Source organism: Equus quagga, chromosome 11 (assembly GCF_021613505.1).
Source record: "Equus quagga isolate Etosha38 chromosome 11, UCLA_HA_Equagga_1.0, whole genome shotgun sequence".
Lineage (NCBI taxonomy): Eukaryota > Metazoa > Chordata > Mammalia > Perissodactyla > Equidae > Equus > Equus quagga.
This window is the reverse complement of record NC_060277.1, coordinates 20,814,368-20,880,975: the sequence shown is the minus strand read 5'-3', so window position 1 is coordinate 20,880,975 and position 66,608 is coordinate 20,814,368. Positions and strand designations below refer to the sequence as shown.

At 38.4% G+C, this 66,608-nt stretch overlaps 1 protein-coding gene across 1 annotated transcript; it reads right to left on the bottom strand.

Moving 5' to 3' along the window:
• Nucleotides 1–31,434: 31,434 nt before the first annotated feature.
• HDAC2 (histone deacetylase 2) lies at nucleotides 31,435–66,342 on the bottom strand. Its single transcript, XM_046677134.1, has 14 exons — nucleotides 66,062–66,342; nucleotides 51,614–51,726; nucleotides 50,176–50,293; nucleotides 48,467–48,541; nucleotides 47,848–47,986; nucleotides 44,918–45,059; nucleotides 41,385–41,477; nucleotides 41,196–41,304; nucleotides 37,360–37,500; nucleotides 37,019–37,127; nucleotides 36,236–36,366; nucleotides 35,310–35,465; nucleotides 32,520–32,577; nucleotides 31,435–31,810 (listed from the first exon to the last, which is right to left on the bottom strand). Exons 1-14 carry the CDS (start codon nucleotides 66,111–66,113, stop codon nucleotides 31,780–31,782), a joined length of 1,467 nt encoding a protein of 488 aa, XP_046533090.1. The 5' UTR covers nucleotides 66,114–66,342; the 3' UTR covers nucleotides 31,435–31,779.
• Between the last annotated feature and the right edge of the window lie 266 nt (nucleotides 66,343–66,608).

Sequence of the window (66,608 nt, the reverse complement as noted above, 5' to 3'; positions counted from 1 at the left end):
AGTAGAACTGGATCTACATGGGGTTTCTGAAGTCAGTCTCAAAGAAGAAGAACACACAACGGACTACAATGGTAGTAGTAGCTACAATGGTAGCTCCATTCCTCTGAATTTTGAGGACAATCATTTACTTCTGTAGTTGATCAATGCTGATAAACATATCAGATGATGTCAGGGCAATGATAGGCATCTAACTCACTAAGAGAGTTTTAGTCCTGCCTTTTCTAAAGGTAGCAAAGAACACCGTGGCACATCAAATTCCACCCAACAAACGTTTGTGAACAGGTGTCTGTGTCCTATGCTCTCCTTAAAGCTCACAGGGCACAAAGAAATGAATGAGGTGGCTCTTACCCTAAAGAGAGTGTTGTTTTTCCATTTTCTCCCTTCCAAACATAAAAACAGTTATTTTTGGTAAGATGCATTCGTACAGTGAAACCACAGTCTCCTTCTCTCTTATTAAAAAGTAGCTCGAAAAATATAAAAGCATTTCTATAACAATTCTTTTGAATTTAAGGACCACATTAAAGATACTTCTTTCAATATTCTAGCTTGATGATTGCTCACATTAGTAATTATAGTTAATATGATGTAATTTATCCAATGTTCTAATTTACCTTTTCTAATTAAGCACATCTGATAACTCATTAATATGGAAATCAGTTTATAAGCATTTTTATATACACATTTCAATCACTTCAATACATTGTTCTCACTGTTTCAGGGAGAAAAACAAGAATCTATTTTTGTTGAATAGAAAGGTATTAAGAAATAATATTTTTTTTCTCTCTACATATATCAAAGAAAGAATAATAAAGTATGGACTTTTAAATTTTTATCCATTAAGATAGGTGTTTTATGGTGTAGTTGTAATTTGCAATTCTCAAGCTACCAGTAAGATTTTGGTACCTGTCGTGTATTTATCAGCCATTTAATTTCCTCTTTTGTAAAGTGCCTATTCAGGCCTTCTGGCCATTTTGCTTATTGATTTTTACTAGTAATTAATATTCTGGATATTAGTATTTTTGTTTTTTTGTTGTAGTGAGGAAGATTGGCTTTGAGCTTACATCTGTTGCCAATCCTCCTCTTTTTGTCCAAGAATGATTGTCCTTGAGCTAACATCTGTGCCAGTCTTCCTCTATTTTGCATGTGGGACATTACCACAGCATAGCTTGACAGGTGGTGTATGAGTCCACACCTGGGATCTGAATCCGCGAACCCTGGCCCACCAAAGTGGAGTGTGCGAACTTAACCACTGTGCCACCGGGCTGGCTCCACTAGTCTTTTTTGGTTTTGGTTATATGTGTTCTAAATACTTTCTCCATTATCTTTCTTTCTTTTTAGTTGTTAAGGAAACAGAAATTTTAAATATAAATTCTATATTCAGCTTTTGTTTTTTCAAAGATATTTTTCTTGGATATAGAATCTAGCTTGACAGTGTTTTCTTTCAGTATTTTAAAGGTGCTGCTTCACTTTCTCCTGGCTTGCATAGTTTCTAACGAGATATCTACTGTCATTCTTATCTTTGTTTCTCTGTACTTGATGACTCTTCTTTCTCTAGCTGCTTTTAAGATTTTTTTCTTTATCATTGGTTTTAATTAATTTATTATGTCCCTTGATGACATTTTCTTCATGCTTCTTGTGTTAGGGGTTCATTGAGCTTCTTGTATCTGTGGGTTCATAGTTTTCATCAAATTTTCATTTTTTAGTAGTTATTTCTTCAATTATTTTTTCTACCCTCACTCTTCTCCTTCAGGGACTAGAATTACAGATATATTAGTCTACATGATGCAGTTAAACTCTTCTCACTTTTTTCCAGTCTTTTTCTCTATGTTTTATTTTGAACAGTTTCTACTGTTAAGTCTTCAAGTTCACTAACCTTTTCTTCTGCAATGTTTAATATGCTGTTTCTCCCATCCAGCATTTTTTCATCTCAGCCATTGTATTTTTCATCTCTAGAAGTTCTATTTGGGTCTTTTTCATATCTTTGATGTCAGTCCATAACAAGCTTAGTCCATTTTCCACCTCTTTAAACATGGTAATATAGTTATAATAATGATTTTAATGCCTTGTCTACATATCTAATTTTATTATCTGCATAATTTATAAGTTTGTCTCTATTAATTGATTTTTCTCCTCATTTTGTGTCATAATTTCTTGCTTGCCAGACATTGTAAATTTTACCTTGTTGGGGTCTAGATTTTTGTATTCCTATAAATAATTTTAAGCTTGGTTTTGAGATGCAGTTAATTTATGGGAAAAGCTTGATCTTTTCAAGACCTTCTTTGAAATTTTGTTAGATGGGATTAAGCAGTCGTTAGTCTAGAGTTGATTTTGTCCTACTACTGAGGCAATCCCCTTCTGAGAAATCTATATGATCTTGCATGAATTACGCAGTTTTGTAGTCTGGCTAATAGAAACACAAATTATTTCTGCCCTGTTTGAGCTCCAAGTATTATTCTCTCTGCTTCTTTTGGATAGTTCTTTCTCTAATCTCAAGCATTTTCTTGCAAGCATATGCTGATTAGCACTTAGCTGAAAACTTAGCTGCAGATCTCTGAAGCTTTCTCTCTATGCAGCTGTCTCCTTCCCGGTACTCTATCCTGTGAACTCTAGCCATCTGACCTCACCAGACTGTCAGCTCCATCTCCTCAACTCAGGGAGACTGCTGGCCTCCACTTGGGTTCCGCTTTCCCTGTTCTGGGGCCTAGAGACTCTCTCTGGAAAGTAAGAGTGGGCAAGCATAGTTGTATTAGTTTGCTAGGGCTGCCAAATGAAAATACCACAGACTGGTGGCTTAAACAACAGAAATTTATTTTCTCACCATTCTGGAGACTAGAAGTCCATGATCAAGGCATTCATAGGCTTGGCTTCTTCTGAGGCCTCTCTCCTTGGCTTCCAGATGGCTGCCTACTCACTGTGTCCTTACATGGTCTTTTCTCTGTGTGTGTGTGCATGTCCATGGTGTGTCTCTGTGTGTGTAAATTTCCCTGTCTTACAGGGGCAAGTCAGATTGGATTAGGGCCTACCCTAATGACTTCATTTTAGCTTAATAGCCTCTTTAAAGGCCCTGTTTTAAAATACAGTCACCTTCAGAGGTACTGGAGGTTAGGGCTTCTAATACGAATTCTTAGGGAGTGGGAGAGAGGGGGACACAGTTCAGCCCAGAATAATAGAGCTCCCCTCATTAGTTTTCTGTCCCTCATGGATCACTGTTCTGCACTGTCCAATGTCTGAAAACTATATTTCATATGTTTTGCTCAGTTTTTTAGTTGTTTCAGGAGAGAGGTTAATTCTATTAACTGTTATATCATATTGGCTGGAAATTAAAGACTGAAACTGTTAATTTTTTTGCTTTTTCTTAAAGATTGGCACCTGAGCTAACAGCTGTTGCCAATCTATTTCTTTTTTCTGCTTTTTCTCCCCAAACTCCCCCAGTACATAGTTGTATATTTTTTAGTTGTGGGTGCTTCTAGTTGTGGCATGTGGGATGCTGCCTCAATGTGGCCTGATGAGTGGTGCCATGTCCTCACCCAGGATCCAAACCAGTGAAACCCTGGGCCGCCGCAGCAGAGTGCGCAAACTTAACCACTCGGCCACAGGGCCAGCCTGGAAACTGTTAGTTTTAAAGTAGTAAAATTTGTTAATCTTTTTCTTGTTTATCCCAAGTTGTGAAGATATTTTTTTATGTTTTTTTCTAAAAGATTTATTGTTTTGCCTCTCCTCTTTAAGTCTTTAATCCACCTGGAATTGATTTTTGTGTCTGGTGTAAAATTGGAGTCCAGTTGCATTTTCTTTCTCATAAGGATATCGTGTTGTTTCAGTACCATTTACTGAAAAGCTCGTTCTATTTTCCCCCTTGCTATGAAATATTTTCTCATCATAAATCAAATGTTTGTAAATGTAAGAATCTGTTTCTGAGCTCTATTTTCTGTTCTATTGGTATAATTTTTTATTCTTGTACCAATTCTATATGGTCCTAATTACAAGAAGTAAAAAGTTTGATAGTACAAATTGTTGGTGAGGACGTACAGGAAAGGAAATACTCATACAATGCTAGTGAGAATAGAATCAACACAATCACTGTACTAGTTTCCTAGGACTGCTGTAACAAATTACCATAACTGAGTGGCTTTATTTTCTCACAGTCCTGGAGACTAGAAGTCTGAGATCAAGGTGTCAGCAGGGCCAGACTCCCTCTGAAGGCTCTAGAGAAGAATCCTTCTATGCCTTTTCTAGCTTCTTGCAGTTGCTGGCAATGTAGCTGCATCATTCCAATCTCTGCCTCTGTCTTCACTTGGCCATCATCCCTCTGGGTGTGTCTCCTCTGTCTCCATGTCACTCTCTCCATATAAGGACAGTAGTCAATGGATTTAGGATCCACTCTAATCCAGTATGACCTTATCTTAGCTTGATTACATCTGCAAAGATCCGGTTTCCAAATAAGATCACATTGTCAGGTACCAGGGGTTAACACCTCAACATATCTCTTGGGGGACACAATTCTATGCACAAAAATTACTTTGAAAGACAGTGTGACATTTACTAATATAGTTGAATACATACAAAACCTATGGCTAGCAAGCAATTCCAGTCCTAAATATGTATCCTAAAGACGTGAACATTATGAGCACCAGACTACAAGAATGTGTTTAGCAATATGATTTATATGTTGTGTAACAGTCATATAGATAAACAAATCATGGCATGTTTGTGCAATGGAATACTAATGTGATGAAAATGAACAAATTACAAACATATTCACCAACTTGACTGAATCTTATAAACATACTGTTGGGCAGAATGTACTAGTCACAAAAGAATGCCTATAGTGCAATTCTACTAAAATTAGCAAATTGTGCCCATATTTCAGGTCAAAAGCTTCTACATATAATTTAAAGAAATTCATACAAGAATTTTGACAGGAGGATGTAAGTATAAGTTCTCTGTTCACTCAAGTCATTTTGACAAGAAAAGAGTTTTTCACTTTCCAAAGAGTCTGGCAGGTTGGTTCACCTAAATTAGAGGTCAGCAAACTTTTTCTGTAAAGGATCGGACAAGAAAAGCAGCCACAGACATTACATAAGACGGTGTGCATGGATGTATTCCAATAAAGCTTTATTTACAGCAACAGGCAGAGGGCCACATTTGGGCCACAGACCATAGTCAGTTGCATCCTGATCAAAAGCACAGATCAAATTATGTTGCCAACAACCTATGACACCCTTTGTGCTGCTGCTCAGAAACCTTTAATTAATTAATTAATTTAGTCAACTTAAATCTTGTCTCCTTACCTTCCATTCAAAGCGCTGTAGGATTTTTGGCGCCAACCTATGTCTCCAGCTTCATCTTTTTTCCTTCACTCCTCAATCACACAACTTGAATTTGAATCGATTTAGAGTCTCAGGCATTCCTTCAACATTTCCCACGCTTCTCTTCCATGCTCACACTGTTCCCATTATATGGAATACTCCCATAAAAACAGAACCATGTCTAAACTCTGCCCATCCTTCAAGAGTGGGACTGCTGGGTCATATGAAAATGCCAGCTGTTCTCCACCAGCCACACATGAGAGTTCCAGTTGCTCTACATCCTTGCTAACACTTGGTCTTCGGTCTTTAATTTTAGACATAGTAGTGGGTATGTAGTGTATCTCATTGCAGACTTAATTTGCATTTCACTATTAAGCTTCTTTTCATGGTGTTTATTAGTTATCTGTATATTTCTTTTGGTGAAATACCTGTTTAAGTGTTCTGCCCATTTTTTTATTGAGGTGTTCATCTTACTGAGTTATAACAGTCCTTTATAAATTCTGGATACAAGTCTTTTGTCAGATACGTGTTGCAACTCTTTTCTCCCACTCTGTGGCTTGCCTTTTTATTTTCTTAACTGTTTTTCGCTAAGCAAATAATATTTAAATTTTGACAAAGTGCACCTTCCCTGTTACATGACTTACACATCTTAAGCGTGCAGCACATGATAGGCGCCTGGAAATATTTAATACTATGACTGGAGACTAATTATATGGTGGACACTATGATTAGTGCTTTGCACACTTATTTGCATTTAATTCTCACCCACCTGTGAGTAGGCAGTCCTATCCTCATGTTGATGGTGAGTAAATGAAGGCACAGAGAGGTTAAGTAACTTCATCAGTTACATGACCAGTAAGTGATGGGACCAAAATTCAAACCTGGATCTGTTTGACTTTAAAGTCCGTGCTCTTAGACACATTTTGATGCCTCCCTTTCTTGGATGAGTAAGTGAATGAATGAATTAATTCTGCCTTATTTGACCTGAAAGATTACATGTGTGTTTGCATGTATGTGTATGAGTATTTACCATTCTATGCATTAAAAACTCTGCAACAAAACAAGGAACTAAAAATAATGGTTAGCCATGATGGTAAGGGAGAGTTGGGGAAGCAAAGTAGGAAAGAAAATTATATGTTTCTACATTTTTTTTGTTTTGAACCAGTTGAATATATTATGTACTCTAGCAAAGTATTAAGTAAAAAGAAAAATAAAGTCCCATATTTAGGACAATGGTATATATTAGAAATAAACAGAAAAATAATTTGTATATTTTATTGAGGAGTTAATTATTAATTATTCTGAGAGAGAGAGAGAGAGGAAACATTGCTTTTTTGTTTCTTCAGAGTAGAAGATTTCCCTTGGGACATTTTAAAATTCAAAGCCCTCACCTGTGACTCTAGATATGCAAACAGATCCAGGCCAGGGGTGAGTGGCTGTGGCTTTAGAATTCCCTCTTTCAGTGTAATGGTTCTGGTGTCCAGTACCCAAGCCCGTCTGCCTGTGTATCCTTGGCCCTAGCAGGTGAAGAGTCAGTCACTGTTGAAAGCTTTGGGTTATTACCATGGAATTTGTACTCGTAGGTGATTGCTGCCCACATTCGCAGAAGGACAAATTGCAATGAATTTTGCAAGACTCCTCTGCTGTCAATGAAAACACAAGGTATGACAGACCTCACTGGCCTTAATGAGGGGACCTGAGATGAATTTAATTACTGGACCCTGCAATGCCTACCCCAAATGCTCTGTTACATTCACAACTTGTAAGAGCTAAAGTGGACATAGATGAGTGTGGACATGGCATCAGTAAGACGTGTTGAGGCTATTCATCACTCTGAAGTTTCATTAATGCTGTAACAGAAACCACACACTCCCTCATGACTGGTTGGATATCTTGCTGTGCTCTGAAGAAGGAGCTTTTGCTCACCCGGAAGAGCAGGTAAGAGAGTGGCAGTGTGTCCTCTGTCCTCTACCTCAGCTCCCTGACTGGATCGTTGCATGTGTCATCTGTGGACTGGAGGTGACACTGTTCTCCAGGAGGCTGGATGCATAGGTGGATGACGTCACAGCCGGTACTAGGGACACCCCTAGAATGGCCAGGTGGAGATGAGCTAAGGAGCAAAGGAAACTCTAGGAGTGGGTCTCAGAAGAAGCGGGTGGTTATTTATGTAGAAGTAAGGATAATGAAGCTATTATTAATGATTCTGAGAGAGAGAAACCATTGCAAGCACCCACCCAAGACAACTCAAGGCTTACACTGTAGAGGGTGCATTCTGCATGTGCAATGTATTTTGTCAATAGGAAGCTCCGTGCAAAAGTCCTAAAGCAATTCCTTAAAAGTTCTATCTCATTAAGAGTTAGAAAGATCTAGACATGGAAACACGGCAACAGCTGTGATGGGTATAATAAACCCCATGGGCAGGCCTAGGTCATAGCTCCCTGCAGTGGTGGTCCTTTTCAAATAAGAAGCCTTGAGCAACTTTTTACCCCCTTAAGTGAGTGTTTATAGTTATTATCTTATTGTAAAAGTAGTAATTGCTTTCCCAGTACAGAAAAGAAACAAGAAAGATAAATGCCCACAAGTCCTATGGTGCAGTAAGTAAAAGCCCAGGATCTGGTCAAAATCCCAGCTGTATCACTTTCTACCATTGGGCAAATCACTTAATCACTTTGTGCCTCAATACTCTTGTCTGAAAAATGCACATGATAATGATAATACTGGTATTTGCCTCCATAATAGTCCTGTGGAGGAGAAACAAGGTAAGTATATAATGTGCTTAGCATGATGCCAGGCAATAGAAAGCTTTCAATAAACTTTAATTGTTGTTGTTGTGATTTTCATTGTTGTTGCTATTGTTACTGGTATTATTATGACTTTAACCTTTTCTTCCACTTCCTATATTTAGTCTGTTAACAAATCTTTCAATATAAAGTCTGATCTCCTCCTTGGCCCAGACCTTTGTCATCTTGATTGAAAATACATATACCTGTTGGTCCCCAGACTCATTATTCTGCATCTCAAACCTTGACCAAGTGTGTACCCGGAGGTAAGTAACTTCGTGGTAAATACCCTTGTCATTTACATTATTCAACAGCATATTTATTTCCTAGAAGCCTGATATTGAAAACATATAGCATTGCTCAAAGCATTAAGTGAAATACATACTCAATATAGCTGCACTAATCTGTTCTTTCTAAATTTACTGAGGGAAGTGAAGAAAGTAGGCTGGCATGGCTTTTATACAATTTCTGTATCACACTAACCTCAATTCGAACAGTGTGTTCAGATAAAAATATTGTTTCCTTTAATGAGGTTCCCAATTTTGCAGAGAAAAATACCTTTGTGTAGTACATTACTTGACACAATGAGTCACCTTGCATTCTGGAGGAGAAATTACACGAGAACTTCACCATCACATTCTCCAGAATTAAAGATTCTTCAGCACCAAGTCACAATCAAGATGGGGTCCCCAGACCATAGAATGAATGGCACCAGCAGTGCAGCCAGCCTTAGTGATGTTAGACGGTAGAGGGTGTCCTTGTGTGACCAGTGTTCACTTCCTGTAGTGGCCAGGCAGACTGAGATGGGGTGGCAGAAGGCAAGAAAGAAACCAGAACCACAATTAACAGGTAGCTAGTCAAGCTCAAGGAAGAAAGTACCTCAGAAAATTTGCAGAAAATACTTGCCTAGGAGGCCTTCCTTTAGAAAGATATTGAGGGTTGTTATATGTATCCTGATGTTAGGGAAATGAGAATTTCATTTTTCTCTTATTGAGAAAGAACAACCAAGAAGAAAAGTAGTGCTCTTAAGAAAATGTACAGTTTATCAATTATAAAATTAGAAAACTCATTTCTTTCCAACATTGGTGTTGAACTTCTTTCATCATCCCATATGCAACCTTGTGGAGGGAAGGTGGTGAGTTCTTCAGGTTACCTGTACACATCCCTGTCTGCTGCCCATGCTAGGCAGGAAGATATTTGAGGTGCATCTGTGTCTGCTTCACTTCTGTAGTGGGTAAGCCAGTGTCATATACTTTGTAAGTAACTCGGTATATATTGATGGAACTAATGTTTAAGAAAATGAAACCATCAGCTCTGCTGTTATAATCATCCTTATTTCAATCTGCTGACCTTTATACTAAGGCCAAGTATATTATCATCTTTACACTTTGTTAAAGCCATTTATATAAACTTGGCAGAAATTGAAATCTTACAGTAAACTACAGTTAGCAATAGTCTCCATGTGTATTTTATGTTTTCAACCCTAGATCTCAAAGCATTTTAGGAAGAAACACTATTGCATCATTTTTAGTGGAAAAAATTAAAATAATCATGAAAAATAAATGCAATCTAAATAATATTCAATAAAAAGTAAATAAATTATGGTAATTGATAAAATGGTATACTATGCAGTCATTAAAAGTACGATATAGCTCTGTATTTATTAACAGAATGTTATGTTTGGAAAATTTTTTATTAAAAAAACAAAAGCAAAGGCATTGATGTCAGCAACATGGTGGAGTGAGCTGTTCTCTTTGTCTCTCCCTCTTCAAACTACAACTAAATGGACATTCATTGATCAGCAGAGGATACCCACATAGCACATGAGGATACCTGAGAGACCCGTGCTGCCATACATCTGAAGGTGGATGGACTACTCCTGGGCAGGTGTGGAGATAGGTGAGCACTCTCCCACCCCCAGGCAGCCCAGTACCCACATGCAACTGCTCTCCTTGCTGAAGCACTCATAGCACTGCTGCAGCTGCAAGGGTGGGCGTTCACCTTGGTGCAAATGTGGAAACAGGTGATGGCAGCCCTGAGCTCCCACATGATTGCTTCCCCACCCAGTGGGAAAGTCCACAGGGCTGTGTGGTCCACAAGGAGCAGCTCAGGCTCAGACCCAGTTGGGAGGCCCCAGCCACCAAGTCCTAAGGCTGATGAGACCTAGGAGCAGACCCAGGAGTGGATGGAGGCATATCTGCGGCCTGGACAAATGAGCTCCAAGCTGCCACAAATGCCCACAGTACCACTGCAGCCTCAAAGTGAGGGTGTGACTTAGTGGGACTGTGGGGGCAGGTGGCAGCAGCCCTGAGTTCCCATGTGATCACTCTCTGGTCTAGTGAGAAAGCCCACAGTCCCACTGTGGTCCTAGTGAGTGGCTCTGGTTTGGACTCAGTGAGAAGGCCCCGCTCACCAAGCACAAAGGCTGGTGTGACCTGGGAGCAAATGACAGTGGAGCTGCAAGCTGGGGCAAACAAGCCCTTGGCTGCCTTGAATGCCCAGAGTACTGCTGTGGTCCTGAAGGGGGGAGTGCAGCTTTGTGGGAGTGTGGAAACAGGTGGCAGCAGCCCTGATCCCCCATGTGATCACTCTTTTGACCAGTGGGAAAGTCCACAGCCCCACAATGGTCCCAGGGAGTGGCTCTGGCTCAGGCCCAGTGGAAAGGCCCTGCCCACCAAGCAAAACAACCAAGGACCATATGGCAGTAGAATTGCAAGTCCAGGCAAACCAGCTCCCAGATGCCATGAATGCCCATAGTACCACTGTGGTCCTGAAAGAGGGAGCACATCTGGGCAGAGCTGTGGGAGCAGGCAGCAGCTGCCCAGAGCCCCCAGATGTTTGCTTTCCTATTTGGTGGGAGACCCCACAGGGCAACTGTGATCCCATGGAGTGGCCCAGGCTTGGACAGGCACAGCTGATGGGGATCCTGGTGGGCTCAGATTACACAGCTCCTGCCCCCTCCCCCAAGTGGTGGCAGGTGGAAGCTGCAACCAAATGGTATCTCTATGTGGAGGCATAAATCCATGCTGTCAAGCAGTATGAAAAACATATTAAATCTCCAGACCAGAAGGAAAATGAAAAATGCCCAGAAATAAATTCTGAAGGCACAGAAATTTATAATCTAAATGACAGAGAATTCAAAATAGCTATCGTAAAAAAACTCAATGAGTTAAAAGAAAATACGGATGGACAATTCAATGAAATCAGGAAAAAAATTTAATAAACAGATGGGGTTTTTCACAAAAGACATTGAAACTATAAAGAAGAACCAATCAGAAATGTTGGAGATCAAAAACACAATGGATGAGATAAAGAAAAATCTAGACTCCCTGAATAATAGAGCTGATATAATGGTGGAATGAATCAGCAGTCTTGAGGACAGAAATATAGACTTGCTTCAGATGGAGAAGGAGAGAGAACTAAGACTAAAAAGAAATGAAGAAATTCTCTGAGAAATATTCAACTCAATTAGGAAAAGCAACATAAAGATTATAGGTATTTCAGAGGGAGAAGAGAAGGACAATGAAGCAGAAAGCTTGTTCAAAGAAGTAATAGCTGAGAACTTCTCAAACCTGGAGAAGCAGCTGGAAATACATGTGACAGAAGCCAATAGATCTCCAAACTATATCAATGTAAAAAGACCTTCTCCAAGGCATATAGTAGTAGAGCTGGCAAAAGTCAAGGACAAAGAAAAATATTAAGGGCAGGAGGCAGAAGAGAATAACTTACAAAGGAATACCTATCAGCCTTTCAGTAGATTTCTCAGCAGAAACCTTACAGGATAGGAGAGAGTGGATTGATATATTTAAAATTCTGAAAGACAACAACTTTCAGCCAAGAATACTTTGTCTAGCAAAAATATCCTTTAGATATGATGGAGAAATAAAAATTTTCACAGATAAACAAAAGCTAAGGGCATTCATCACTGCAACCCCCCCCCCCCCCCCCCACACACACACACGAGAAATCCTCAAGAAGGCTCTCATACCTGAAAAAAAAAAAAAGAAAGGGATTACAAAACCCTGAACAAGGAGATAAATAGATAGACAAAATAAGAAAATTGCAGCTCTCTATCAGAAGAGGTTTGCAAACACTTAATTGTAACATTAAAGATAAAGGGAAGGAAAACACCAAAAATAAATATAACCTTGTCATTTCAACCACAAACCCACAACACAAGAAGGAATAAGATGTGACAGTAACAACTTAGAAGGGGAAGAAGAAAGGGATGGAAGCAGCTTAGTCTAAGGAAATAAGAGGCTATCAGAAAATAGACCATCTCATCTACAAGATTTTTTACACAAACTTTATGATAAACAAATAATTAGAACAGAGACACAAATGATAAATAAGGAGAGAACTAAGAAAACAAGCATAGCAAACTACCTCACCGAATGGGTAGTCCAAAATACACAGGACAAGAAACAAAGGAAATGCAGGAGAACTGGAAGACAAGTGATAAAGTGGCAGCATTAAGCCCTCATATATCAATAATCACTCTAAATGTAAATGGATTGAATTCTCCAATCAAAAGACACAGAGTGGCAGGATGGATTAAGGACGAGACCCAACAGTATGCTGCCTCCAGGAAACACATCTCAGCTCTAAAGACAAACACAGGCTCAGAGTGAAGGGATGGAAGATGATACTACAAGTGAACAAAAGAAAGCAGGTGTTGCCATACTCATATCAGACAAAGTAGACTTCAAGATAAAAAGGTAAAGAGAGACAAAAAGGGGCTGTATATAGTGATAAAAGGGACACTCCACCAAGAAGACATAAAGCTTATAAATATTTATGCACCCAACCCAGGAGCACCAAAATACATAAAGCAAGTATTTAAAAACCTAAAAGGAGATATTAACAACAACACAATAATAGTATGGGACCTCAACAACGCACTTACACCAATGGACAGATCATTCAGACAGAAAGCCAATGAGGAAATTGTGGAGTTAAATGAAAAACTAGACCAGATGGACTTAAGAGATATATATAGAACACTCCATCATAAAACAGCAGATTACACTTTCTTCTCAAGTGTGCATGGAAAATTCTCAAAGATAGACCGTATGTTGGAAAACAAGGAAAGCCTCAATAAATTTAAGAAGATTGAAGTAATATCAAGCATCTTTTCCAACCATAATGCTATGAAACTAGAAATCAACTACAAGAAAAAAGCTGGGAAAGGGACAAAGATGTGGAGACTAAACAACATGCTACTGAAGAACCAATGGATCATTGAATAAATTAAAGGAGAAATCAAAAAATATCTGGAGACAAATGAAAATGAAAACACACTATACCTACTCATAGGGGATGCAGCAAAAGCAGTCTTAAGAGGGAAATTCATTGCAATACAGGCTCACTTTAATAAATAAGAAAAATCTCAAATAAGCAAATCTCAAACCACACCTAAGAGAATTAGAAAAGAAAAACAAAGCCCAAAGTCAGTAGAAGGAGAGAAATAATAAGAATTAGAGCAGAAATAAATGAAAGTGAAACAAAAAAGACAGTAGAAAGGATTAATGAAACAAAGAGCTGGTTCTTTGAGAAGATAAACAAAATTGACAAACCCTTAGCCAGACTCATTAAGAAAAAAAGAGAGAAGGTTCAAATAAATAAAATTAGAAATGAAAGAGGAGAAATTACAAATGCGGATACCACACACACACACACAAAAACAGATACCACAAAAATACAAACAATTATAAAAGAATACTATGAAAAACTATATGCCAACAAATTGGACAATCTAGAAGAAATGGATAAATTCTTAGACTCTTACAACCTTCCAAAACTAAATCAAGAAGAAATAGCAAATCTGAGTACACCAATCACAAATAAAGAGTTGAAACAGTAATAAAACACCTCCCAAAAAATAAAAGTCCAGGAACAGACAGTTTCTCTGGAGAATTCTACCAAATACTCAAAGAAGATTTATTACCCATCCTTCTCAAACTATTCCAAAAAATTGAGGAAGACAGAACACTTCATAACACATTCTATGAGGCCAACATCACCCTGATCCCAAAGTCTGACAAGGATAACACAAAGAAGGAAAATTACAGGCCAATATGGCTGATGAACATAGATGCAAAAATCCTCAACAAAATACTGGCAAACTGAATATACAATACAGTAAAAAGATCATACACCGTGATCAAGTGGGATTTACACCAGGGACACAGGGATGGTTCAATGTCCACAAATTAATCAATGTGACAGACCACATTAACAAAATGAGGAAGAAAAACCACGTGATGATTTCAAAAGACACAGAGAAAGCATTTGACAAGATCCAACATCCATTTATGATAAAAACTCTCAATAAAATGGGCATAGAAGGAAAGTACCTCAACACGATAAAGGCCATATATGACAAACTCACAGCCAACATCATACTTACTGGGGAAAAGCTGAAAGCCATCCCTCTGAAAACAGGAACAAGTCAAGGGTGTCCACTCTCACCACTCTTATTCAACATAGTACTGGAGGTTTTGGGCAGTTCAATTAGGCAAGAAAAAAATAAAAGGAATCCAAATAGGCAATGAAGAAGTGAAACTCTCATTGTTTGCAGATGACATGATTTTATATATAGAAAACCCTAAAGAATTCATCAGAAAACTATTAGAAATAATCAACAATTACACCAAAGTTGCAGGGTACAAAATGAATTTATAAAAATCAATTGCATTTCTATATTTGAATAATGAACTAACAGAAAGAGAACTCAAGAACACAATCTCATTTTCAATTGCAACAAAAAGTGTAAAATATCTTGGAATAAATTTAACCAAGGAGGTCAAAGACCTATACAATGAAAACTGTAAGACATTACTGAAAGAAATTGATGATGACATAAAGAAATGGAAAGATATTCCATGCACATGGATTGGAAGAATGAACATAGTTAAAATTTCCATACTACCTAAAGCAATTTACAGATTCAATGCAATCCCAATCAGAATCCCAAATGACATTCTTCGCAGAAATGGAATAAAGAATCATACAATTCACATGGGGCAACAAAAGACCCTGAATAGCTAAAGCAATCCTGAGGAAAAAGAACAAAGCCGGAGGCATCACAATCCCTGACTTCAAAATATAGTACAAAGCAATAGTAATCAAAACAGCATGGAACTGGTACAAAAACAGTCACACAGATCAATGGAACAGAATTGAAAGCCCAGAAATAAAACCACACATCTATGGACAGCTGATCAACAAAGGAGCTAAGAACATTCAGTAGAGAAAGGAAAGGGTCTTCAATAAATGGTGTTTGGAAAACTGGACAGCCACTTGCAAAAGAATGAAAGTAGACTATTATCTTATGCCACACACAAAAATAAACTCGAAATGGATCAAGGACTTGAAGGTAAGACCTGAAACCATAAAACTTCTTGAAGAAAATATACACAGTATATTCTTTGACATCAGTCTTAAAAGGATCTTTTCAAATACCATGTCTACTCAAACAAGGGAAACAAAAGAAAAACTAAACAAGTAGGACTTCATCACACTAAAGAGCTTCTGCAAGGCAGGGGAAACCAGGATCAAAATGAAAAGACAACCCACCACCTGGGAGAAAATATTTGCAAATCATATATCCGACAAAGGGTTAAACTCCATAATATATAAAGAACTCACACAACTCAACAACAAAAAAACAAACAACCCAATCAAAAAATGTGCAGAGGATGTGAACAGACGTTTCTTCAAAGAAGATATACAGATAGACAATAGGCACATGAAAAGATGTTTAATTTCACTAGTCATCAGGGAAATGCGAATCAAAACTACACTAAGATATCACCTTACACCTGTTAGATTGGCTATAATCACCAAGACAAAAATATACAAATGTTGGAGAGGTTGTGAAGAAAAAGGAACCCTCATACTCTGCTGGTGGGAATGCAAACTTGTGCAGCCACTATGGAAAACAGTATAAAGATTTCTCAAAAAGTGAAAAATAGAAATACCGTATGACCCAGCTATCCCACTACTGGATATTTATCCAAAGAACTGGAAATTGAGAATTCAAAGAAACTTATGCACCCCTATGTTCATTGCAGCACTATTCATAATAGCCAAGATGTGGAAAAAATCCAAGTGGCCATCCACTGATGACTGGATAAAGAAGATATGGTATATTTATACAATGGAATACTATGCAGCCATAAAAAAAGACAAAATCATCCTATTCACAACAACATGGATTGACCTTGAGGGTATTATGTTAAGCGAAATTAGCCAGACAGAGGAAGACAAACACTGTATGATTTCACTCCTATGTGGAACTGTTTAGTGGTTACCAGGGGGAAGAGGGTTTGAGGGTGGGCACAAAGGGTAAAGGGGCACATTTATATGATGACTGACAGATAATAACATACAACTGACATTTCATAATGTTGTAAACTGTCATAGCCTCAATAAAAATAAATTAAAAAGTAAAAGCAGTTTAAAATATGTACAATATAATACCTTTTTTGGGTAAATATATAGATGAGTGTATGTGTCAAAATATGTATGAGTACGTGTGTATTTGTAAATAGGAAAATAATTGGAAAGTATGTAACACTAGTTCTCAACTGTGGATGGGGTGGGGGACACATTATGTTTGTTTTTGTACTTCATGTTTTAAAATACTACCATATTTTCTGTTTTTATATTAATTGAAAAGTATTACTTTATACTCGGAAAAATTACAGCCAGTTTAGGACATGGAGCAGCCCAATCTTAAAGAAAATATTTTTAAATTGCTTAAAATCTCATCAGCAATGATTAAATATTTTTTTCATACCATTTGTATTGGTTAGCTAAATCTTTGTTACAAAACACTCCAAAACTCAATGCCTTGAAATGCGAATGTATTGTTATAGCCCATGAGTCTGTTGGACCCCTGAGGATTGCCTGATCTAGGCTGAGTTTGGCTGATGTTATGGCTGAATTGTGTTCTCCAAAAATGTATATGTTGAAGTCCTAACCCCCAGTACCTCAGAATGTGACTCTATTTGGAGACAGGGCCTTTAAAGACGTAATTAAGTTAAAACAAGGTCATTAGGGTGGGCCCTAATCCAATTTGGTCGGTGTCCTTACCAGAAGAGGAAATTTGGACACAGACACACAGAAAGAGAGAACGCCACGTGAATACGAAGACGGCCATCTGCAAACCAAGGACAGAGGCCTCAGAAGAAACCTAACCTTGCCAATACCTTGGTCACAGACTTCTAGCCCCCAGAACTGTAAAAAAAATTAATTTCTGTTGTTTGAGTCACCTAATCTATGGTACTTTGTTATGGCAGCCCTGGAAACGAATACAGCTGATAGGAGCTGCGCTCTAGCTGTGTGTTGGCTGGCAGCTCCACTGTAGGCTGGGTTTGGAGAGAAAACTTTAGCTGGGACAACTCACCTGCACATGTCTAAATCCCTTCCTCTGGCACTTGGCATATCTTTCTCATGGATGGCAGCAACACAAGAGAGAAAGTGGAAATAAGCAAAATCTCTCGAGGCTTGATCTTGGAGCTAACACACTAGCATTTCTGCTTCATTCTATTGACCAAAGCAATTCGCATGACTAAGCCCCAAGGTAGAGAATGAATGCAATCTAAATAATAGCTTAGAAGAAGTATGCCTACTGTGAGAGCACACTGCAAAGTGGTGTGGCTAAGAGTATGGATATGGAGGAGGGAAAGTGGGGCAGGGGAATTTGGTACCAATAATATAATCTATCACAATTCCTTAAATGTTCACGTATATATATATATATATTGCAGCAGTCTTAGACCACATACTATATCTATGTGCTTCTAATTTTACTTAACATTTCATCTTATTCCACATGTTTTACTAGTATTGGTAATTTAAAATTTTATTGGATGCATAATACACCATATTAAATCCGTTCTTTTTATTGATCGGGACTACAAAGGTCTATAGTCAATTGCACAGGTTAGTGAGGAAGTAGAATAAAGAAAACCAAGCTGGAAATTTGTTTCTAAAACTCAGCCAATAAAATTAACACATAAATTAACCAATATAAAAGTTTAATTCAAACGGAAAGTTCATAATGCACAGTATAATGTTTTGTACACAGCAAGCACTCAATGTGTATTTGTTGAATACATTCCATAGAAATTTATTCTGAATGTGAGAACTGTTGCTGAAACAACACATTCCAATGCGAGAAATTTCATTTGATGAAACAAAGAAAAACAACAAAGAATTACATATAAAATCCCGATGACAGTATTAACTGTGAAATGTTACAGTTTGGTATCCATCACCATTTTTCTAGTTAGAAACATGTGGACGTATTTTATGGCCCAGCTAAAACTTTTTGATCCACTTGGATGGGAGATTGGCTAAAATTTAGCCATCCTAATAGCACTTTGTTTTTTAAACTATGATCCTATTTTTGCACTCCAAAAACACTTTTATGTTTATGCAAAAAGTATTTTGCAAGAAATTATCAGGGAATTTTGTTTTCTGGAGAGTGATAAGCCTCATTTTTCTAAGAGGATCAAAGGATGAGAAAATTTTATTGAAATTACTTTTCCAAGAGAAGGTAAATCTTGACTCCAGGTTCATTTTCCAAATCAGGAAGCAGCACTTTTTTTCAGGGAAGCATTGAACTTGAGATGTAGGGAAAAAATTTTTTTTCCACTGGTTAATTATTTTTATAATTTGGTTCTAAAAACATTACCACTATAAATATTTCTAAAAAAGATTTTAGTGTCTTGTGTAATCAGTAACGTAGTCACTTCAAAACACATGGCGACGGCAGAGCTAAATAGCAGACATCTATTTATTACATTTGGTGCAGGCTCATGGTCTAGGGACAGCTAAATGTGTGCATAATGCTCCTTTCTCTCCCCTTAGAAACCCCCCTAGAGCTCTGTTATGAATTATATTGTTTAAATATGTCCACACGCAGTTTCGGGAGAGTTATTCCCAAGTTGGTTTCAAACGGAACACGTGTTGCATCTGTTTTCTGTTTGTGAATTCTGGATATTTGGCACTTTAATTGGGATATTTTTCTTTGGAATGAAATAATTTCAAATATTCGCCTAATCAAAACATCAGTTTCCTTTTGCAGTTTCCATCGTGGACTCTGGGTGGGTTTCCCAGCCTGGTCTCCTGTGCAATGGGGAGCAGAGGGACAGCAGGCCAGCTCCGGACCACTGGCTCGCCCCTTCTCCACATCCTACGCCTCTCTAGGTTCCATCTGACTTGAGGACTCATATTCAAGGACTCTTGAAGGTTTTGACTGTCTCACGTTCTTCCAATAATGGATCGTTTTTCCTTGAAAATTTTAATGGGTACAGAAAATTTCTTCCCACTGGTGAAGTTCTGTGAAGCCACTGGAACCTCACAGCTCTTTCCCCCGCCAGATTCAATCACAGCTTTCGGGGCCGTCATCTGGGGATACATGTGTTAAGAGAAATTGAGCTGGCGGCAGGGCACAGGGCGGAGCAGGGTGGACTGAAGCAAGAAGCGATCGGACGGGAGGAAGACAAACCGCACGGCTCTTGCTGTCATCCACTGGGAAAAGGAGGAAGGTCGTGGCAGTAGAGTTGAAAGAAAGCAGCATGCGCTGCCAGGAAAAGCACGAACTTCAAGTCAGAAAGGACTGGGTTTGAATTGAAGCTCAATCACTCAGGAGCACTGTGACCCCGAGCAGGGTACCCAACCTCTCTGAACCTCCGTGCTCTACTTAGAAATCAGATGCTAAATTAACACACGCAGTTGTTGTGAAGACTAAATTATAAAGTTTTTTAAATGCCTAGTATATAATAGAAGCTCAGTGTTAATATATGATTTTAAATGGACACATTTGAAAGATATTATGAAAGAAGAAACAAATAAATGCCAATGGATTGAACACAGGAAATGAAGGAGAAAGATATTCCAAGATGAGAAGGTATCTAGACGATTGACACACATATCTCTAATTTTCTGACCGCAGGACACTTCTTTTCCATGAAAATTAATAATTAATACCTACCCCATGCTGGGGTGGGTAACTAAGGAAAAGCAAGGTTAAATAACTTGCCTTAAACAGGCAGTGATAGTGGCAGAGTCAAGACTCCAATTTTGGTCTTTTGCTCACCCGCTTCCCTTCCTTTTTCCTTCTCTTTTTAAAAATATTTGATCCAAAAACTACCAGACAAGGCAGGCCAAGGCAGGTGCCCACACCTGGAGGAGCCTCAAAGTGGATTATCAGAGAGCAGGATGAGGGGGCATTCAGCCGCTTGGGGCAGCGGGACGTTCAGAGTCAGCGTCTGAGCAGGGTAAGGGGGCAGCCACACGCAGTTGAGCTGGGCAAATCTTCTGCTCAAGGGCTGACTGACGTCGCTCCGTGGCACTCACTGGAGCATGGGCTTGGCCCGAGAGTCCGGGATGGCTTCACTCATGTGTCTGGTGTCCTGGGGGCAGGAGGGTGGCTGGAAGTCTGGGCACAGCTGGACTGTCATGGAGCATCTCCACGGGCCTCTCCAGCAGGGCAGTTACAGGGTAGTGGGACTTCTCACATGGCAGCTGGGTTCCCCCAAAACGCCTGTCCAAGAGCGCAAGGATGAAGTTGGACGGTCTTTTACGACAGCCTCCAAAGTCACATAGTGTCAGCTCTGTACTCTTCTGGCTGAAACAGTCAGAAGCCCACCCAGATCCGAGTGGAGAGGGCACAGACGCCACCCCTCCAGGGGAGGGGTGTCACGAATTTGCAGGCAGTTTTGTTTAAGGTGCCACATCACCCTAACAGATCTTACTGCTTTCACTCCTGCCTCTCAACAATTTATGCACCACACAGCAGCCAGAAATAATCATTTTAAAATGTGAATCATGTCATGCTGCTTTCCGGCTTCAGTCTCCTCGCTGGCTTTAATCTTACCTGTGATATTATTCGGGGGGCCTTGCGTCCAGCGCCGTCTCGTGTCTTGCTCCAGGGGCTCCAGCTTGCTTTTCTTTCCATTTCTCAAGTGCACTGAGCTCTTCTCTGCCTCAGGACGCCTGGCCTGTTGCTCCCTCCGTCTGGAGTATATGACACCCAACTCCTCACTAGGCTAATTCCTGCTCGTTCTTTAGATCCCAGCTGAAAAGTCACTTCCTCAAATGGACCTTCCTGACACCCTCTCTCCCCTTACCCCCTCCCCCACATCCCAATCTGACTTATTTCCTCCCTACTCTCTTCACACCACATCTTCCTTTCCATAGTGCTGACCACAATTGTAACCACATATTCTTCTGCACCTTTGCTTGTTTCATGTCTGTCTCCTGCATTAGATTAGAAGGTAGATGGATTTAGAGCCAACACTGTGAACACCACAATAAATACATCATTTAGGACAGAGTCTAGAACAAAATAAACATGTAAAGAATTTTTGTTGGGGCTGGCCCGGTGGCACAGTGGTTAAGTGCGCACATTTGGCTTGGGCAGCCTGGGGTTCACCGGTTTGGATCTTGGGTGTGGACATGGCACCACTTGGCAAGCCATGCTGTGGCAGGCATCCCACATAAAAAGTGGAGGAAGATGGGCACGGATGTTAGCTCAGGGTCAGTCTTCCTCAGCAAAAAGAGGAGGATTGGCAGCAGATATTAGCTCAGGGCTAATCTTCCTCAAAAAAAAAAAAAGAATTTTTGTTATTGAGGCGAAATTCACATAACATAAAATTGACCATTTTAAAGTGAACAGTTCAGTGGCATTCAATACATTCACAATGTTGTACAACTACCACCTTTATCTAGTTCCAAAACATTTTCGTCTCCCCAGAAGGAAATCTCGTACCCAAGAAGCACTTACTCCCTATTTCCCCCTCTGCTGTGACCCCTAGCAATCACTAATCTGCATTCTCTTCCTAAAAATTTACCTATTCTGGCTATTTCACATAAATGGAATCATATAATAAGTGACCCTTTGTGCCTGGCTTCTTTCACTTGGTATAATGTTTTCAAGGTTCGTTCATGTTGTAGCACATATCGGCACTTCATTTCATTTTATGGCTGAAGAACATTTCATTTTAATATATATGAGAAATTGGTCTGTAGCTTTTTTTGTGGTTTCTTCATCTGGCTTTGCTGTCAGGGAAAGACTGGCCTCATAGCATGAGATAGGAAGTGTTCCTTCCTATTCTATTTTTTGGAAGAGTTTGAGAGGATTGGTGTTAACTCTCCTTTTAACGTGTGGCAGAGTTTACTAGTAAAGCTATCTGGTCCTGGACTTTTCTTTGTTGGGAGGTTTTTTCATTGTTGATTTAATTCATTCTTTACTTATTATAAATCTATTGAGATTTTCTACTTCTTCTTGAGTCTGTTTTGATAATTTGTGTATTTCTAGGAATTTCTCCATTTCCTCTAGGTTATTGAATTGTTGCCACACAATTCTTTATAATATTTTCTTATAATCCTTTTATTTCTGTAATGTTGGTAGTAATGTTTCCACTTCAGTTGCCGATTTTAGTTATTTATGTATTCTCTCTTTTGCTTAGCCTAGCTGAAAGTTTGTCAGTTTTGTTGATCTTTTCAAATAACTCCCCAAATTTGATGAAATATATGAATCTACAAATCCAAGAAGCTCAACAAACTCCAGGAAGTATAAACACGAAGAGGTCTACACTGAGACACAGCAGGGTCTCACAGTTCAGCAGGAAGGCTTCCATTTTCTCAGCGTGTCACCTCACTTCCTGTGTCTCTGAGCCCAGAGCCAATCTGGTTCAACTTCCACAGAGGGCACACCTCTTCTATTGGGGTAGAGTAGGGGTGCAAGCCAGGCTTCTCAGGGTAAGGAATGGCATCTAGGATCTAACTGCTCCTCTTAAAGACATCATCAATCTTCCCATTTTCACCTCCAATCAGCATTGTAGCCTTCAGTGCTGCCTCCCATTCCAAGCCTTTCTGGAGCTCTGGCAAGGAACTGACTGCTTCCTGGCTTTACCCTCGCAAAAGCAGATTTCTGTCACCATTTGTCTGTAACTTTCCAAAACCATCATCTCTTTTTTTCTGTTGTGGTATCCTCTTCCATTTTCCTTCTGGATTTATTTTTCGCTCCTTTTTAATACATTAGTGGAGTTTGGAGAATAACCAGAGATAAACTCATATCTCATTTAATCTTTATATCAATCAGAAATTGATATTATCCCCATGTTACAGATGAGGAAACTGAGGCTCAGATTGCTCAGGAAACTTGTCCAATGTCACAAACATAGTAAATGGTGAAGCCCATGTCAGTGGCCTTTATACTACCTTCTACAGCTTCACCAAGCATAAGTAGACACAATTTGCTCCAATGTCATCTGGCTTCAGCAAGTGTTCTAAAACAAATTTTGTTTTAGAGCCCCCTCTGTTCCACATGGCAAAAATCAACAAGTTCATCCTCCTAGTGCTCATATCCCAAGACTAGACAGTTTCATTATTTTAACCTTCACTCATGTTCAGCGCTCCTAGAGACACAGGAATCTGTGTTGGCAATTGCTAGCAAAGGTTCAAAAGGCAGTAAGGAGATGCCAGCTGGTGGTGTTAGTGGCTGAGGGAGATGCCAAATAGTTGTACAGAAAGGAAGAGTGGATTTGCTTCTAGGGAATGGAGGGCAAGGCAAAAGTGACCCAAGTTTAGCCAACGTGAGCCCTCAGAGAGCATGGCTGATGGTTTACAACTCCACTGCACACAACAGCTAACATCAGAGAGTCCTTTGGAAAGAAGAACAGGCCAGTTATCACTTTATTGCCTCTCAGCTCCAAATACATCCTTCATTGCCTGCATGGCAATATTAGACCTGAGTACTTTAAATATTTCTGCTTTGCCAGCTGGCATGATATTAGGCTCTGTCAATAGAGATTGCTAGATCTCTGGTTCTGGTGTGCTTTTCTCAGCAGGTCCTTGCAGCATGCGTGGCTTCTCCAGCACCTGGTGCCTGCAGCCTGGGTAGCTTCTCCAGCATCTGGCTCCTGCATCACCAGTCACTTCTCCAGCACTTGGCCCCGGGAGTGTACGATGGTCAGCAGCACCCAGCAGCCAGTAGTTTCTCCTGTACTTGCTCAGGCAGCTCAAGCAGTTTCATGGCAGAGTTCCTTCCACAAGACATTGTTCCATGAGTAGTTTTCCCTAGTGCCCTAGAGAGAGGAGTTTCAGCAAGTTCCACCCGTGCAATACCGCAGTGACTTCTGTGCCATCCAGTGAGCCATAATGACCTCTCCAGAGTCTGGGTCTCAGTCTGGGGTGTGGCGGTGGGCTCTTCTTTGGGCACCCTCTCTCAGCCCTGAGGGTAGCAGCTCCTTCTATCTGTTATTCCTGTATTTTTTTTTTTTTTTTAGCATTCTCTTTACTTTTTACTAGGCAATCCCTCATTACTGAAATCTTGTTATAATTAATGATATTAAACTTTCCACGTTCAGACTACAGTGTGCTTTCTCTCTCCTAATTGGACTCTTGATACAGGGAAACTCTGGTCTCTGTGACCTTTGTGATATTTTCCAATAGCAATTCTTGGTACAATGAATTGATTTAAAAATTTAAAAATGAATCTCTGTGGGTAAATGTTTAAATATGAGGAAAAGATTGATGTCAAAAAAGAATTTCTAGTAAGTATATCATATTCAACAGCCAAGAAATACATTGCATACCTATTGTGGGTGGACATAAAGGCACTCGATTTTGGACTTTAAAGATCTTGTAGCACAGGGATGGCAAAGCATTTCACCTTGAATGCCAACTCTGATTAATCGTAGTGGCTGTCTTGGTTGAGAAGGATTTTAAGCCCAGAAAGCAATGATCAATTTGTGATATCTGGGGGCCGGCCCAGTGGCACAGTGGTTAAGTTTGCACGTTCCGCATGGGTGGCCCAGGGTTCACCGGTTTGGATCCCAGGTGCGGACCTATGCACCACTTGTCAAGCCATGCTGTGGCAGGCGTCCCACATAAAATACAGGAAGATGGGCACGGATGTTAGCTCAGGGTTAATCGTCCTCAAAAAAATAAAATAAAATAAGTAAAAAGTAAAAAAATTGTGATATCTGCCCAGGTAAAAGAGAAGTGGTGGGAAAGCATGGTTATTTGTCAGCTGTTAACCTAAACAGTTTTACAGATTAGAAAACTGAGGCATAGAGATTTAAATGACTTGGCCAAAGCAAAGCTGTGTATGTAAAGGCTGGGGCAGGCTCCGTGTTTATGATTTCCAGTGCTCTTTACCCATCGCTGCTCTAAGTGACGATGCTGTTTTGATGTCAGGGAAGACACACAACAAATATAAGATAAGGCTGCTTACCTTACATAACTATTAGGGTCCAGGGTGCATATCTGGGAAATCATATTTATTGTCCATCATAGTCATAAACGGATCCGAAACAAATTGAACTTACAGAGTTTTCTGCCTAATGCTACAAACAGGATGGCAGAAGAGTCATTAAATTAAGAAAGCCCAATACTTTACCATTAACTTAAAGATATATCATACATTAATCTGGTTTTCAAACAGATTTCACGAGGATATTCACGATCAAAAGGGAATAGCACAGAAATAGCACCTCAGCCTGTTACATGTAAACACTAAATTATACAAATACATGTGTCTGTAAGTAATAAGACTTTGTTTTTCTAATTCACCAAAAAGAAGTTTTATTTGCGTTTGATTGATGGGGAGGACGATAGCTGATAATAATTTTTGGATTGTAGAGAAAGTCTTTTCCGGGAAAATATCATATGTCCACTTTAGGTAGATCCTCTGGAAATAGAAATCCAGCCTACCTAAGAGTGTGACACATAGGTCCCCCATTCTTGCACCTGGAAGGCTGTATTCCAGCACAGGAGCACACGGGGGGCCCCAAGCCCCTCATTCTCACCTAGAATCTAGTCAAAGGGCACAGAAGTTCGAACTTGTGTGCTAGACTGCAAAATAAGATTTTTGAAGTGCTTTTCTCACCTTAGGACATAGTGCAAGTGCAATTAAAAAAAGAAAACAGAGAAATTCTTGTCTCTTTGAATCAGACGTTCGGTTTATTGGTTGCCAGAATGCGATGACCTTTTGTTGGTATTTGTTAAGCAGAAGCAACTTTGATAGCTTTCTCTTTTAACTTAGGAACTGCCTTTCTATACTTGCCTGTTTATTGAAAAGTTTTACTTGTACATCAGCCTATTAAGTATAGGCCACATGACTGGAGGTCACCCTTGAAATGCTGATTTCTGAAGGAAGAAAAAAGATAACTGTTAGATGATACAGGAGATAAGCTGGAAGCTTTTATTAATAGAACCAAAAATTCACAACCCAAAAGAGATTAACATCTTAGATTTCAATCCTATGTTCAACTCACTTGTAAACACACACCACTGGTCACAAGGTGGGCCTGGCCAAAAATCTTACCTCTGCAGCATTCTACCATTAATTTTAGAAATAATGAACTTACACATACTTCCTCAACATTTAGAGTAAAGATTCTTAAATTGTTAAATAAAAAGAGAAAATAACACAATCTAATCAAGGAATCTACTCACCCTTATAATTTATCCCACCAGAAGAGAATTTATTAATAATCCTCATCACCACTCTGTAAAGTGCCATAACTTCAAAGATCAAAGAGGTTAGGGGCTTAGTTCGGTAACAGAAGTTGCACAAGAATCCAGCGCCCCTTATTAACTGCACTATACTAAGCTACATTTTCTAGAAATAAATTTCAATATCTTCTTTATTATTATGTATGTTAAATGATTCCACCTCCAGCCAAAATAAAAAATTATTCAAACTCTAATATTAATTTCCATTCTACTTTTGACTAGAAAAGTCACAAGTAACCATTTACTACCAGATACACTCGACTGTGCTTTATGGATGTAAAGCTCAGGAATTAGTATTATAACTGTTCTACTTAAAAAAAACCCCATCTGTACACCAAATTGTAGATTAATTCAAAGAAGACTCTAAAGAACCTCTTTGTATGTGTTGCTCTGCTTGTTAAACAGACGACCAGTGACTACGGGAGAAAATGCACAATGGAGAAAATTTAAACAATGGAGTGTCTGCCATCTTGTGGTGAGATGAGGAAATGCAGCAATTGTTGAGCAGCTTTTAAATACTGTAACCTTCCTTAACGTTATTTCTTCACGTCAACATTGCTGCTCGTGTGAACAGCCAACAATAGCCTTATTTTTTCTATAATCCATTCACAATCATTTTGCTTGACAGATTATCCTCGAGTAAATTTCAGGGGCACTAAGAGATGCCCCTAAACTTGCTAAATCTTATTCGCTTCCTCACTAAAATCTGTTCCAGAAGATTGCTTCTCTATCCACCATGACCTGCTAGTTTGATACTAGCAGGCATCGAACTGGAACTAAAGGCTCAACTGCCATCCATTTGAGGTCTAAAGAACACTTGAAGATTTAAGACTTTCCTCTGGCACCATTTTGGCCCCATCTGCCTCCCTTTGCCTGCCATTATAACAACAGTAGCAGCTAAGGCTAACTGAATATTAACTATCTATTAACTCAATCCTCACAACGACCCTCTGAGGTAAGGACTATTATCATCTTCCTCATTTTAAATTAAGAAGCAACTGAGGCACAGAGAAGTTAGTCACTTCCACACGATTATGGTGAAGAAGGGATCTTAAGCTACTGAAACTTACTATTTCTGATAGCTTACGAATCCAAGTTTTCATGTAAAACCTTGAAAATCCATGTCGTTTACATCACAACGTAAATGAGAACTGTTATGAATCTCAGGTATCCGAGAAGCTTCGGCAGCGTTTCTACTGAAGCCACAGAAACCAGAAGGGGCAGGTAAATTACTTCAATGTAAGAAAGTCAAAGCATCTCCTATTGACAGAATGATAGCAGCTTCGGTAGGAGGGCAGAGATTAGTTATTACGCAGCTACCTTTTAGTACCAATGCTGACTCGGAAGAAGCGTTTACCCATGCCACAAGAAAATGAGAAAAATTAAGGACAATCAGCAATGCCCTCACTAAATTAATTAAAGCACTTTTTTTTTCTGAGTTGAGCTTTTCTAAAGTGTTGTTATAAAAAAAAAGGAAATGATAGTGATGGTTGATAGCAACTTCACCCCAATCAGGAGCACATGGTTCTTCCAGATGACGTATAACCTTATCTCTAGTGTTGGGGCTTTTAGCCATATGGCAAGTCTTCCTTCTCCTGGGAAGAAATCAAACTGAGATAGTCACTGTTGTCCCAGCAACACCAAACTGCATGAATCTTTGTCATCTCAAGAGATAATCTGAGACAAAGAAAAAGGAAGCTGTAAGGTTGTGTAAAATTTCTAACCCTTTGACCAGAAATTACATTTGCAGTGTGTGTGTGTGTGTGTCTGTGTGAGGGAGATTGGCCCTGAACTAACATTTTATACGTAGGACGCCGTTACTGCATGGCTTGACAGGTGGTGTGTAGGTCCGGGCCCAGGATCTGAACCCACAGACTCTGGGCTGCCAGAGCAGAGCGTGCAAACATAATCACTGTGCCACCAGGTCAGCCTTCCATTTGCACTTTTTATTAAAATTTTTGTGTAATATTCACATGGTCTAGCATTCAAATCCCCATGAAAGCAGCTAATGCTACCAGTTTCACGATCTGGTAATTTTGTATATTTTTTTCTTTTTACACAAAAGGTAGTACGCCATGTGTCCCTTCTTCCTTTTTTCACTTAATGACATACCTTGAAGATCTTTCTATATACGGCATGTAGTTCTCATACTTGTTACTGCTGTATAGTATTCTTTCCTAAGTATCATTCAACCTGTTTTCTATTGAACATTTAGGTCGTAGGTTTGAATCTTTTAAACAACGTTGCATAAAGATTTCCAAATGTCACTTCGCACATTAAGTTGTTAAACTGTCCAAAATGGAATTCTGAATCAGAGTATTTGTAATTTTTATACAGGATGTCAAATTAAACTCAAGGTCATGATTTACAACACAATGTGACAATTTCCTAAAACTCTTGCCAACAGTTGTTTCTTAAATTTATAACAGGATAGGCTAAAAAATTAAAAACTATCTTCATGGCTTTTAATTTGCATTTCCTAAAGTTGATATTTTCACATTTAAGAACCATTTGTATTTCTGTCCAAGTTAACTGTTCCCATCCTTCAGGTCTTTTTTAAAAAAAATCTTGGCTTTTGATACTAGCCTTTCAAACTATGACAAGTTGCAATTCCACACGTTCCCCCCACCATTTGTCATATTTCTCAACTTACATTTTTTGTTAGCCTACAGAATCCCTTTTTTGCTGAGGAAGATTCTCCCTGAGTTAACATCTGTGCCAATCGTCCTCCATTTTATAAGTGGGTCACCACCACAGCATGGCTGCCAACAAGTGGTGTAGGTCCACACCTGGGAACTGAACCCAGGCCACCAAAGCAGTGTGTGCTGAATTTAAACACTAGGCCATGGGGCTGGCCCCAGAATTTCTTTTTTTGGTCAAACATATCAATTCTTTCAAAGTTTAGGTTTGGCATCATACTTAGACAGGCCTCTTTACTCCAATTACTATCTTAAAAGTCTCTGATAGTTTCTAGTACTTAAGAGTTTCATTTTCCTCTTCTGATTAATCTGATTCTTCTGGTTGAAAGCATAACTTTTTATTCCATTTGGCTACTCATTATCCCAATACTATTTATGGAATAACCTCTCTTCTTTCACCAATTTGAAACATTTTTATCCAATATTAATTTCCAAATGTATTAAGGTATCTATGTTGACATCCTGTGTTACATTATCTTTCTCATTATACACCAGAACCATAGCTTCTTTACTTTTACTTCTAGAATTTTGTTATTGCTATTCTAAATGGGGTCTGTTCTTTTAACACATCTGGTTGTTGTTTAGATACATTAACAGTTGCTGATTTCTGTGTATTAATGTTATACCAAGTCATATGGCTGAATCTTTCTTTTCCACATAATTCTCTTGAGGTTTTAGTTTTATGTAAATGCCTCTATTTGGAAATAAGGAAACAAAACCTAAACGTGCCCAGAGGTTCACTACAGTACTGAAATGGAATTGTGGTATGTCCTTACAATGGAACATTGTAACACAAAGTGAATTCTACTTGTTTCACAGCAGATCACAATATAAACTGTAAAAAAGCAAGCTACAGAAGCGTCTGTATGAGATACCACTTACGTGTTTCATAAACACTAAATACATTTCACTATTCCCCTAATGAATGAGTTCCATAATTTCTAATGTCAGAAAGGTTTGTATGTTGACAGATATGCAGCGAGAGCATAAAAAAAACATGGGTAAGATATGCACAAACTTCAGAATAGTGGTTGCTTCTGAAGAGTGGGAGAGTAACTAAACAACAAAATGCACAAAGAGAACTTCTGCATAAAGAAAAAAAATACTCAAAGCAAATATGGCAAAAGCAAAGCATCTGTTAAATCCAGGTGGGTGAATGCTGTTCATTACAAAGGTGCAGGTGCTTTCGTCCATGTCTGAAGTATTTCTGAACATAGGGGCTTACAGAGAAACATATTTGACTGATCTGCCTTCTAGCATTCTATAATTTTTATCTCAAAAGCATCAGTTTTGGGCCTGGCAAAAAGATTTCACTGATTTTGGCAAGTCCCTAGAATGTTTTTTCTCCTTTGCACACCTTAGTAGTAGAAATTACCCCATTTGTCTGCTCTCTACCATTAGGATGTCTAGCTGCAGGAGCAGGCATCTTCTACCATGTTCAGTTGCATACCCACCCAAAGCCTTAAAATGGGTGGGCACTCAATAAATTGAATTATAAACTACTACTTTGTTTACTTCCTCAATTTGGAAACCTGGATGCCATGTAAATGCAGTAGAAGAACCAGGTATTGTCTAAATAGCAGGTTTTATTTTAGACAAACTTAATATAAATACAGGAAAGTTCTGGTCAAATACAACCATACAATTCTTTGTCTACTTGGTACATAGTGGGGGCTGGCAAAAAAGAGTCACATAGGGCTCAGTACGGAAGCTACAGTTTCCTTCTCTGATTATGGACTTCATCTTTCAATTCAGAATTTCCATTTTCAATTTTTGGGAATCTTTGGTTTAGCTCAAAGATAATTCCTGTATCTCAACTGCATAGCTTTTGTTATTAATTTTAGAGATAAGTTATTATAATGAGATGTGTCAATTTTCACTGATATTGACTGGCTAACCTATAGAGGACAAGATGTAAAACTCCTATTGCATTAAGAAATAATTATTACTGTAGATACTCTTTCCTGAAGAAACAGTAAATGGACATCTTTAAAGTTGTAATTGGTATCTTTTATCTCTAGAATATTCTAATTCTACAGAAATGGTCATGTCATTAATCATTAGCCTCTGAAAAAAGATTTTATGTTTTAATAAACAGACAGAAGACAATCCAAGTACAATTTTTTAATAAAGATAATTACAAAAGATGGAAAAATCAGCTCAGAAAGGCCAATTACTTCTTTAATAGATCAGTTTTTTGACATAATAACTCACATCAATTTTAAATACTATCACATAAAGCATGGTGGAGAAAAGAAATTTTGCTTCATAATTAGAAAACTCACAATAAAACTTGCCAAGAAAAACAAAAACAAAAAAAGCCATTTTGAAAATAAATACAGTCCATGCCAAAGTAGTATAAAATGAAGCCGGAAGTCTTCAAAAAGAAAACATTTTTCTTCCCAATATTTTCTCACTTTGTTATGGTTTCTGAAATTGGTGAGACTCTCAAATTCAAGGGTTGCTGAGCTGTTCTGATTTGGCTCTGTGAAAACAGGGTAATACGAAACATTAAAAATGGCTCAATCTCAGTTTAAATGCACTGACCTATCGATCAAGTCCTGCAGGCTCATGCCCAGAAACACACAGGCTGCTGCTGCCGTGGTGTTTTTGGAGTACTACTGCCTTAATCTTTCCAGTGGCTTCATAATCTATTCCAAGTTATCCTATAAAGGTTAGGACAAAAACATGCGTGGCCAAGTATTTACATGCTTTCTGACAATAAAAATCTCAATTATCTTTTTCCAAATTGTTATGCTAGCCCAGTGTTTCTTAAATTTACCCATCTCATAACGCTAAAAAAATCACGTATACAGAAATAAGAGCAACATGAAAGATGAGTGCTTATATAAAAGTTAACAGCAAAAAGAAAGTCTCAGATAAATTGTTTACAAAAATACAAACTGATTTACATTCAGTTACAATACTGATTATTACCAGTCTTCATAATTTTTTGGGGGCAAGCTACATAACTGACAGATGAGCAGTCAAGCAGATGACATACAAATTGATGGTTAAGACGGCATGTGTTGTCTTATGCACCAATACAGACTAAAACTCAGAGCATCTCATACCACTTACTGATGTCCTCAGGTCAGTCCAGTACTTCTCAAAACACATACCACCCTCCCCAAGTACCTGTGTTTACTATTTTTATAGTATATAAAAATTACTATATAAGGTATAAAATGTACCCTTTGGTATCTGTTTTTTCACCACTATTGTCCTTGGATTTATCTTCTTCCTTAACATCTAAAAACAAAAATTAAGAGATTAAAACCCGTTTTGAAATATAAAATGTATACATTTTATTTAAAAACATACCTAAGATATAAAAGCTGCCATACACAATCTTACTATTTATGAATTCAATAACTAAAACAAGCTTGTGTTATGTGCTGTGCTAAATGATAGCGGTTCAAGGTGTCACTGTAACAGCAGTCGCCGCCCTTCTGGAAGTTTTGCCTCTGTGGGATGACAGTATTACAGCTGGGACACGTGCTGTGAAGCAGGTCAGCCTACAGAACTGAGCACAGAACTGCGGTAGGTCGGGCAAGGGCACCAGGAAGAAGTGACATTGGAGAGGCGTCCTGAAGAATGAAGAGCTTTTGGGTGGGAAAAGGGGAGAAGTATCTTGAACAGAAGGAAAACGTAAAAGGACTTTGAGGCGAGAAGGAATTAGCAGGTTGGAAGGAAGAACTGAAGACCAATGAGGCTGGAGTACTGTGAGAAGAGGGGAGAAGTAGATTAAGATGAGCCCAGAGACATGGTATAAGCCTACTGCTTATACCATTAGTTTTTAACCCTCACTATATAAGTACTGAAGCTTTCCCAGTTGAGTAAAAATTAATAAAACTGTAAGCTCAAGATTGCTAAAACAAATTAGCCCTAACGTGCTGTATTTTTCTTCAAATAAGCAAATGAACCAAAGTGGAGAGGCAATGACCTACTAATAACGATACAGTGAACTACAGATACCATTTTTAACTAGTCTACATAGACATTTTAGGGGATGGTCTGACTTACAATACAAACCCTTGGCAATATGGATATTATGACATTTGTTTTGACTTCCGGCTTAAGTGTGGATATGTAAACTTAGTAACTCAAAGAGCCAAAATGGGATTGGAGGAGGAAGGAAGAGAAAAAGAATGGCCCTAACCTTAAGTTTTGAACTACAGCTTTAAAAAAGTTTTCTATAACGGTGGGGCTGGCCCCGTGGCCGAGTGGTTAAATTCGTGCGCTCCGCTGCAGGCGGCCCGTTGTTTCATTGGTTCAAGTCCTGGGCGCGGACATGGCACTGCTCATCAAACCACGCTGAGGCAGCGTCCCACATGCCACAACTAGAAGGACCCACAACAAAGAATATACAACTATGTACCGGGGGCTTTGGGGAGAAAAAGGAAAAATAAAATCTTAAAAAAAAAAAGTTTTCTATGATGGTAACATTTTTTTTGATGGATTTTAACAATAGCAAGGCTCTATAAGAATCTCATCATTAAATTTAAAAAATCTTTAAAAAGTATCAACTGATAGCAGCAATACAAGTATTGAGGGGATAAATACTGAGATTAATCCACTCCCAGGTCATTAAGCCAGATCAAAAGGTACTCTCATTTTTAGCTAAAAAAAAAAAAAAACAAAAAACAGTAAAAGACAAGCACCCTAGTGCACCCACTTTCCTGACTGGAAGAAAATGCACAGAAAAGATAAAGATTTTAAAATGAGAAGAAACACCAAAAAAAAAAAAAAAAGACCAACAACAACATATACTGACAGTGAGAGAAAGAAAAATACTAGAAAAATCCTACAGCTAAAGCTGAGTCCTCCTTATTGCAATCATAGCTGGAATTTTTGGATGTCAATGAGTATACAAGGACAGACTGCAGCCATCATTGTAATAGCACTGGGAAGTTAAAATTACAAAATGGTGGAGAGAGAACAGTAGCCTATAGAAGAGTGAATCCAGGAGTAAAAGAACAGAACTAGATGTGTCAGATATGCTATGGATTCCTAACTCTAGTGTAAAGGAAAGAACATGAGAGCCAACTTAGATAACTTCAATGTGACAAACACAGCAAAAGGATGCTGGATCAGTATCTCTGAGTGTTCCACATACTATACACGGTCAAAATTAACACATCAACTAAAACTTGTGCTCATCACCATTACTTGTGTACAGGAATCAGGTACCCACCAGAAAATGCACCAAGTGCTGAGAACACAGATATTTAAGATACTGGATTCCCCAGGCACTAGCAACTCTATCTAGTGGAGAGATTTATAAAATCCTACAATGAGATGCTATAATATGATGTGCTAAATAAAATGACCGAGGTATGTGAACATGCTCTGGGAATTAAGATAAAAGAAAGATTCTGGCAACAAATGCAATGCCCTAGAGCATCTATTTTCTAAACAGCCAAGCCGACAGCCTTTTTTAAGTTAATACATCAGAAAGTATTCCCTCCTCCCAAACCAGCTCCCAAATCCCTATCTTTCCTCAGAGTATGTTTTCTTCAAATAATTTCTCAACAAAGGCTATTCTCCAAGCATTTTCAAACTTGTCTAGGGATAATGTAACTCTTCTTCTGTGTTTTATTCCCATCAAATAAACTTTAGCTAGTTAAACATTATCTTAGAATTTCAGCTCGGCTCACACTACAAATGGACCTATAACCCACTTTGTCTTCTCTGACCCAAACTGTATCATAGTGCAATGTTCACTATTTTAAGCCTATATAGCCAAGAGAAGGTTTAATAAGGTCTCCTATATTATAAAAGCAAATGTGACTAATAATATTTAGAAAGCTCTAAATAAAAGACATTTAAGAGCTAAGCGCCACTTATATGAAAAAAAGTCATCTACCTAGCACACCCACCCCTCCAATACTTCCATAACAGACTGGAGGATCTCATAAAAATTGCAGTGCAGCTCACTTTCAAAAACTTAGTTAAAACATTTACCAAAAAATAAATCTGACCTGTTTTTTTGTCCTCTGTGTCTTTCTTGTCTTCCTCAATTCTAGCTTTCTTTGCTCCTTTCTTATGATCAGCCACATTTCTACGACCTCCTTCTCCTTCGTCCTCAGAATCTGAGAATTCTTCATCACAAGCTATCCGCTTGTCTGATGCCCGAACTGACATGTAAAGATGTTAATAAAAGTTGTGACAAAGCAGTCACAGGTTTTACAATTGTTACAGTGCACTTGTGTACAAATGCACTAACCATTCACATTTAAAAGAACAGTATAAGAAATGCTTAATGATTTTAAGACTAGAAGTGAATGCATGGTTTGCTAAATACTGAAAATTCAGCTTTGATCTAGGAAGAAATAACTCAAAGATAATACAAAAAATATTTGGAGATCTCACTAAAAAAAACTTTGGGGGGAAAACTGTTTTTCCAATAGGAGATAGGGATGTCTTCATCAAAAAAGTAACCTTTTACTTCAGAGCCGAGAGTAGTAGTAGACAAAATTAAAACATACCATTAATACCAAGTATGTTAGAATGTCTATACCATGACAACATACACCTACCAATCATATTAAGTAGAATGAGAGGCTGTAGAACCAAATAGAAGGTACTTAATATTATTCAACTCACTCTACTTTGGACAAATGGGTTATTTCCCAATTTATTCTCAAATATACATAGGTGGTTAATTTGTGGAAACTTTGATGATATATGTAGTCATATGAACTGTAATCGCTTACACTTCAATTCAGTTGAGATATAAGGAAATTAAATCTATGTAAGATTAAAAATGGGGAAAAAGGGTAAGAATAGTGCACTCATGAAACATGACTCATAGTTAAGTTCTTGAGCCGCTAAAACCTTCAAATTGCAGTGTTGTTTTATAAAACCAGAAAAACGTAACAGAACACACATCAAGGCATTATCTTACTAGAAATTCTCTTGTCTGGATCTTCTCCGTCTTCATCTCCACTGTCTTCATGAACAGCATCTTCTGGAATAGCTTGCATTTGGACACCAGGTGCATGTGGTAACATGCGTAAATTTTCAAATAAACGCTGTCTGAATTATACATGCCAAGTGATTAGACAAAATTCATTTCCTTTCAAGTTCCTCTTACATGTAAGAGGAAACGTTAACAATTTCATCTTTTATCGAGCTTAACCTATGAACTAAAAATAATACTATTCACTGAGCACTGATACTTCACATATCATCAACCCATTTAATCCTCAAAATTCACAAGGCGGATAATATTTTATCTCCCATTTCAATGATGAGGAGAAACAAGTACAATGACAAATTAACCCGCCAGATATCAGAGCTGGCGTGTTAGGAGGACACAAACCTAGGCCTGTGTACTACAATGTCTCTCTAAATACTTTGTTCTTGGAAAATAAATTCCACTTTCACTTTCATGAAAAGCAACAAAGTGAAAAATTCATAGTGCCCCTTGCAATTTAAAAGTCCATTTTAACTAACAGAAAATGAAAATATTTTTTAGCTACAAAGCCCATACATTTTCCGTTATCTTAAAAAATTAAAGAAATAAAAAAATCCTAAGGTTTCAAATGCTTTTGAAAAAGACAAAGGAAATATGTATAAAGCTAAAATGACCTACTGCACTTGGCCTTCTAAAGGCTCAGCAAATCAATTTAATGATGTCTTACTTTAATTTAATGCAATGCTCATCAAATCAACAATGATGTCTTACTTTATCTTTTCCATATATTCTGGAGTGTTCTGGTTTGTCATGTTTGAAGGACTAATATGCAGTTTGAAGTCCGGTCCAAAATACTCAAAGTAATCATTATATGGCAATTCTATTAAAGACAAAGTTACATATTCAAAACTCAGTTTTCACACAAATTCATGCACAAAATCCAAATTCAAGCTATGAAATATGTCCAAAGAAAATGTTTAAAAGTGAACACAATGTGAATTCATTAAGCGACTGCTCTCTATTTACATGGTTGTAACCTACTCTAATCACCCATCTATGTCTACATATACTGACAGTTCATCCAACAAACGTATCATAGTAAGAACACTTACCATTGGGAATCTCACAATCAAGGGCAACTGCAGTCTCATACGTCCAACATCGAGCAACATTACGGATTGTGTATCCGCCTCCCCCAAGCATCAGCAACGGTAAATTGAAAGTTTTTACAACTTCTACACATTTAGCATGACCTAAGACAAACAAGATTCAGGTAACAATCAATCTGCATACCCCAACAGCTTGAAAAATAAATTTTAAGAAGATAATGAATGCAAGCAAAATTTCACTCAACCAAAATGGCTTTTCTAAATATTTAAAATCAAACAATATGTAAAAATTTCAAGAAATTTCTAGACTAGACACCTTTTATCAGACACCTTTCATACAATGATATACAAAACACAGTCAGACATAACTAGCTATTTTAGCAACTGTCCCTGATAGAAAAGTCCAATACACAACTATACTAGGATTAAAATATGAGCATTACACATAGTCTTATTAACACAGGAAGATGTTATACAATGTGAAGAAGTTATGTTCCTATGAAGTTACATGTGAGGAAAAAAGGTCAGGTTACAATGAAATATTATGTACAATCTCAATGGATTTTTTATTATCACTTTTCCCTATAGACAAGTGCATAAAAATTACAGAAGGCTACACAACAAAGCTTAACTGGTAAATTATCTCCAGGTAGTAGTATTATGGATAATATTCTTAAGATTATAAAATTAATATCACTATTAAAAACAACTTCAACAAATTTGTAGACCTTTGCATATAAAATAAACCTAACATAAAAACAAAATATTTCCAAGCCAGCCCGGATGGCCTAGCAGTCAAAGTGTGGTGCACTCCGCTTCAGCAGCCCAGGTTTGGTTCCCAGGTGAGGAACAATATCACTCGTCTGTCAGTAGCCATGCTGTGGGGGCAGCTCACACAGAAGAACTAGAAGAACTTACAACTATACACAACTGTGTACTGGGGCTTTGAGGGGGAGAAAAAAACCAAAGGAGGAAGACTGGCAACAGACGTTAGTGAAGGGCAAATCTTCCTCTGCAAACAAACAAAAAACCCAAAGCATTTCCTTTCGTAAATGCCATTGCTCGATAATCGATTACAAGTTACTAGCAATTTCCTGGAATATTATCATTCAGGTACATGAGTCAATCTTTATAGGAAGAAAAAAAATCCTTCAATTATAGAAGAAATGCATACTTGTTGAATAATATTTGGAAAATTCAAAATAGTAAAAAGAAAAAATGCTTAAAACTCTATCACTCAAAGACAGTTTTTTTTTTAATATTCCGTTCTGATTCCTTCTGAGTTAATTTTTTAAAGTTTAATGATCTGGTTTCTTCATGTAATTGTATACTGTTAGCATTTTCATTAGATTTCAATAGTTGGATTAAATGATTCACAACCCAATTTTTATTACTGCTACTAGAAAAACATGGGCTTCTTATAACAATAAATAACCATTTGGGTCTTTTTAAAGACAAAATAAAAAATTAACTTAGACTTCCAAGTAAAGATAGCTAGCTAAAGAAAAACATTTACTTTCCTTTATCTCAAAACCTGCTACAAATGACTATAAAGGGATGTTTTTTTCTTTTTTGAGGAAGAATGGCCCTGAGCTAACATCCATGCCCATCTTCCTCTACTTTATATATGGGACACCTGCTACAGCATGGCTTGACAAGCGGTGCATAGGTCTGCACCCGGGATACGAACCGGTGAACCCCAGGGTGCCAAAGTGGAAGGTGTGAACTTAACCGCTGCACCACCAGGCTGGTCCCTACAAAGAGAGTTTTTTAAAAGTTAAAATCTATAACAATGAAGAATGGGAGGGAACACAACAGTAACAATGCAAATGAAGGTAGAAAGGAGATGGGCCAGAAGTAATGGACTTCAGCAGACCTGAGAAATCTGAATTGAAGCCGGCAGTGGAGAAAGTTTAGCATTAAGTTTAAGATCAGGCATTGCAAATATCCTTATATACTTTATACAAATGAAATTCTATCAGTCGTTGAAATACAAAGTAGATTTATTATTGTAAAAGCAAAATGTTGCAGTTTATGATTACGAAAGCTATTACTTTTAAGTACAAAACATTAAGAACTTTCAAAAGGTTAAGACAGGAAAACTGACAGTTACCACACATTTTAAGAATACAGTAGGCAGATCACATCCATTTTGAGGCAATAGATGGTTATCAACATGTTAAGTTCAACAATATGACACTGCTGCTATTTGGTTATTATTGACCCCACCAAGAAAAGGGGCAATTAATTTCACATGGTTCAACCCAATAAAAAGTAGAATAATTACATTATAATTTATAATTATAAGTATAATTTGTAATTATAAATAGATATATAATTCTAATGCTGCGTGGTATATTAGCCATCATAACATTAAATAAAATACACTTTGGGGCTGGTCTCATAGCCAAGTGTAAGGTTCCACGTGCTCTGCTTTGGTGGCTTAGCTTCATAGGTTTGGATCCAGGGCACAGACCTACTCCACTCACCAGCCATGCTGTGGAGGCACCCCACATGCAAAATAGAGGAAGACTGGCACATCCGTTAGCTCAGGGCTAATCTTCCTCACACACACAAAAAAACAATTTAAAAAACTAAATAAAATAGACATTAATATCTGTATTTAGTTTTTTAATTCCATTTAGGCCAACAGTTATTCCAGAAAAAGCTCTATTTGAGAATTTTCACATCTTATAAGAGTACTCAAGGCAGAACATCAACTCATAACCTAAAAGTTCACAAAGAAAACTCCAAAATCAAAATATCCATGATAAATCACTACTGATTCACATATTACAAATTTTAAGGACTTATTAAATAAAATTTCAGGCTTATGCTTATACCCTAGAAGCTCATTCCATAATGGTGATCTTTTACTTGGTCTGGACCTCTATCACGTCTTGATTTCAACACCTGATCCGATGTAAGAGAACAGTGCAGCACTCCTAATCTCCCACGCACCTTTTCTCCGAAAGCTACTTTAGAATGTGCTCCACCAAAGTGAGAGACAAAATGAAGAGGAAGACAGAGGAAAAAGCAACCAGAGGGAGGCAATGCAACAGAGAAGCAAAGAACAGCTTCCTGTTCTCCCAGGCCTACAGAGGATACCCATGCAAACAGGTGCAGGGCAGAGGGCTGTTCCTCGAGAAGCTGAAACTGGGAGGACACGATGCGTCTGAACACATGAGGCTATTCAGACACTGGGGGTATAGTAATGAGTGAAGAGAAAACTGAGTAAATGAAAAGACTGGACAAGAAAACAAGTTATGCAATAAAGAAAAGTCAGATAAGCTAAAACGTGTGTTAATGTCGTTGATGATGCTGTAAACACTGAGTACCACAACCAAAACTCTGGTATAAATACCAGATTTATATTGCAAAAATGGAGGCATTGGCAGGGTGTGTGGGTGTATTGGGGACAAAGTGGTGATAGAAAGCTAAATCTCTCCTCTTTCATAATGGGAAGTGAAGATACAAGGCTAAAAATTAAAAACTCAAAGTAACAAAGTTTTCATGTTATTTCGAGAAGAAAAATAGCAAAATAAATAAAATAGTGGCCTTGGTTGGGATTACAACAAGCCTCATAAAACTATTCATGTGTGAATGTGTACATAAATTTGACAAAATAAAAAAGACCCAATTTATTGAAACAAGACTAACTGTAGTCACTAAAACCAATTCTGAATACATACATACATACAACAAAAACCCATGAAAAACACAAAAACACAATTCTGTGTTAAAATAGTAGGCAAAAAGTTACAATGACAACTTTTATGGGAAGTTTTTCAGAAGAAAAAACAAGTTTTTCTGGGAATATCCCCCTTTAAGGTGCCTACCTTTGACCGTGAGATTGAAGCAGCCCAGCCTGTCCCCGGACAGCGAGTCGGCGCCGCACTGCAGCACCACCGCGCTGGGCTGGTACATCTCCATCACTTTCGAGATAATCTGCGCACAAGGTAACAAGCGTCTGTTAGCTCCAAAACACTTGAAAATTCCATTTTGATTTTGAAAATAATAATACTTACAGGCTTAAATATCTGCCCATATGACTCATCATCTATGCCATCTCTCATTGGAAAATTCACAGCATAGTATTTGCCTTTTCCTGCACCAATATCCTAAAATATATAAATAGACCTTAGAGAATGGTTCATAATAAAAAGTTTTGACATATTTACGAAAATATTTTTAAAAGATTAAAAGACAAGATAACAAAACCCAATTCTGAATTCACCTTGTAGGTTGAGAAAGGAAATAATACAGGTTAAGTGCATATTTATAGACTGCTTATAAAGCTGAAAAGAACCAGTTCCAATTAATTTGTAATGATTATTTTGGGAGAAAAGAAATTTGAAATAAAGTTAAAGGCTATCAAGTTACAGTCACATGCCATGTGACGCTTTGGTCAACGACAGACTGCACATACAAGCGTGGTCCCCTAATATCAGTACCACACAGCCCGGGGTGCGGTAGCTATACCATCTAGGTTTGTGTAAGTATACTCTGTGACCTTCGCACGATGACAAAATCGCCTGAAGACGTATTTCTCAGAAGGTGTCCTTATTGTTAAGCAGCACATGACCAGACACATTAACCCAAGAAATTCATCATAAACAATATATGACAACTTTATATGTAAAATTGTAAAAATATACACTCTGAGTCAAAGAACCTTGCAGGACAATTGTCTTCGTAATGCAGAATCCTTCTTGTGGCTCACAGTCTGGTGTGAGTTTACTTACGATGAAAGAAAAACACAGACTTTCTTCAAGTTTTAACAGCTGTAGACTAAAACATCGAAATCTGTTTTCTAACTGGGCTTGAAATAAATATTGTTTCTACTTGTTGAATAAGTACTACTCTAGGCATTAATATCTCCCAAAAGCAGCAAAGGGGAAATTAAGGGCTGGGTTCCAGCTACATACGCACTTAATACACATATATTTATGTATGTATACTATGCATGTGTATCTGTATGTATGTATGTGTGTATATGTATCTCTGTGTGTGTGTGTACAGAGAGAGATATATGTGTATATCCCTAGAAGAGATGGTACAGGAGAAACATTTCTACAACATAGTATTTTAACTGCAACACCAAGGGAATGTGGGTAACTGATTATGTGTTTTAAATTATAATGTGTCAATATATATGAATCTTCAGGATTACTAACACTCGTACAAGTTCTCCCCTTATCTCTCATGGAATGATCTCAGCTTAAATCCATTATTTAAAAAGCAAGTTCACCCTTCAATATTAGAGTTATTATGACCCAACTTTCAATGAAGAAAAAGGAAGTGGAAATCACACACTTCCCCTCACAATTTTTCTTAAAAGAAATCTAAGTTTTTATATACAATTAAATACAAACTATACAAGCATGGATAAAGTACAGTGAATCCCTAGACTCCTACACTACAAACACAGTAGGAACATACTTTGACACTAAGATTTCAGAATACAGGAAGCTTGTCATTCTAGCTAAAGGCTGGCAACTCAGAGCTGCTGCCCTGGTTGGACCAAGCTTTCTCTCGTTCATTTCTTATTCCACAACTGCTACTTTATCACACTTTGTTTTCTCTCTTCCACCTAGACTACTGATGTAGAAATGCAAGCACAGTTTTAACAATGATCTAAGCTCAGAGCAGCCTTCCTTTCCGATTCCAAACAAATTGTCAGGTAGAAAAGGGAACGTTTATTAAACTAACATCCAAAGATACACAGGAGACTCATGAAAGTCTAAATACAACTACACATATAATGTAACGACTGATGGTAGTTTCCTTACAAAATGTGAGGACACCTTCATAATATCCAAAGGGAAAAAATTACAATGACATTTCATACAGTGAGAAAAAATCATTCCTCATTTAACTGACGTGAAAGTCATTCTCAAGTCTTTCTAAAACATGCATTCTCCAATATTTTCCAACAACTTCAAACAATCATAATACTGTCAGAAATGAAAACAGAGGCCTCCATTCTCCATTTCTGAGATTAATTAGAATTATTTTGCAAAGACATTTCCTGTCTTTATGCTTAAAGCTGAGAAGGCTTTTGCTTAATTTCCACTGAGGTGCAATGCTTGTAGACAAAGAATTCTACTGATATAGAGGAGTGCTTCTCAAACTTCAGTGTGCAGAATCACTCAGAGCTTCTGCGGCCTGAAAATATACGCTAGGACAAGTTCGCAGGTAGTACAGATTCTGCTAGCTTCAGAATCATACTCTGAGAACCACTGGTCTGTAAGATAAGACCAAGTGGGGAAAGGCACTGAAGGAGCTAAGTGGCAAGCAACTGAAAATATAAATTTGCAATTTTGAAAGCCACATAATTTAAACTGAGATAAATTAAACAACTGACCTCCTACCCATCTATAAGAATGGTTTCACCATCACAATTCCTAGTGAAAGAACACCACCTTGTGACCAAATACACAAAAGTCACACATTCGAAGACCTGAAGGCCCCTCTAAACTTCCGATTGCTAAGTAACTATGATGACATAGCACAGATCTGAAAAATAACCTGAACAAAACAGTTTAGAACTAATGTTGAATTCCATGTTAAGAGAAACCTCCCATATAATCCAGGCTCAATTAAAAATAGCTGTTTAAATTTCTGAATAAACTTCAAGATGCATATAGTTTTAAAAAAAACTCTAGTGAAGCAAAAAAACTTCAGGAAGTTTATAGAAACAGAATTTGAACATGGTTCTTACATTCATAAAATACAGAAGCACCAAATGGAAGAAGATAACAGAAATATAACAGAAATAAATGCACTTAAAGTAACAGGCAGGCAAGATAAGCTATGGTATTCTTTCTCTCCTCAAATGATACATATTACAAATTTCAGAGGCCTAAGAAAAAAAGATAAAAATTAAACCTATTAAATCAAAAAAATCATAAAAGGAGGGCACACACAAGAACCTAAAAAAGACTTAGTCATGGGCCATCCTGATGGTGAAGTAGTTAAGTTGGCATGCCCCACTTCAGCGGCCAGGGTTCACTGGTTCAGATCCCAGGCGTGGACCTACACACTGCTCATCGAGCCATGCTGTAACGGCATCCCACAGAGAAAAAAAGAGGAAGACTGGCACAGCTGTTAGCTCAGGGACAATCTTCCTCAAGCAAAAAGAGGAAGACTGGCAATGGATGTTAGTTCAGGGCCAATCTTCTTCAGGAAAAAAAAAAAAGAGAGAGAGAGAGAGACACTTAGTCAATTATTTTATTCCACCAATATTCAGCAACATAGGCTACATTAAGTAGGTTTTGAAGATTCAAACAGAACATCGAGACAACTGCTTCACGCTTTGTGGATGTTCAAAAATATTTATTCAACCAAAGAGCTGAGCAAAAGAAAGTCCTTTAAGTTCTCACTAACTTTTGCTTAGTCAGCAAAAGCGAATTCCAGCAGATATTACAGCATATAAAATGACTCAATTTTGCATAGAGGTTTCAAATTAATGACTCAGAAAAAATATCAGTTCAGGTATAGTATTACTAGCCTCCTCAGTTAATCTCATAATACTTATTCAGAAGGAATTCAGTCTTACCCTCAAGTCTCCTGTTCCAGGAAAGTATTCCCCATATTTATGGAATGATACAGTCATAACACGATCTGTTGTATAAAAAGCTTCTTCAACACCATCACCATGATGAATATCAATATCAATATATAAGACTCTCTGATGATACCTGAAAACAAAGCCATAAGTAAGTTTTTAAAAGGTCTCAAGATGGGAAGAAACCACCATAGATTCAAGAAACCTATTTTTGATCTCTCGCATTCCAGGATATTTAAGCCCCCTTTTTACTTTACTTCCAGCCTAAGAGACCATCCAAACATCTGCTGTTACAGTTTGAGCCTTAGACCTTTAAAACTTCCCTTTAGGCCCAATCTAGGCAAGAAAATGCATTTACCCTTTCCATGAAATCTGGCCTAGTGTATATGCTTTAGGAACAGTACATATTTCTATATATCAACAACTGAAGATTACACCATCCTTAAGACTGGTACTTTAAAACACTTTTCTAGTACATCTTCAATATATAAAATAGGGTTTGGCAATCTACAGTCCATAGTCCCAATTTAGCCAATAGCCTCTTTTTGTACAGCCTTTAAAGGTAAGAATATTTTTATATTTTTAAATTGCTGAAACATAAAATCAGTTAAAACAAGAATATTTCATGCATGATATGTGACAATTAAATGAAATTCAAATTTCAATGTCCACAAATAAAGTGTGATTGAAACATGGCCACGCTCATTTGTTTACATATTATCTACAGCCTCTTTTGTACTTTAACTGCAGGGTTGGGTAGTTGTGACAGAAATCATGTGGTACTCTCATGACTTAGCACTGCTTGGAACACTACAAATCACAGAGACACAGTTATAACACGAATACATTTTAAGGGCCACACGTACCACCATATAGGAACATCTTACCACCAGTGTATACCCATGTCAAAACAAGAAAAAAGGAAACTGAACTTCAAATGTCAACCTTTTAAGGCACAGTGAAGTGAGGAATGTTACTGAATTGAATAAACACAGAGCACTGTGTTTATTTTACAATGACACCACAGCTGTATTAAAAGAATACAATACAAGCTGACATTACCAGACTAAGCACTTATAAGAATATTCTCAACTCACAGGAAAGCAACATTTGGAAAACTTAGAAAATAAAAAGCAGAATGTCTCATCATAGCAGCACTTCTTCATAAAAACAAATATAAAGCTGTGAGAAAATAAGTTTCTGATGGCTCATAAGCTGCTTACCAACAATTAATTAAATCACGTTTGCACCAGTGGAAGTTGTCCAGAGAAATTAACTTAAGAGTATTATAGCATGTGCACAAAAAGTGTTGCTCAGAGGTATAGACACAGCAACCAACATCAATAATGAATTAAAAAACAAGGCAAAAGATTTTTAATTTTAAACTAAAAATACAAACATAATATGACCCAGCTATATCCCACTAATGGGTATTAAAGAACATGAAATCAGTAATTCAAAAAGATCTATGGGGGCCGGCCCTGTGGCTGAGCGGTTAAGTTCATGTGCTCCACTTTGGTGGCCCAGGCAGGGTTTTCGCCAGTTTGGATCCTGGACGTGGACACGGCACTACTCATCAGGCCATGTTGAGGAGGCATCCCACATGCCACAAATAGAAGGACACACAACTAAAATATACAGCTATGTATTGGGGGGATTTGGGGAGAAAAAGCAATTTAAAAAAAAATCTTTAAAAGATCTACGCACCCCTATGTTCATCACAGCATTACTCACAATAGCCACGATGGGGAAGCAACCCAAATGCCCACCAACAGATGGATAAAGACATGATATATATACACATAATGGAATACTACTCAGCCATAAAAAAGGACAAAATTGTGCCATTTGCGACATGGACAGACCTTGAGGTTATTATGCTAAGCAAAATAAGTCAGACAGAAAAAGACAAATGTCATAGGATTTCACTCATATGTGGAAGACAAACACACACTTAAAAACAGATTAGTAGTTACCAGAGGGGAGGGTACAAGAGGTAAAGGAGCACATAGGTATGGTGACAGATACAAACTAGACTGTTGATGGTGAACACAATGCAGTCTACACAGAAACTGAAATAGAATAATGTATGCCTGAAATTTACAAAACGTTACAAGCCAATAAGATCTCAATAAAAAAAACAAGGCAAACGATTTCTAGTGGTTTTCCTTGGCTCTCAATTAGTCAACTGACACAGCTCAGCTGTTTGAGTCAATACCAAATTTTAAGTGACTGAAAAATTAACCTTTATAAATAGTATGCATGGAATAACTACAGGCAAGAACAAAGTCGACTAAACACTAATTCACTATAGTCTGATGTGGAAACTGCTAAGATGTGTTACAAATGATGATGGTAAAAAAATATCTATCTTTGTAAATCTCCAAATTCACAATTACTTCTATAGATCTCTCTCAAACTGCAGTCAGACAACTTTAAAAATAGCTCTTTTAGCAACTCAGAGATAATTATATCCATTAGTAGAGAACAAAGCCCCATTCCATGTGGAAGCTAGGCAGTTAGCTAGACTCATTCAACAGGTAAACAAAATTCCTTTAATACAGGTTTCAAATTTTTGCCTTCAAAACTTACAAACTTACAAAATGTTAGAGCATAAACTTGCAGGGTCATGTCATTTTTCATTAGTGGAAACTAACTCAAATCCAAGTTGCCAAACTACCTCTAATATTTTTTAAAAGGATACTTAATGGGACTTTAAAAAATTTATATGCATTTCTCATCCTGAACAACCCAAAAAGTGGGCATATTTCCTGTATTTCTACAATAGTTTGTAATGAATCCATAGAAGATTCACCACTATTTTTAACCTATCATTTATTTTATATTTTTTAAAAGAGCTATAGATTTTTGTTGTAATTAAAACACTTTTTCATAGGGAAAATATCAACACATTAACTTACTTTAGTAACTCAAGGATGGCAAGCACAATATCATTAACATAACAGAACCCCGACGCTTCTGATTTCTTAGCGTGATGTAATCCTCCAGCCCAATTAACAGCCATATCAGTTTGTTGTCGGTTTAACTTCACAGCCCCAGCTAAGAAACAAGACAGGATAGACTTTTAAAATGTTTAAAATAAAAAATTAGTGTAACTAGACAAAAGCCCTAGAGGAAAGAGTATGCCATGCATAAGCAAAAGACTTTAAACCATAAAAGGTAAGAATCATTGTCTAGGGCACTAACAGTTTATCCTTAGATACATATTTTCCTATAGCTGTGATCTGATTAGTAAGAATACCTACAGAAAGTGGAAGTAACAAGGTAGCTAGAAGAGATGGAAGCAAAAGAAGTCTCTCAGTGAAAACGCAACAGAATCAAGAAACTAAAAAGAAAAAGATTTGAGTCGTTATCATCATAAAACATGGGTTTTAAAATCGTACTCTACTATAAATATACTGACTAATTTTTTGTTATCAAAATCCACCACCATTAAAACTTTTGCTTTAATCAAATAACCCAAAAGATATACACCACATTTAAATCAACTTTTAAATGTGACCGAATCAGGATGCTTACCAACTGAGCCACCAGTGGAGAGCTGACAAAACTCAAAGAGTCCATCAAACACTGGACAATCCTCTCCAACATTAACTGTGGAAGATGCATTTCATTAATTTCAATCTATTCTGTGAACTAATGAAAGCTTTTGCTTACAGAAACTATTTCCCACAAATACTTTTTTGCTTGATGCAATCATAAAACACACACCACAGTAGTAATCTAAAGTTTTCAATTTAATAATCTAACATGATTTTATCCAAGGTAATTAAAGTGTTATATGTGAATTACCACCACCAAATTTTATCAGGAGTATTTATGGAATATCTCTGCTCTATTAACAAGAAATGAATAGCTACTGAAATATTTTATTTAATTAAAATATAGACTTACTTTTTCTAGGCATTTCTCTTTAAATATACATTAATAAATTAATCACAATTCTAAAAATTTTAACTTCAACTGCTTTATGATTTACTTTCTTTAAAACTTCTCAAGTACACAGAACGTCTTTAACCTTGAAATGTATTTTAGTGAGTGCTAAGAAGATATAACAGCTGGTTGCCTATGCCCATGGTTAACCTCGATCCTGAAAGATGGCAAGAATTAACCAGGTTCATGATAGCAAAGGTAGAGAAGGAAGGAGTACTTATGGCACAAGGAAACGACACATACAGATATATGAGACACCACAGCTATTTAGTTCCTTAGTAAAGAGAGAATGAAAGAGACACTGACGTATATAATCCATTCTCAGTCTCTCCAAATTATAACTTCTTCAAGAATATGGTCACTATTTTATATAGCTTTGTACACTCTTCATTTATCAGCACTATAATGAATAAATTTAGTTTCTTACTGCTCAGATATGATCATAATCTTATTACAATTCAGTATTATGTAAGTCTTAAATCAACACTAATTCATTCATTTGCCCTAGGCTATCCATTTCTTAATTTAAGTCTGAATCTCTATTAAAAATACAGGGCTAAAAAATACCTATTTTGTTTATGTTACAGTATTTTATTAAATCAAATTAGATAATCCATGGTAGAAAGCTACGTGAAGCCCTATGAATATAAGAGATATCTAGCAACTACACTTAATTTAGTATTATTGAAACTCTTTAAAATCATCACTGAAGCCCACCAATGAAAACAATGATGAGAATGAACTCCAGTATCGAGCTTTAAAAGACACTGTTCCCATCATTTTAGGATGACATTTTGTATTCCACCTCCAAGCAAACCAATCTCTAATAATAATATACTTTTTATCTATAAAAGAGAACACCATGTAGAAGAGAATGAAAAGCCTCATGAATATCACAGCAAAGGGAACAGAGATCATATGTATGACAGTCCAGATTAACCAAAGCACACATAGAGAAGACAAGGTATACACACTGGGCTAAGGCCAATCAAAGTCTAAAGATTTTTTAAAGCAGGGGAGTGAGGTCTCCCTATCAATATCCATTATCCCAAAGACAACATGGGACCAAAACAAAGAGCAGAGGAACATCCAAAGGACTCTGGCACTTTGGCAGACCAACAGGCTTCAGGTAGGTTGTTCCCTTTTTAAGCAGCTTTAGTGCTGTTACATTGACTTTTCAAATCAATAAATAATTAAAATAATATTTTAGGTCAGAAAAAAGACCTGGCTTTGGATAACTCTAATTATAAGCTTCTAAAAATACTCATTTCTACTTAGCAATAGTAGAAACGTACATCTCTGCATCTGCTTACTATACTCAGACATGTTATCTGGTCTTATTGAACGGAGAAATTTGATGTACTCATCACTGTGGTATTTTGTCATTTCTTCAGCAGTGGCTTTATGGGGCCTCTGTGAAGAAAAACAAATGTCAGAATTGCGGAATTACAACTGGTTATATCAGAATTTTCAAATACAAAGTCTACAATTTCTCATAGCAGTCCTCTCAGAAGATCTAGGTCTGCCAGAACAAAACAGATAAATCTCACAGGTAATCCAGACTTATCCACGTGTTTCAGGAAACAGTAATCAATTCCAAAGCTAATTCATACTCCTTTAAAAGCATTAGACAGGTCTAAGACCAACTATGAATTAATCGTTCCTTTTATTTAAGTGGAAATAGGTCAACCTTTATAAAGTCAAATCAATGTTCATAAACCCTTTCTCTCATTTTCCATGATAAACCTGCTGTATACTCAGTGATTTCATTGACGACCTTCCAGGACGAAAACTCATTCTCCACTGTAAGTCTCTGTTCATGAGCTCTCTTCCTGTGCCCTCGCCTATCCTAATCATCCTTATTCTGAACAGCACAATTTCATTTATGACATACTTCTTCCACAAGGCTTGCTGAGTCTTATCCAACTCCTCCTCTTCTCTAAATGTCTGTATCTGAAAGAAAATAACTCACATACATTGCCCAACATTGTTAACTGCTTCAAGTCCTTCTTTTCTCCCCAAATATATAAGAAATGTTGTGTGTTGTATCTATTTATATATACTCCCATCTTTATCTTCAAAAACATTTAAGGCAGTTGTTCTATCTCATACAGTCATACACTGCATACAATGTCACAGTCAACAACAGACCCCACATATAATGGTGGTCTCCTAAGATTAGTACCATATAGCCTAGGTGTGTAGTAGTCTACAGCATCTAGGTTTGCCTACGTACGCTCTGATTTTTGCAAAACAATGAAATCGCCTAATGATGCATTTCTCAGAATGTAGCCCTGTCGTTAAGTGATGAATGACTGTGTGTTATTTGTACTTTGCTTGCCCACTAACACAGTGTTCCATACGCCAATAAATATTTGTCGGATTAATTTTCTGTAGAATTCTTTTGTAACAGTCCCAGGTCAACTCTTCAGCAGCATACACAGGTCAACAATTATTCTAACAAAAATATTGAGTATGCTAAACTGAGTTGTCTCCAGAAATGTGAAACCCAGGGTAGGGGAAACTGTTCTAAAAATGGTTGTAGAAAAAGGGAAAAGAGGCTACAGCTCCCACGCTCTCAGTTTTCTCTGAAGAATAAAACATAAGAGGACTTTCTGTTTTCTTCAAGACTTTTCATCTGCTAAAAGCACTCCAAGGGAAGTAATAAGCAGACTTTCAAAGTAATAATTAAAAAAAAAAAATCAGTGAATATTTACCAAAAGGTATACTCACGTATATTTCCATTTTTCTATATAAGCCATAATTTAGCAGCAAGTTATGGGTCATGCGGATTCTATGAGGTTTCATGGGATGACCCTGTCCATAATAATAATTTCCAATATCACCTAAAACAGAAAAGAGAGAGACTGAACAATACAGACAAGAGAATCTTCATGAACTATCTAAATTTATGTTCACCATTAGAAGGCAATTACCCCCTAAGTAAGATTGACTTAAAATCTTAATGATTTTAGATTTTGCAACTTTCAAACGATAAAAGAAAACCAAGACACTATGCACCCTTTCACATGCCAATGACTCCAGTAATACATCATATTTATTTACAGATGAAGGCAAGCAAGCTTTTCTGATTTTCAGTTTGCCAAAAATTTTTTTATCTAGTATTAGCCCAAATAAAATACTCTTTACTTAAAAATGTAGTTTTTGTTCCTTAAAGAGATACCTGCTTTTAGCATTCCCTGGCAAATTCAATGCTTAAGTTAAATTCTCTGAGTTTCACTGGTATGATTTAAAAATATTATAGCAAATATCATTTCTTGGATGATTGACATCCCAGAAATCCTTTACAGTTGGTTATCATGGTGGCTAAATCCTTCTATATCCACATTACAGTCTCTAAGAGAAATTCTGGTAACTGACACTTGAATCCTAAACGAATTTTTGCTCTGATGACATAGTTTATGACACTTTTCAAGATAAGGGTATTTTTCTCATTCTTCATGATTAAAAAGTTTTAATTCCTAGTCTTTTTATGACATCTTATACCGCAATGTCTTAAAATGTATGCATAAGATTTACTTAAAAGCAATAATGGTAGATGAAAATCTGTGATTTTGGCAAACTTCAATAAAATTAATACTTCTAGGTAAAGGTCCAGTGTTTCTATAATAAAAAGTGTTAAGGAAGCCTGTTAAATATATACTACTTTTCTAATGTAATGGGCACTTCTTACAACAACCTTTATTAAATTAGAAATCACTTTTAGCACTAATTCTAGACGTTAAATAGCAACTCCAAAATTTTGCTGGGATAGGCACACTGACTTTAATGACCTCAAGTCAAACATTTCAACATGGGTTAATATAATAACAGCCAGGGATAAAGAATGTCATTTATTTACTTTCTGGATCGAAAAATCTTTCAAAATCTTGCCTAAATATACACCTTTTTTGGTTGGTTTAATGGAAAGTGAGAACTCAAAACCTTTTATTTTTCTCTTCCATATTATTTGGTAGTAGTCCAGAATGGACCTCACTTTTATAGCCTGTTTCTAATACTACTACTACCTGATTTTGTTTGTATCACACCTCTAATTTACTTGACTTTTCATTTTCAACAAAAGCTCTCTCCTGAAAACAATTCTTTCATACACGGTCATTTAAAGAAAACGGCACCTTTCTTAATGCAGGTGCCAATAACAGAGCTAAGACAACATACAAACAAGCAGCAAAGCAGGGCTATGGGGACATGTGACATTCCTCTGCACTTATCCTAATTCAGAGGCTGTCAATACAGGAAACAAACTATCTTCCAAGGAAGAATCTGCTATAAAGCTCTGCCCTATAAGGTAGCAGTACGTACAGTTCCTTGAAAGCACCCTGATCGCAATGAACTCTAAAATATGGAAACCCACTAGAGTTACAAAGCATCCTGCAGCCAAGTTAACGCAAGGAAGGTATTTCTAAGTTATCATCACTATCAAAAGAGATCAAGAGGGTAAGAATAAAGAAACTCTAATTTTCACATAACTTGAATCCGTCTCTGTGTAAAAATTACCAAGATGAAATGACTCTAACATCTACCATATCTTAAGATCAAATACTCTCATTATGGACACACTGAGAATCCAACAGAAAGCCACCAATAATCTAATAATGGGAATGACTCCAATAATCTACAGAAGGGAGAGTCCAGTTGCAATTTCTGACAAATGTGTTTGAAAAAAAATGACAACGAAAACAGTAATTAACATTTACTGAGTGCTTACTAAGAGGCACTGATTTTTTTTACTCATTTATAATTTACATTTTGAGAATTTATTTTCAGCAATTTTTATAACTTTTTTAAACAATTTAGGATTATATAAAAATTACTGACATTCAGTTTTCTATTTAACAGCATTTTTACAGGTAATTTTTTTTACTGCAGTAACTCTGGTTTATAACATTATGTAAATTTCAGGTGTACATCATATTCTGATACATGTGTAGATTACATCATGTTCACCACCCAAAGACTAATTACAATCCCTCACCAGACACATGTACGTAATCACTCTTTCATCCTCCTCCCTGCCCCCGTCTCTGGTAACCAGCAATCCAATCTCTGTCTCTATGTGATTGTTTGTTGTTGTTTCTATCTTCTACTTAAGAGTGAGATCATATGGTACTTGACTTTCTCCCTCTGACTTATTTTGCTTAGCATAATACCCTCAAGGTCCATCCATGTTGTCACAAATGGCCAGACTTCATCGTTTCTTACGGCTGAGTAGCATTCCATTGTGCATATATACCACATCTTTATCCATTCGTCCCTTGATGGGCACCTAGGTTGCTTCCAAGTCTTTGCTATTGTGAATAAGGCTGCAATGAACATAGGGGTGTATGTATCTTTATGCACTTGTGTTTCCATGTTCTTTGGATAAATACCCAGCGGTGGCATTGCTGGACTGTATGATAGTTCTTTTCTTAATTTTTTGAGGAATCTCCATACTGTTTTCCATAGTGGTTGCAACAGTGTGCACTCCCACCAGCACTGGATGAGGGTTCTCTTCTCTCCACATCCTATCTGACACTTGTCATTTCCTGTCTTGTTAATTATTGCCATTCTGATGGGAATGAGGTGATATCTCACTGTAGTTTTGATTTGCATGATCCTGATAGTTAATGATGTTGAACATCCTTTCATGTGCTTGTTGGCCACCTGTGTATCTTCTTTGGAGAAATGTCTGTTCAGATCTTTTGCTCATTTTTTAATTGGGTTGTTAGTTTTTTTGTTGTTGAGATGTACGAGTTCTTTATATATTTTGGATATTAATCCTTTATCAGATATAAAGTTCGCAAATATGTTCTCCCCATTGTTAGGTTGTCTTTTCATTTTCTTGATGGTTTCCTTTCCTGTGCAGAAGCTTCTTAGTTTGATGTAGTCCCATTTGTTCATTTTTTCTATTGTTTCTCTTGCCCAGTCAGACAGGGTACTTGCAAATATGCTGCTAAGACCAACGTCGAAGACTGTACTGCTTACGTTTTCTTCTAGAAGTCTCATTTCCTGTATTCAAGTCTTTTATCCATTCTGGGTTAATTTTTGTGTATGCTGTAAGATAATGGTCTACTTTCGTTCTTTTGCATGTGGCTGTCCTGTTTTCCCAATACCATTTACCGCAGAGACTTTCCCTTCTCCATTGTATGTTCTTGGCTCCCTTGTCGAAAATTAGCTGTCCAGAGATGTGTGGGTTTATTTCTGGGCTCTGAATTGTGTTCCATTGATCTTTGTGTGTGTTTCTGTGCAAGTATCATTCTGTTTTGGTGACTATAGCTTTGTAGTCTACTTTGAAATCAGGGTGTGATACTTCCAGCTTTGTTCCTTTTTCTCAGGATTCCTTTGGCTATTCAGGGTCTTTTGTCGTTCCATATAAATTTTAGGATTCTTTGTTCTATTTCTGTAAAAAATGTTGTTGGATCTTTGATAAAGACTGCACTGAATCTATAGATTCCTTTAGGAAGTATGGACATTTTAACTATCTTAATTCTTCCAATCCAAGAGCATGGAATATCTTTCCATTTCTCTGTGTCTTCTTCAATTGCTTTCAACAATGTTTTATCGTTTTCAGTGTACTGATCTTTCACCTCCTTGGTTAAGTTTGCTCCTAGATATTTTATTATTCTTCTTGCAATTGTAAATGGGACTGTATTCTTAATTTCTCTTTCTGCTACTTCATTGTTAGTGTATAGTAATGCAACTGACTTTTCTGTGTTGATTTTGTAACCTGCCACTTTACTATATTCATTTATTATTTCTAAAAGTTTTTTTGTGGCTTATTTAGGGGTTTTCTATATATAAAATCATGTCATCTGCAAATAGTGACAGTTTCACTTCTTCCTTTCCAATTTGGATCCCTTTTCTTTCTTTTTCTTGTCTGATTGCTCTGGCTAAGACTTTCAATACTATGTTAAATTAGTGGTGAAAGCAGGCATCCTTGTCTGGTTCCTGCTTTTAGTGGGATGGCTTTCAGTTTTTCTTCACTGAGAATGGTATCAGCTGCAGGCTTGTCATACACAGCCTTTATTATGTTGAGGGACTTTCCTTCAATACCCATTTTATCCAGAGTTTTTATGATAAACGGATGCTATCTATGTCTTGTCAAATGCTTTCTCTGCATTTATTGAAACGATTGTGTGATTTTAATTCTTCATTTTGCTAATGTGTTGTATCATGTTGATTGATTTGTAGATGTTCAAGCATCCCTGCATTCCTGGAATAAATCCCATTTGATCACAGTGTATGATCTTTTTAACGTATTGTTGTATTCGACTCGCTAGTTATCTTGTCGAGGATTTCTGCATTGATGTTCATCAGTGAAATTGGCCTGTAATTTTCTTCTTTTGGAAGAGTTTGAGAAGAACAGGTATTAAGTCTTCTTTGAATGTTTGGTAGCATTCAACAGGGAAGCCATCTGGTCCTGGACTTTTATTTTTGAGGAGGTTTTAGATTACTGTGTTGATCTTACTTGTGAGTGGTCTGTTCAAATTCTCTATTTCTTTTTCATTCAGTTTTGGAAAGTTCTATGATTCTACGAATTTATCCATTTCTTCTACATTACCCAATTTGTTGGTATACAGATTTTCAAAGTATTTTCTTAGAAGTCTTTTGTATTTCTGAGGTGTCCGTTGTAATTCTCCTTTTTCATTTATGGTTTTATTTATTTGAGCCTTCTTTTTTTCTGGGTGAGTGTAGCTAAAGGTTTGTCCATTTTGTTTATCTTTTCAAAGAACAAGCTCTTGGTTTCATTGATTTTGTCTATTGTTTTTTTAGTCTCATTTATTTCTGCTCTGATTTTTATTATTTCCTTCCGTCTGCTGATTTGGGGCTTTGTTTGCTCTTCTTTTTCCAGTTCCTTTAGGTAAACTGTTAGATTGTTTATTTGGGATTTTTCTTGTTTGTTGAGGTAGGGCTGAATTGCTATAAACTTCCTCTTAGAACTGCTTTTGCTGTATGCTACAGATTTTGGCATGTTGTATTTTCATTTTCATTTGTCTCCAGGTATTTTTTGATTTCTCCTTTAATTTCTTCATTGACACAATCATTGTTCAGTAACATTTTGTTTAATCTCCACATATTTGTGACTTTTGTGATTTTTTTCCTGTAGTTGATCTATAGTTTCATACCTTTGTGGTCAGAAAAGATGCCAGGTATTATTTTGATCTTATCTTAAATGTATTGAGACTTGTTTTGTGGCCTAATAAGTGATCAATCCTGGAGAATGTTCCATACATCTGCAGTTTTTTGATGGAATGTTCTTTATATATCTACTAAGTTCATCTAGTCTTATGTGTTGTTTGAGGCCAATGTCTCCTTATCTTCTGTTTGGGTGATCTATCCATTGGTCTAAGTGGAGTGTTAAAGTCCCCTATTATTATTGTGTTACTGTCTATTTTTCCTTTTATGTCTGTTAATAATTGCTTTATATATTTAGGTGCTCCTATGTTGGGTGCACAGATATTTACAAGTGTTATATCCTCTTGTTGGATTGTTCCTTTTGTCATTATGAAGTGCCTCTTTGTCTCTTTTTACAGTTTTTGTTTTAAAGTCTGTTTTGTCTGATATAAGTACTGCTACCATAGCTTTCTTTTCTTTGCCATTTGCATGATCTTTTTCCATCCCGTCACCTTCAGTTTGTGAGTGTCTTTAGGTCTAAAGTGTGTCTCATGTATGCAGTATATATACAGTTGTTTATTTATTTTTTAATCCAATTGGCCACCCTATGCCTTTTGATTGGAGCATTTAGTCCATGACATTTAAAGAAGCTACTGGTAAATACGTACTTATTGCCATTTTGTTACTTTTTTTCTGGATGCTTTAGTAGTTCTTCTCTGTTCCTTTCTTCTTCTCCTGCTCTCTTCCCTTGCAACTTGACGGCTTTCTTTAGTATTATGTTTGGGTTCCTTTCTCATAATTATTTGTGTACTTATTGCAGGTGGTCAGGGAGTCTAGGCTGTCCCACTGGCAGGCTGGTTGTAATGCTCAGCAGCATGTGGCTGCTATGGACCCTTCAGTCACTTTATTGAGTTTGGGGAGCCCCAGCACAGTTGGCTGCAAGGTCTAATAGAACATTTCTGTTGAAGTTTTTCTGTTAAGTGAGTACACCCCCAGCATGGCTGGTTGCTACGCTCAGGTGCTTACAATTCCTGTGAGCCTCTGGCCTGCACCATTGTTGTCAGCTCTCTGGATTGCAACTGAGTAGGGCTAGCCCCAGGCAGGGGAGCACCCAATTGTTTCAGGCTTTGGAAGGCGGGGCTGATCCCCTACGTGGCTGTTTGAGAAGCACAGGTCCTTCTGCCACTGATAAACCCCACGGCCCACAGGTCCACATACACCATCAACACAGTCCTGGCCCATGCACATGTCCTGATGCCCTGGAGCGTACCCAGTTGCCCCCTGCAGAGGCCCCCACACAATCCAGCAACCCTGTACCCACTCCTGATGCATGCCCTGCTCTGCAGAGGCAGATCCACTCACCTGCCTGCAGAGGATCCAGGCACCCAGTCCACCAGGGTGAAGAAGTTGCCTGAGGGCTTGCTGTTGGGTGGGGCCAGTCCCTAGGGCATCTGCCTGCCCTAGCTGAGCTGGATTAAATCAGTGCTCTAGTAGGTGTGGCAGACCCCTGGGTTAACAGACCAGCAGAAGAACTCCAATTGCATCTGCCAGCATCTGTATCAGCAGGCCTGTACCAGGTCACAATAATGGCTGCTGCCAATCTCTCAGTCCCTGGAAAAGTCTCACCTCTCACGGAGAGACACCCAGAACCTATCAGGTGAGTCTCTTTTCACCAAAGGACTGTGTACTTTTCTTTCTGGTGATTTCAGGTTGCTTTCTAAAATGGGTGAATTTGTCCATGGGCCCTTTAAGAGCCAGCTTTTTTACCCCTTAAGTCCAATAGCTTTTCTTTGGGTATTCCCCATTGCAGTTAACAGCCAGCAAAGCCAGATATTATGACACTTGTCTCAACTGTGCTGTGTCCAAACGATGCTTATAGCAGTAACGTTCCTCTGCTCAAACCCCCTATTCCTCTAGGGAAGGCTGCATACCTTATGATTGCTCCCAGCTGGCCACACAGCACCGTGGTTCATGGAGGTGGCTTTTTTTCTCTCCAGAAAGGAATTTCTGCCTCCTCCACCTCAGTCAAAACTGTCCCTTGTTGCAGGGGTTCTTTTTATCCAGTTTTCAGTTCTCTCCCAGGTGTAACTGTTCCCAGAGTAGCTGTAAATTTGTTGTGTCTGTGGGAGGAGGTGAGTTCAAAGTCTGCCTATGCCACCATCTTGACACCTCTTTCCTAATTTTTTCAGAGGTATGATTCTAAGCACTTCACATTGTTATACGTTAATCTTCTCAATAATCCTATGATGTAGGTATTGTTAATATTGTTCCTATTTTATAATAGTGAAGAAGGGTGAGATGCAGAAGTCAGGTAATACTGCCAAAGTCACAGCTAGCAAGTACAGGTCAGATTCAAACTCAGGTAGGGCAACTCAGCCAATCTTAAATAGTAGCTACTGGGAGAGCAATGGCACTTACAGTCACTAGAAAGAAATGATAGGGCAAACTTGACAAGAAACAGACATAATACGGAACACAAATTTTTAATAAAGGTTTATGGCTTTTTTAATTTAAAGAAAATTAACAAAAGAAACTATCTAATTCATCAGAGTAACTTACTTTTTTATCAACAAGGCCTCAGATTTTATATGAATATATATATAAAAATGGAAACAAAGGGAAAAACAAAAAAAGCTACTGTACTATTTCTAGCTTCCACAGACGACTTAGTCCACCCAGCAGCTTTAACACACTGGCCACTCCTCTTCCTTGAAACATTCCAAGTCTCAGCTTCCATAATACACTTCCCTGGGTGTTACTCCTACCCCACAGTCACTCCTCCACCAACCTCTGAATATCAAGGGTTTCCCAAGTTCATTCATTCAACACATCAAGAGCCCACCACGTGCCAGGCAGGTGTAGGTGCTTCGGTAAGTCAGTGAACAAGAGTGCTGCCCTAAGTCCTCTTCTCTCAGGATTGAGCCCCCTGACTGCGCAATCCAGAAATTTAGGAGTCATCCTTTACTCTGTACCATCATCATCCAGCCCCAACTCCATTTCCAATCCATCAACAAGTTCTACTGGTTTGACTCCCAAAACTCCTCTTAAATGTGTCCATTTCTATCAGTTGCAACCATTACATTTTATGTAGATCAATATACAATTGATTCTTGCTTTCTGTCTTATATTCTACCACTCTTTACCATCCTTTCTCCATTTCCAAGAGTTGTCTCTACTTAAAAACCTTCAGTGGCTTTCCACTCCCTAGATAAAGTCCAAATCTCTTAACACAAAGTCTTGTGTGGTCTGGCCCTTTACTACCCAGCCTGGCACCCCATGGTTCCCTCATGTCTTCCTCTTGGCTTCCTTTCTGTTAAGTGCAGCAGGTTCTTTCTAACTACTTGGCCTCTGCAGTCTGCAATTTCTTATGTAAGAAAACTCTTTTCAGTTTGGCCCATTCTCTTCCTTCAGGCCTTCCCTTGTCTGATTACTCTACAAAGGTCTCCTCTCTTACTATTTAATAGATTTTTATTTCGTTCTTGAGACTTTAATCTCTCGTCTACCTGGCACACAGTAGGGACTCTAACCCCATTTGATACTTCTGAACCCAAAGTTGACTTCACGAATAAGTATAAGCCGTCTGCTATTGAAATGGACGGAAATAAGACTTATTAACTAGTACAAACATCCTTCCACTTGAACTTTTAAATCTGACCTCATTCATGTTTCATTGCTATTATCATTCCCTAAGAGATTATTGCCTCCCTCCCCAATTCCAACTGTTTCCTTTAGGGATTTGTCAACAGAAGCATTTAAAGCTTTTGTTAAGGGAAAGAAATAATTACTAATACTTTTTTTGTAGCAGTGGAGAAATAGTTCCACTCTTGTGTCACCAAGGGGGAAAAAAATCTAAGTACCAGGTGTTGACCTCTCCTTGGACATTAAAACTAGTCACCGTGGAAAAGGATAAGTGGTGGACTGAGTCAAACAGAGATATAAATGTATTTTCATTGTAAAACAGACAAAATGCCACTCTTCCTACTTGTCTGTAACTCAGCGCAATTTTAAGAAATAGAGACAGGCTGGCTCCATGGCTGAGTGGTTAAGTTCACGCGCTCTGCTTCGGCAGCCCAGGGTTCGCTGGTTCAGATCCTGGGCATAGAGATGGCACCGCTCATCAAGCCACACTGAGGTGGCATCCCACATAGCAGAGACAGAAGGACCTACAACTAATATATACAGCTACGTACTGGGGGGGTTTAGGGAGAAGAAGAAAGTAAAAAAAAAAGAAGGTTGGCAACAGATGTCAGCTCAGGTGCCAATTAAAAAAAAAGAGAGAATATTATATGAAAGTAATCGATAAAAATATAAGGTATTAATCATTTATTCATCAATAATTCAAAAAAACTTTTAAATTTTTTTATTTAGATGGTAGAGGTATAGACATAAGCAAAACAGATTCTATATCCTAATGGAGCTTATATTCTAGTGGGGAGAGACAAAAGTTAGGCGGTACAAGTGATAGGGAGAAAAGCAGTGACGGGGACTAAGGTAATAGGGGAAAGCCTCTCTGATAAGGCAAAATTTGAAGGAAGTGAGTGGTAAGGAGTATCTGGGAGAAGACGATCCAAGTACAGGAAAATCTCAGTCTTATTTAGGAGTTATGTTCTACTATGTTCAAATAATGTGCAATTAAGACCATTGGTATTTATGAACTGCTCCCGTAATTCATTCAGCAATCTGATTTACCTCCAAAGAAATGATTTCCTATTTCATGGATAATAAGATTTATACGGGGCCAGCCCAGTGGTGTAGTGGTTAAGGCTGCAAACTCCGCTTTGGTGGCCCAGGGTTCATAGGTTTGGATCCCAGGCATGGACCTACACACCGCTCATCAAGCCATGCTGTGGTGGTGTCCCAAATACAAAACAGAGGAAGACTGGCACAGACATTAGACTGGGACAATCTTCCTCAAGCAGAAAGAGGAAGATTGGCAACAGATGTTAGCCCAAGGCCAATCTTTCTCACCAAAAAAAAAAAAAAAAAAAAAAAAAGGACCAGCACCACTGTTATCAATAAAAGTCTAAGAACATCTGTCAATAGCTGGCTGCTGCCAAGTAGAATTCCTATAATCTGCTAGAGTCAAATAGGAGTACACTGGGAGGTACCATCTTGGTAACTTTTATACTTTGTAGAGTGTTGAGTGCTTTTCTCTGAACCACTTGTCTCCAAACATTTTGATGCACTCTATCAGAGGAGGAAAAAATAGAGCACAGAGCAATATGTGCATGATTATATAAATTACACCTATGTATCTATCTATCTATCTATATACAACCCTATTATATCGTATACACAGTGAAACTGGCACTAAATGTGATTGGCCCCAAGCTTAATACAAAAGAAAGTATGGTAAACATTTCTAGATAAAGCAGTAAAAATGGGACTACAGCCATGCACTGCTTAACAACAGGGACATGTTCTGAAAAATGCTTCTTCATGCAATTTTGTCATTGTGCAAACATCATCGAGTGTATTTACACAAACCTAGATGGTACAGCCTACTACACACCTCGGCTGTATGTACTAATCTGAAGGGACCACCGTTGTGTATGCAGTCTATGGTAGAGCGGTGCATGACCGCACTGTAATCAGAGTCTAACACAACTTGGTTTGCTAATTACATTTAAGCACATAAATCACATTATTTTAAAGCCAGAAGGGATCTCAGTGACTAGATCATTTTACAGGTTATTGATAATCTTGAGGTACAGACAAGATGACCAAAATTTAGAAACATGTTTTTAGAAACTTGGGAGGCATGAGTCAATAGCGACAATAAGAGAAATAATGAACTTCTCTTACTTTTCCTCAAAGGTTTAAGGATACCTCATTCATCAGTGCTTGAAGGTTCACTTGGAATCAGGATTCCAGAGATCTAAAGGGTATAATACTCAAGACTGTAAAGCGTACAGAGAAAAACACGTCTTTATTTTTTTATTTTTCTTTCTTGAGGAAGATTAGCCTTGAGCTAACATCTGCTGCCAATCCTCTTTTTGCTGAGGAAGACTGGCCCTGAGCTAACATCCGTGCCCATCTTTCTCTACGTTATACATGGGACACCTGCCACAGCATGGCTTGACAACAGGTGTGTAAGTCTGCAACCACGATCGGAACCAGAAAATCCTGGGCTGGCCCCTCCTATGTCTTTAGAAGTTCCTTTCATCACAACTAGAATACACAACTACATACTGGGGGGCTTTGGGGAGAAGAGGAGAAAGATTGGCAATACATGTTAGCTCAGGTGCCAATCTTGGGGAAAAAAAAGAAAAAGAGAAGTCCCTTTCACATGTGCTAGACATTCTCTCTGTTGCCAAGAGTGTGCCTAAGGGTCTCAGTAAGCCTAAAGATAGGATTCCTATGGGTACAAATTTGCTACTTCACTCCTTCCCTAACTTTTTCTTCCTTCTACTTCCTCTACCAACAAGTTAAAACCAGTTAATTTAGGCCGGCAGATTATTCAGGCCCTATCATATCACTACTGACACTACCCACTCCCAATCCAGACCCTGTTGTATACCTTTGAGTCAGAATTCTTTGGTGCAGAAGCCACTTTACCTGCATCCTCTTTCCTCACAATTAAAAAAAAGCTTTTGGAATTAACTGTGCAGAGTTTAGCATACTATCACAGTCTAACAATTAGCATAATGATACCTATCCAATTTGATAATCTCTGCAGAATATTTTATTAGGCTCCCCACAAAGACCCAAAGAATATTCCAAACGGAAGCAACTACAATTCCATTCTAAAAATGAGTCAAGGAAGAGCCATGGACAAAAGACAACCTAAGCAGAGATTTCCCCACAGTCAGTTACACACCTGGTGGTGGCCATCAGGTGAAGCAGCTGAATGGCCCACTAAAAAGTATTGATTAAATCACCATCACGAGACTTAAGTGTTTCCACTTGACCTATCAAGCCTGCATCCTGCCCTTGGGACCAGTGTTTGCTCTCATTCCCCCAACAAAGGCTCAGCATAAACGAGCCCAGGAACAAACAGCTGTTCACAAAACTGCTACTTAAGTGTCCTCCCCGGTTCTACAGTTCCAGCCTGTGACAAGGAGGTACAAGCAGCTACTCCATGAGAGCCCATCACTATCAACAGCCACCAAGAGCTGCAGGAAGAGCCGTCGGACGCCACAACTTTTTTAAACCAGCGTCCTTTCCCCAAGCCCTGACAAGAACAAATCCCTAAACCTTAGAAAGTGCTAGTTTTAAAAAGTAACTTACACACATGGTTTACTTTTCAATTTGATCAGGGAATGCAAGGCATGAGTTTCACCAGTGACCTAAAATATGCATGAATTGTTCAAGAATGAACTTTAAGAAACTTTAATAACTGATGTTAAAATTAAAAAGGGACTCCCATCTCCACCCTCCACGACGGCGTAATTTCAAATCAATCTGTACTACACATGTACACGGTCCTCTCAAATCGTGTTCTTTAAACATAGCTGTTACTATCTAGTACTAGCTACTTAATACCAGACAACTTAAATTTGTTTTGCAAGATTTTAGGTTTTTCCACAAACGGCACAGGTGGTTATTTTATATAAACAAGCATTAAAAGATTCATCTTTGCTAACCGAAGAGAGATGGGATGGCCATTTTCAAATTAAAGTCAGATTTATTCTGACCTAATCCTCTAAGGTCTTTCTACTTTTCCAAGATTTTGTGATTTATAGTACACTGAATGTAGGAAACAGCTTCCAAAATTTACAGTGCTCCATTCAAATCATATGATCAGACTTCAGGTCATTTGAGCCCAGCTTCGTTAAATTTTAGAATTCCTTTTTTGGAAAGGAACCTATTAGGAACTACTTACCAACTATTTACTATTCACTATTTATTTGTGAAATCTGTAAAACAGGTTACTATGCCATTTAGCATAATTTAGACTGGCGCAGGAAACAGGATTCAGAGATTCCAAGTTACTGCCCAAACTCCAAATTAGAAGAACCCCTCAAATTCAATTATCTGGGACCGTGAGCTCCAGCTTACCTGATTATTTAGTACTTCTGCACCACTCCTCAAAGTTTTCCTACACCAGGACTCCCACCACCCAGAAACAGCTTTCACAAGCAAGGTGCCAATGCTCTCCTAAACCTCCAGAGCAGGGTGTATTTCCTGATCGAACAAAGAGCAACAAAGAAGTGGGTGGTAACCACCTCTCACTGAGGCAAGCCTGGACCCATCGAGGCTCCGGAGCTACAACACAAGCAGCAACACCTCCACGTTTCCCTACCGCCGTCGTATTTCCCGCGTAGACCGACTACCTCAAACTCGAAAACCCTAATTTTTATTGAGGAAGTGCAGCCTTCTCATTTGAATCCTGAGAAAGTGGCGCTCAAAGAACCCGGCGAACAAAGGAGAGGGATGGAGCCCACACAAAACAGCGGTGTGAGGGTGCCCGAAGCAGGAGGGGGCCCCCACCCTAAGGAACTGCTCTCCAGTCCCGACCCGGGTCCAGGGGTTCAGGGGTCCGGGATGGGGCTGGAGGCGGAGAAAGGAGAAGACGTTCGGTCCAGCCGGAGACGGAGGGGAGGGAAGGGGAGCAGGCAGGGATAGGGGAGGGAGGGGGCTGCAGGGCGGAGCTCTCGAGGCCGCGGGGCTTTGTGTGCAGTATCGGCCGGGGTAGGGATTTTGACCCGGGGGAGGGGTCGGGTGCAGGAGGCCGGAGCAGGGCACCCCCAAACCTCCGCTCCCACGAGCGGCGGGCGGGAGAGGAGCCAGAGAGAGCCGTCCCGTTGGCCGCTCCCGCGAACCGGGGATAGCCAGCATCGTCCCAGCGGCGGCCACTTCGGGGCGGCGGACCGCGCGGCCGGAGGGAGAGGGCAGGACGGAGGAGGGGGGCGTCCACCGGCACCCCCGCAGCCTCTGAGGGCCGTGGACGGTCTCCCGCGGCCGGCGCCGGGTCGGGAACGGGTTAAGATGCGGCCGAGCGGCGGTCCCTCCTCCTCCCCACCCCTCACACCGGCGCCCACTCGCGACGGCGGCCGCGGAGCCGGGCGGCCCCGGCCCGGCGCCCCAGCCCCGCCCGCCCCGGCCGGCCGGCCGGCCTCTCACCATCGTAGTAGTAGCAGACTTTCTTCTTGCCACCTCCCTGACTGTACGCCATGGGCTCCCCGGCCACCGCCGCCGCCGGCTCCGGCTCCTCCTCCTGCTGCTGCTGCTGCTGCGGCCGCGGGGCTCGCGGGGAGAGAAGGGGGCTGGGGTGAAGCGGGGGTGGCAGTCCTGCGAGAAGGGCGAACCGGAGGGAGGCGAGGAGGGGGCGCCGGCAGCGCTCGGAACCGCCCGGCCGAGGGGCCGAGAGCGCGGAGCAGGGGGTGGCGGCAGCGCCAACTCGCGACACTGGGGAGGGGGAGGGGGCAGCCAAACCACCTCCGAGGCCGAGGGGAGGTGGGACGCGTCCACGGTGGCCCCCAGGGGGGACGCAGGGACGCGACCAGAGAAAGAGGCCTCTTCAGTCTTGGGATAAGAGGTCTTCTATTGATGAGTAACTTGCAGAAGGCAGTGCCAAAGACGATCGTCCAACGAGAAAAAAAGGGCATGCTTTCGCTCTGCGAGTAGACAAAGGGAGCGTGGAGCCGGGTGAACGCTCCCCCCTCCGGAT

Excerpts from the sequence above, each read along its gene's own strand:
- HDAC2 (XM_046677134.1), bottom strand. The coding sequence starts at position 66,113 with ATGGCGTACAGTCAGGGAGGTGGCAAGAAGAAAGTCTGCTACTACTAC. Across the intron at positions 47,987-48,466 it reads CTCCACTGGTGGCTCAGTTG|CTGGGGCTGTGAAGTTAAAC; the intron begins GTAAGCATCCTG and ends CTTGTTTCTTAG. Across the intron at positions 37,128-37,359 it reads TGATTGTGAGATTCCCAATG|AATTGCCATATAATGATTAC; the intron begins GTAAGTGTTCTT and ends TGTCTTTAATAG.